Source organism: Juglans microcarpa x Juglans regia, chromosome 8D (assembly GCF_004785595.1).
Source record: "Juglans microcarpa x Juglans regia isolate MS1-56 chromosome 8D, Jm3101_v1.0, whole genome shotgun sequence".
NCBI classification, from domain to species: domain Eukaryota; kingdom Viridiplantae; phylum Streptophyta; class Magnoliopsida; order Fagales; family Juglandaceae; genus Juglans; species Juglans microcarpa x Juglans regia.
The window spans coordinates 10,700,480-10,772,568 of NC_054608.1; the positions used below are offsets into that span (position 1 = coordinate 10,700,480).

Consider the following 72,089-nt stretch of genomic DNA (forward strand, 5'->3'; position numbering starts at 1 on the left):
ATAATTCACAGCACGAGGTTTCTGATGAGCATCCTGATAGACCCCCATCGAGTCTCACATCATAATACAGTTGGTGAGTCTTACTTGACTTTGTGTTTATTGCATGTCTTGTTTGCTAGGACCCCGATTTCGATGATGAAATCTTGTTTTGGGGGGGGGGGGGGGGGGGGGGGGAGAGGATGTAACACCCTGCCTATTTACCCTAATAGATTAACTCTTAGATCAATACTAGAATTTAGAAGACTGGCTCATTAGAATAGTCCACGACCCTTAGAATCTTGGTTAAAAGGATTGATCGATCACCACACGATTAGTGATCTTGAAACTATGTTTTAAACTTTATTTTTTTATTCTTATCATTTCTTATCCTTTTGTTCTAAAATTTCCTTGTTTGGATTAGGATTTTAGATAAACCTTTATACATGTCACTAAAGGTAAGGGCATGTCAAAGAATTCAAACCAATCGAGCACTCATGTGTACTCGTGTGTGCAATGGATTGATGTGCCCCTAGCTCAAACCTTTTTGTGCCATTTTCTCAAGGCATTTCTGTCTTTCACCTCATTTAATTTCTTGAAATACAACCAAGCTTTAGTCACATTGATTTCAAGAATCCTAGTTGAAACCCCAAACCAAGTGCGCCAAGTATTAGGAAACTGAATGGAATTTTTTTTTTTTTATCAAAATTTTTGCCATGGAAGAAGCACCACCCCACCCCACGCCACCCACTTCTACTTCCATTCATCAAAAGCCCCTCCAATTATCATGAAGAAATTTCAACTAATCCGATGCACCATTGAGTATCTCGGCAACCACCATTAAATCACCTTATTCATTGGGCTGCCATTTCATTATCACTTCGCAACCAATCCCCCACCTTATATCACCTTTGTAGGGCACTTAAGAATGTCTTTAAGCTACAACCATAGAGAAGAGTCCAAGTGAATAAGACAAAAAAAGTTGGCCTTGGAAAAACACCTTACCCGGCGGCATGCCTTCATCCCATGCAATTATTCCACCACCCTTTCTCCACTCCCACACGGCAACTCTCTCTCTCTTCCCTAGCCGAATCAACCTACTTAGATGTTATCATGATGAAGAACAACCAACCACACCCCACGTCAAGGAGGATCTAGGTGCATTATCACTAACCGCTGATAAGTGTGAATTTTATGTGATTTTTATTACTTTTTATTTATGAAAATTGTTATTTTTCTTTCAATACTATTGATTTTATTTTATTTTATTTCTATATATTCTTCTTTATTTTCTTGGATTTGAAGGAATGAGAAGATTTAGTACGAAAGAAAAGCATTTTGGTACAGCAGAAGAGACTACGAATCTTAAGCATTTTTATGTGCACGTGAGTTTCATTGCCTAAATCTCCTTGACACTCTTCAAATCTCGCTGCCTCTCATCGGTCTGGATCCGTAATCTCTTCTTTTGTACCAAAATGCTTTCATTTCGCACTAAATATTCTTATTCCTTTAAATCCAAGAAAATAAAGAAAAATATATAGAAATAGAATAAAATCAATAGTATAGAAGGAAAAATGACACTTTCATAAATAAAAGAGTAATAAAAGTCACACTTATCAACCGTCCCAACCCCCCAATGGGAAACCACCATTGTTGCACCCTTCCATCCCTTTGAACCCTATATAAACTCATCTCCCCTCCACTTCTTCCACTCTTCATTTCCTCAAGCCTTCCGTGAGTGTTCTTAGGAGCTCTCTTCCCTTGTTCTTTGAGTGTTCTTGCTCTAAATGAGTTCTTGAGTTTGTGAGTTCTAAGTGGGAAGCTTAGGAGGGCCTCGAAAGCATTGTAAGTTTTTCTCTCCAAATCTTAATTTATGTGTTAAGTTGTGTCTTTGAGTGTTAACATTAATCTTGAGTGAATATAGCATGAGTTACCATTTTAGCTAGAAGCCGAAATATTGGTGGATAGGTTTAGTGTTTAAATTATTTTTGGTGGAGTTATGGCATGCCTTGATAATTCATGATATGATTTGAGTATGTCTTAGAATAATAGGTTTAGTTTGAGTTTAGAAACATGCCATAATAGGTTTTAATTTCTATCTTGTGTTGATCATCAAAGCATGTATGGTTTGACTTTTAATTATGCTTCATTTGAGTAAATTTACTTATTTTACTTAGGCTTGAATCTGAGAATTTAGAAAACCTTCTGATTGGGATAAGAAGAATGCATGATTTAATGATAGCATATTATTGATAGAAATGTCATATAATGCATCACTTGAGGTTTAGTTAGAATTTTAGGATTCTATTAGGCATGACTAAGTGTTGGAATGAACTTGTTCAAGGTTAAGCTTTTATTTCATCATTGAGGATTTCTAGTGATCATCTTTTGATTGGAAGAATTTGTCATGCATGCATTCATGAGGATCAATAGTCAAGATTTGATACAAGTATCAACTAGAGAGCAAGCCATGATTGAGGACGAATAGGCTAAGATTCTTTTGATTTTTAAGGCATAGATGATCTTAGAACGTGCAAGATATGAGGACTATGGATTCTGGTTAAGTTTGGAGAGCAATTGCAGTATTTGGAAGTTATGGGTACTTTTTAATTTCCCTTTATCTAGAAGATTTTATTTTTCTTTAAGATAGTATAGATTCTAACTTAGTGTAATCTTTATCACAATCACTACCTCACTTCCAACTTCAACAATCTGTAAGTTGGTCTCTAACTTATACTTTGATGATTATCTATGATTTATTGATCGCATTTAATTTATAACAGTTATTTTAAGCATGAAATGTCATATCTTATGTTCCATTTTGTCATTTTGCATACAACTATAATTTTGCATACAACTATCATTTTTTGCATGAAAAATTATTTTTATCACGACTTCAAAGACTAGGATGGGAAGTATCTTGGAGGAACTCCTCTGTCCACTCTGGAGTGATTAAATATGGAGTGATAACCCCTGAGTTAATGAAGAATAATCAACAAACTTCGAATGGGTTCTTTTTAAAGAATGATGGAGTGAAATCATACGTTACGACACCTAATGCTGGTGGGTGTACATGTTATGATTTTTACGATGTTACGCTATGTTATATTATCAATGCATTGAGAACAAATCTATAGATAACATAGTTTTAACACGAGTTGTACTATGGCCACTGGTAGGTACTCACAATACATATGAGAAACTGTGATAATACCACACGTTACGTTGTTAATTCCATGATTTTATGTGATAAAAGACTAAGTTTTTAATGATAGAAGTGAAATTATGTTCTCTATAAGAAAATATGCATCAAAAGTTTATTTTCTTGAGAAATCTGAATGGGAGACAAATAAAATTTTTCTACATTACATTCATTTCACGTTCATCATTCTTCATGCATAGTCTATCTTTGTGCATGTTAGTTGTCTAACGTACTGAGATTTCAAGTAAATCTCACATTTTGTGGACCCACGAAATGATAGAAGTTGTAGATGTAGATGGACCCAATGGACCAATGGATCGGGAGGATTGAGGAGGAACTAGACATCGACAGCAGACTTGATCTTATTTTGATATTTCTAGGCCTGACCCTTCGTGCCATAGAGAGCATGAAGGAGTTGGTTTATATCTTTTTTGGAAACTTGGTATTTTGTACTAAAATTAAGCTACCTGATGATTTGGAAGTTATGGTTTAATTAATATGTTTGGGATGATTTTAGTTATTTGGCATAAGTTCATTTTCACCCTTACTTTCTGTTGTGATTATTGCATACTACTAACTGCATTTCTAGGATGCATTGCATATTAATTGTCATGAACGAGAGTTTGTAACTTTGTGTTGCATGTCCCAACGTTCTAAGTCTCCGTTACATCCAAAGTAGAGGTTGGGGGCATCACAGTGATTAAAGAAAATCTCAAGAATGGCCTTAGGGTTAGTACTTGAAAGATTTTCAACACAAGTTGATTAACCAAATAATTCATTGATCATTTGTAAAATTGCTGAAAAACTAATTAGGGAAAGCCTCAGAAATAGTCTCTAGAGGAAGTACTTAAGGAAAATTCAACATAGATTGATACATGTGTTATGTATTAGGCTCAAGTCGTCAACTGTGACATGGATATTGATTATTAATTCAGTCACAGAGAATCGATGTTGTTCACTATTTTGTTTTTTGGGTGAAATGTAGTCACCCTTTATATGTGGTCAATGGGAGCACATCTACTGGAGGGTGCGATCAAATAAGGTAATGAAAAAAGCATGCGTTCGTAGAAACTTGTCATGCTCTGATGCCGATCTACAAGGGTTTGCACATGAGAGATGATGAATGGAAAGCTTATATTGGTACCAAGGTAAAAATACTGATTGGATCATCGCAATTTTGTTTGATCAAGTGAGAGATGTAATTCTAAGGGATGTGATTATCAAACGGTGTATCTCTTGGCATGACACACTCTCTATGGTAATGGTTCTCGAGGGGTGATAGTTGAAGAAGTATCAAGTGACACAACTTTTTTATTAAATCAAAAGGTTGTGTCACATATTAATGGTTGTGCCCCTTGCTAACTAATGTCTCATGTTCTATAAATAGGGACAACCATTTGTGCAAAATTAACATACTTGAAATCTCCTTTGTTCATCTCCAACATGTAGAACAAATACCCTTCACCATATTGTCGAAACATTGTCCATTTCAATTCTACAAAACTCTACATCAACTCCCTCGAATACACAACAAGTAGATATGACTGATTAGAGCTTTGGACTGACAAACATGAAAACCACTCCACTCGAGGTTCTCATCACACCTCGCCGACCTGCCAAGCTTTATGGGTTTTGATCAAAACCCATCAAGTAAAGTTCATGTATAGGTCTTAATGGTGGTTTGTTCAAGATTTCCGCAACTTTTCTTAATTTAGTTATCCAATAAAATGTTACTTTGCACCACGAAAAAGTTGGTGATTGCAATGAAATGAAAAGAATTCCATGCATGAGTATTGGCGTAGACATGGTTGCATCAACGTACACCGTTGATAGTCTCCTCAATGACCCTAGAAACTAATTTTTTTCCTGATGCACGGTCTATTAATTGATAGGTCCCTTGTTAATGTACGTGACAATACTCAAGAAAATGTCCTCTTCGGGTGAGGGTGTACCACAATTTTTATTGGAATAAGTTTTGCTCCTTTCTCATTGACAACCCACGGCTGCTTAAATAGCAGTCCATGTTCACAAAACTGAAACTGAAACTGAAAAACAGAATTTGTCAAAAATAGAGGAACATCCTAAGGCCACTACCAGTAGCCGACACCTAACAATTGAAATAATGGAAATTGACTCCACGTACTAACTGAAATAGAAATGCAGCAGAAGATAACATAAAACAAAAGATAACATCAAGCCGAAGTGTCTCTAACGGCTATGACCCAGTCCATGCACGTATGCATGCCTTTCCCAAGCACTACATCCTTACGTCCCGCTTGAGTCACCCGTCTAACCTCCTCCCAAATATTTAGGATTTGGTTTGAATCTCCTGCCTGAACGTCGTGGTTTATCAATACTCCCCCCACCGGGTGGACTCTTGTCCTCAAGGTCCACATTCGAAAATTGCTCCAGCAATGACTGATGCCTCTCCCACGTGGCCTCTTCAACTGGCAAATGTTTCCATTGAACCAAGTGCTCTTCTTCAAACTTCTTACCCCGTTTGACCCAGCGGATATCTAGGATGTGCTGAGGCTCATGTATGATCGTTCCTTCATCATTTATAGGCGGCAACTTAGTAGAAGGTCGTGTACTTTCGCCAATAAATTTCTTTAAGAGGGAAATGTGAAAAACTGGATGAATGCGGGCTCCCGCTGTCAACTGAAGTTTGTAAGCAACTGCTCCGATTTTTTGTAGCACTGGATACGACCCATAAAATCGACTAGCAAGCTTTTGGTGGGCACGTTTAAAAACTGATTGTTGCCGATAGGGATGCAACTTGAGAAAGAACATTTCACCTACTTCGAACGTGACATCCCTCCTCTTTTGATCAGTTGTTTGTTTCATACAATTGATGGAGGCTTCCAGATTAACTTTGAGCTGCTGTAATAACTCGTCTCTATTATTCAGATGCTCATCCACTTCGTTCATGGAAGAAAGACCATTATGATAAAGTGGAATTGAGGGAGGTGGACATCTGTATAAAGCTTGAAACGGAGTCATTCCTGTTGAAGCATGATACGTTGTATTATACCATAACTCAGCCCAAGGAAGATAGGCACTCCACTTGCTCGGCCATTGATGCACAAAACATCGAAGATACTGCTCTACACAACGGTTAACTACTTCCGTTTGTCCATCGGTTTGTGGATGATAAGCGGAGCTAAGTTGTAATTTTGTGCCTGACATTTGAAAAAATTCTTGCCAAAACCTGCTAATGAAGACCGGATCACGATCACTAATGATAGACTTTGGCAAGCCATGCAACTTGATAACCCCTTCCACAAATTTTTCAGCCACACCTTTTGCAGTAAACGGATGAGTTAGAGTTAGAAAATGTGCAGCTTTACTCAACCTGTCCACTACCACCAATATTGTGTCCTTGCCGTGGGACGTGGGCAGTCCTTCAATGAAGTCAAGAGTGATATCATCCCATACTTGGCAAGGAATGGACAACAGTTGGAGAAGTCCCGCAGGTGAGAGTGTCTCGAATTTCATCCTCTGGCATATTGCATAGTGCTTAACGTATTCGTGAACTTCTCAATACATTTTTGGCCAATAAAATTGTTAAGCCAGTCGTTTGAATGTCCGCAACACTCCTGAATGCCCCCGATCTTTGTGTTGTGAGCCTCATGTAGCAACTGTTTTCGTAACTCTCCTTGGGAAGGAATGAGTACTCTGCCTTTGAAGAAAATTAACCCCTATCGTTGTGTATAGGGCCCTTCGGTTTGACTCTTGGCCATTAGCGCGATTGACTGAATGTATGGGTCTCCTTCGTATGCCTTCCGAACTTCATCCCATATGGTTACGGTGGGTAAATGGAGGTGATTGAGGACTGGACTGTTGGGCTTGCGTGAGAGGGCATCCGCAGTAGAATTTTCACGACCTGGGCGATAGGTGATCTCATACTCGTAGCCTAGTAATTTGGCTACCCATTTCTGCTGCTTTGGTGTTGCCAAACGTTGTTCCAGAAAATACTTTAAGTTGCGTTGGTCAGTTTGGATGAAGAACTTCCTCCCCAATAAATATGGTCGCCATGCTCGTATAGCCTCCACAATTGCAAGCATTTCTTTGGCATAGGTGGACCATGATTTTTTTGTAACTCTCAGTGCACGGCTCATAAAGGCAATGGGTTTGCCTTGTTGAGTTAAGATTGCGCCTATTCCTTCCCCTGCAGCGTCGGTTTCTATGGTGAAGGGCTCATTAAAATTGGGCATGGCCAAAACAGGGGCAGTGGTCATCGCTCGATTGAGAGTCATGAAGGCTCCTTCGGCTTCCTTGTTCCATCCAAACTGCCCTTTCTTGAGGAGGTTGGTGAGAGGTTGAGCGATGATGCCATAGTTCCGAACAAATTTCCTGTCAAGCCTAAAAACCCACGTAATTCAGAAATATTAGTTGGTTGAGGCCATGCCACCATGGCAGCAATTTTATGATTATCGACCTTCACTCCTTGAGGCGTAACAATGTATCCCAAATATTCTAGCTCCTGTTGGCCGAATGCACACTTGCTGGTCTTAGCAAAAAATTGTTGTTGCCTCAAAATCTCCAAGGTTTGTTTAACATGCACCACATGCCTTTCCCAAGTAGAACTATATATGAGAATATCATCGAAGAAGACCAAAATAAACTTTTAAAGATAAGGTCGAAATATAGAGTTCATAATGGCTTGGAATGTAGAGGGTGCATTACATAGGCCAAACGACATCACTAAATATTCGTAATGACCATTCTGAGTACGAAAAGCTGTTTTGAGAATGTCGGAAGGATTTACTCTTACTTGGTGGTATCCGGCCCTTAGATCGAGCTTGGTAAAGTATGAAGCACCATGTAATTCATCTAACATGTCGTCTACCGTCAAAATGGGAAATCGATCCTTGATGGTGGTGGTATTGAGTGCGCGGTAGTCTGTGCAAAATCGCCAACTTCCATCTTTTTTCTTTACCAATAATACTGGCATGAGAACGGACTGATGCTTGGATGAATGAGGCCGGAATTCAGCATCTCCTGAACTTGTTTTTCGATTTCTTCCTTTTGAAAATGTGCATATCGATACAGCCATACATTGATTGGCTCGGTCCCCTCCTTGAGCGTAATGCAATGCCCAACCTCGCGCACTGGTGGCAGACTTGTGGGCTCATGGAATACGTCCTCATAGTCTTTAAGTATCCTCTGCATCTCTTGTTGTTTAACATCAAATGGCGTATCATGTGAGGCTGTTCCCAAGGTTGGTTGAATGTATATCGCAAATAAGGCATGGCCTTGGCGGAGCTCCTTCGATATTTCATTCGGTGTTGTCTCCTGAATTGCTCACACGTCTACACCTTGCAATCTTCGGTCTTGGCTTTTCCAAGTAAAGTCCATGGTCAATTTCTTCCAGTCACAGACCACAAATCCGAGCATTTCAAGCCATTGCACACCAAGTACAAGGTCCAAACCTATTAATGGCAGAGAAAAAAGGGTGAGGTAAAACTCGGTACCCTGCAGCTCCACTTGTACTTTATCGTAATGCCCTTGGCACTTTAGTTTTTCTCCATTGGCCACCCGAACAGAACCACTACTTCGTGAGGACCCATTTTTGCTGTTATGCGCATGGTTTTGGGACCCGACACCCCGTTAATGCATGCAACGTGATCTCGGGTTCTTGTTCAGGTTCTTGTACTTCCCCTGTATCTCCACCTTGGTCTTCCTCCAATGTTTGTTGATCAGTAATGTCTTCGCATATTACATTAGCCGTATGCCCCTCCAAGAGTAGTAACTATGGCTTTTGACATTTATCCCCAGCGGTGAAGCGTTGGTTGCAATTGAAACAGAGACCTTGAGCCCTTCTCTTTTGCATTTCTTCCCATGTTAAACGCCTGATTGGAACAGCAGAACTAGCAGGAGTTACACGCGTGGTTGATGGAAAGACTAGAGGAGCTCTTGTGGGTGGTGATCGCACAAACCATTGCTGGCGTGCAAGTTGTTCGTCCTGCATTCGTGCCAGATTAATGGCCTCCTTAAGGGATTGCGGTTTAAACATCCTTATCCCATCAGAAATCTCAACCTTCAAGCCACCCATGAATGTCCCTACTAACGCCTTTTGTGTCCATCCACGTACCTTATTGCCTAGCTTCTCAAACTCACGTTGATAGTCTCTCAATGTTCCCATTTGCCTAATCCGTGAGAGAGCTTCATCAAAGTCTTCGCATCCTGATGGTCCGAAACGAGCCCATAATTCCTCTTCGAACTTTTCCCAAGAAATCATATGTCCTTCTTCATGTAACGTCCTGCGAAGCCACTGCCACCATTGGTTGGCTTCCCCTTCAAGGTGGTACGCCGCCATGGAAACTTTTTGGTTCTCTACAGTACCTTGGTATTCAAAGAATTGTTCCACCCAATTGAACCACTCTGTTGGATCGTCTCTAGAGAAGCGTGGAAACTCTAGCTTAACTAATTTGGACGAGACGACCATCCGCCCTCCATCTTGGTTTTCCCGGTGGTGATTGCCTTGATTTGAGGATTCCAGGTTAGTTAGCAATATATTGGAAAGTCGATTGAGAGTTTCCTCCATTCACTGTAGTCCTTCTTGTACAGCACCGAGTTCATACTCCAAGTGCTCAATACGCTCCTTGTTGGTTCCCATAGTAACCTGGCTCTGAGGCCAATGATAGGTCCCTTGTTAACGTACGTGACAATACTCAAGAAAATGTCCTCTTCAGATGAGGGTGTACCACAGTTTTTACTGGAATAAGTTTTGCTCCTTTCTCATTGATAACCCACGGCTGCTTAAATAGCAGTCCATGTTCACTAAACTGAAATAGAAATTGAAAAACAGAATTTGCCAAAAACAGAGGAACATCCTAAGGCCACTACCAGTAGCCGATGCCTAACAATTGAAATAATGAAAATTGACTCCACGTACTAACTGAAATAGAAATGCAGCAGAAGATAACATAAAACAGAAGATAACATCAAGCCGAAATGTCTCTAACAGCTATGACCCAGTCCACGCGCGTATGCAGGCCTTTCTCATGCACAATGTCCTTACGTCCCACTTGCGTCGCCCGTCTAACCTCCTCCCAAATATTTAGGATTTGGTTTGAATCTTCTGGCTGAAGTCGTGGTTTATCATTAATGTTGAGAATCTTCACACGTACGTCATTTGGAGGCATTTCATTTGTTTTATTTTTGGGGGGCCGGGTGGGAAGAAAATTGAGGGCAAAAAGTGTTGTGGCGATGGCCCCTCTGAACTGCTCTTCAATACCGTGTACCAATTGAATTTGTTTTCCGTGGCCTCTATTCAATGCCTCGTGCCAATGATACTTTTTCTAAGAGTACTAGGGGCCAGAGTCTCTTGTCACATTCATAGACTTCTAGAGCTACAATTCATATCTCGAGAACAAGTGGACAACCTTTTCCACATCAGTGGAAAATGGTGAGATCGGAAGGCCTCCTCTGCAATCTGATCAACCATATGATGGGCCATTTTGCTGTACAAATTTTAATATTAATACTCTTTCTTCATCTTAAATGTTATTATCTCAATTCATACACATCACTAAATCGGACCGACGAGGTTGAATGATTGCATTAGTTTAAAATTATGCTGAGAGAGAGAGAGAGAGAGAGAGGGAGAGATTCGGATGGAGTGGTTGGCAATTGCTAGCTGCTTGTCGTGTATTCTTGCTTTCTGCCATTTCCAAGAGCCAGATCAATTAAATGACAAAAACTGAAAAGAGACTGTGGTGAATTGGACTAGGGCGTGACTTTGGCACATGCGCGCGCGCACATATCTATATATATCCCCTTCCCCTTCTCTACGAAACCTCTATCCACAACCAGAAAGGAAATTATATATGCTCTTCCAAAATCACCCAACCTGTTATATGACTTATATCACGGCCAGCGTCTTTGCCTTGCTTCTCTTTCTCTTCTTTCTATTTTCTAAGAGGGAAACTAAAAAAACTACACCTCAAAGAACACTTCCACCCGAAGCAGGTGGTGCATGGCCTATTGTCGGCCACCTCCACCTATTAGCAAGGTCAAACCCTGCCCATATAACCTTGGGTAATATGGCTGACAAGTATGGACCAATCTTCACTATCAGGTTGGGCATGCATAAAGCTATAGTGGTCAGCAATTCAGAGTTAGCCAAAGAGTGTTTCACCACCAATGATAAAGCCTTTGCCAACCGTCCCAAAGCTGTGGCAACAGAACTTATGGGCTATAACTATGCCACATTCGGTTTGAGCCCTTATGGTCCCTATTGGCGCCAAGCTCGAAGAATAACCACACATGAGTTCCTTTCAAATCACCGCCTTGAGATGTTCAAACACATCGGAGAGTCGGAGGTAAACACATCTATAAAAGAAACATATGATCAACTCTTGGTCAATAACAACAAGCTCATGTTAGTGGAGATGAAGAGATGGTTCGGCAACATCACGCTAAACACTGTATTTAGAATGGTTGTAGGGAAGCGATTTGCTTGGGCTACCACCGAGGATGAGGATGAAGGAAATGATCTCCGGAGCCGAAAGGCATTTATAGATTTCTTCACGTTGGCCGGAAAGTTTGTGGTGTCAGATGCACTTCCATATCTGAGATGGTTGGACTTGGGTGGGGACGAGAGGGCCATGAAGAAAGCCGCAAGAGAAATGGATCATGTGCTTCAAGGTTTACTAGAAGTACACAAACAAAGAAGGGTCCTGAGTGAGGTGAAGAACGGACACCATGACTTTATGGATGTGATGCTATCCGTTGTCATAGATAACGAAGAAATCTTCAAAGAGAACGAAGAGATTTCTAGTTTTGATGTTGATACAATCACCAAAGCTACTTGTCTGGTACGATCGTTAATTATATTTTCATTAATCAAAATAATTAATCAATTATCCACTAGTGTCTACTATCATATGCATTGGCATTCCTAGGATCAGTTCAAAGGTTATTGTTAGCTCATATTTTGGCAAGATCATATTTAAAAAAGACCCCATGAGAAGAAAACAAAAACAGGTTTAGGAATTGCTATAACACTTGAAAGTGTGGTTTCTTCTCTCTCCACAGTGTTTCAACACATTGCTAGTTTGTATATTATAAGTAGCAATGTGTAGCGATTCAAGTTTCAACACATTGCTACAACACGATGTAGTCTAAGATCTGAAGCTGCATATCTGTACATATGTTCTTCCTAATAGTCAATACTCGCCCACTGGACTCTGCCCTTAAAGGGTTATTCTAATATCTCTTAACTTTGCCGCTTTTGCAGTCCCTTATCTTAGGGGGCATAGATACAACAGCTGTGACTTTGACATGGGCTCTCTCTCTACTTCTTAACAACCGAGAGGCTCTAAAGAAAGTCCAACAAGAACTAGACCTCCAGGTTGGCAAGGAAAGGCAAGTTAAAGATTCGGACATGAAAAACCTAATCTATCTTCAAGCAGTCATCAAAGAAACAATGCGTTTATACCCTGCAGCCCCACTTTCTTTGCCGCATGAGTCCACTGAAGATTGTACTTTGGCTGGTTACCATGTCCCAGCCGGCACACGTCTTCTTGTTAATCTAGCAAAGATCCAACGAGACTCACATGTGTGGCCCGATCCAACCGAATTTCATCCAGAAAGGTTCCTTACTACCCACAAAGATATCAACGTTAGGGGTCAGAATTTTGAATTGATACCATTTGGCAGTGGTAGAAGAATTTGCCCCGGAATCTCGCTTGGTATGCAACTGATTCAGCTCACACTTGCTACCTTCTTGCATGCTTTTGACCTTTCAACTCCTTCAGCTGAACCAGTAGATATGGTTGAGAAAGCCGGAATTACCTCCATGAAAGCAACACCACTCGAAGTCCATCTCATTCCACGCCTTCTTGCTCCGGGATACATAGTGCATAACTAGTCTGAAGCATCAGTCTTTGAAGCAGTCTGCGATCCACACATTCAGAAAATATGACTCTGCGCAAACTAGAATATACACACACAAACACGCGCTTGATCATGTAATTTCATATGCTACAAATATAAATTGTTAAACTTTGCCAGATTATTGTCTGTCTCGGGTGAAAAACTAGTGCAAATAATGAAGTTACTGTTCATAGGCCCGCACGTCCTCCGCCGTGGATGTATCCCAAACCACACCAAGTATCTCCCTCCAGGAAGCGCAATGCCATTCAACACCTCAAAACTTGTCGCACCGCAGCCCTTGTTTAATACGAAAAAAACAGATAAGTTTCATTGTTCTTTCTCTTTATCTTTCATTGTGTTCCTACTTATTCGTTAAATGCCAATTCCATGGAATCTAGGAGTACCATCACTTAGAACACTAGAGTGACAGCTCGGCAAATCCCAGCCGAGCAATGCAGCTCACCCGGGAAAAAAGCTTGACAAGCACCGATCACATTAGTTTTCAAAAATCCCAATCGAGCACTCGAGACAACCCGGGCCAGCTCCATTGCTCGCCCGGGTAACCAGCCTAGCGTGTTCTTAACCCCCTGTCGCTCAGAACACCTGAATGAGCAATGCGGCTCGCCCAAGAAACTATCACTAACCCGCTAGCACTCGGAAAGTCCTAGGAGAGCAATGTAGCTCACCCAAAAGACAAGCAAGGAACTAAACCCGCTTGCAGATAGAAAGTCTCCTGCGAGCAATGAGCCTGTCAGAGCAATGCTGAAGGCGGATAGCCGTGAAGCTCACGGCCTGGGCTCTAAACACCTAGCCCGCTCAAACAAGGGCTGGCGAAGGCAAGCAAGGCCAGGCAGTCAGTCAGATCCACATATTGAGAGTTTCGGTTGAGCAATGAGCCCTCCTGAGAATCGATCAAGGCAACCATTAATGGAGTTCACCCAAATCATACACAACTTACCTGAGCTATGAAAAATGGGATCAATGAAGCTTAGTAATTTCATAATTAAAGTTTAGTAATTTGTTTTTGGAAAATTTATTGTACATGTCCTTCGAGTTTGATATTTTTCGTACTGATCCGGAAGTTAAAAGGTGTCAAAATGATCTTTAGGGTTAAGATCCCTATATTAAAATAATCCCTCCATCCCATAGGAAATCAGAGTATGTATGCAAATTGGATTTTACTCTCTTATGAAAGTGACTATTCATGTCAAAATAAGTCGATTATCATTATAAATAGTTATTTTCATCGCTAATAATTTCTCATATATATATATAAAGTGGGCCTTACAATATTTAGTAAACAGTTAATGCTATCCAAAAATTTAATTCGAACGATTATAAATGTTGTAAGGTCTCTTTTATATAACTTACTTTCTTATCTTAAGCTTGAAACTCTTAAGAGATCAAAATTAAATTGATCATTGACAAAAATTTGTGGAGAATTGCGCTATGCTTAATTTATATGCACCTGACGTGGGGCTTTTCCAATTTGCAGTTGCCAATTTAGACGGCCTGTTGTCTTATCTATATCAATATATGTGAAGAGTCTTTTTAGTGACACCATTATCATATCTGTTACGTCGAGTGACGTAGAAACCAAAATCGTTTTTATTCACGTCTATAAGCTGACAAATGATCCTAGGCGCCGAATGGTCCTACATACATTGAACACTAGATAAAAGCCGAAACAGAAGTTACAGAACTCCCGAAATGAATCTACCTGGGTACTGCATATATATGGACTTGATCTCCTCTAGCTGTGTACTGTATAATATTCACATTTTAGTAAACAACTATAAATTGGGAATAAATTTTGAAAAAATGATAGTTGAATCATGGATGTGTAAGCGTTATGTAATTAATTTTAAAAAAATAAATAAATATGTACGGGATTCACATTCAAAAAAAAAAAAAATTTTTTTTTAGTAGACTCTACTATTTTTTAAAGTGAATACACGACGTTTGCGTAATCTATGACTGTACATAGTATTACTCAATCACATGTAATCCGAATCCAATTTATAATCCGACATCTATCACAACTTTAATTCGCAACCTGTTTTCTAAACTCAAACCAGATATATAGTTAAGAATTTTGATTCTAATTCAACCGACACTCAAGTTGTAGGTGAGGAGGATGACAACATGATTTACATGGAATTTGAACATGGAGAAAAGATCAACACACAACAGAGATGGGGAAGAAATCTTAAAGGTTAGTGGCAGGAAAGTTTTCAGGCAATTAAATTGACAAATATACCTGTGTATAAGTTCTAAGTACAAGGTCCAAACGTAATACTCCACAATAGATTAGCCCAACCTCCTTTTAACTTTCGCCACAACGCACGTCACCATTTACAGTCATACAGCCATTATCGCTCAATTATATATATATATATATATATAATAAATGATCATGATGTGATAAATTCCAAACCTTTAATTTGAAGATATATAATTTCATATTTAAAAAAAAATTGAGAGGAAAATAATTAAATAGTCTAATGGGATATTCATATATGAACCAAGAAGTCCATATATGCCAGGGCGCGAGTACCACCTAGCTAGCTAGGCCTGCGTCTCATTAGAACTCTTAATTTATACGATATATCTCATCTGTCGATTATATATACAGCCACATACAATGCAGGGCCGGCTCAAGGGGTAGCAACTAAAGTCACCGCCTAAGACCCCCACCGTAGGCCTTCAAAAGAAAAAAATAAATTATTATGATTCTAAAAAATATTAATTAGCATAAATGATGAAATTTTTTTTACCTAAAATAAAATCATTCTTAAAGCGTAAAATTTGGTAAAAATAAAAATAAAATCAGCAAATATAGAAGTTTTAGTGAAAAAAATCTAACTCAAAATTAATATACAAAATTTTCAGACAATAGTAAAATTGAAATAGAAATATAATGATATATTACTCTTGAATATTTTATAAAATATGATGTTTATTGTCATATCGATTAGCTTATTTGTTTTCCAAATGAAATATTAAAAGAAGTATATATATAAATATTTATATTTGTTTTATACTTTAGAAAATTTTATTATTTAATATTTAAATATTATTATTATTTTTAAATTAAAACATTATGTACTTAACGTCGCCTTAGGCCACAAAATACACTTAGGTTTCGATTGGAAAATAAACTCATCTTAATTCATTTCAACTCATCATTATAGTTTTTTCAAATTTTAAAATAAATATAATAAACAATTCAATTTTTTTAAATTTTAAAATAATAATAATGTTAAGAAATAAATATTTTAACAATATTTTATTATCTCAATTCAACTTAATTCAAGTCAGTTCAACATCTAAACGCAGTTTAGAGCATTGGTCTAGGCCATTGCCAAGTTCAAAATTTAGCTAAAATTTTAACTTTTGGCTATAGTATTACTTTTTGACTAAATGAATATACATTGGACTATCTATTTTAAAGTTAAAATAATAATATAATATTATTTTTTATTTTTTTTATTTTTTTTTACAAATATAATTCATATATTTCCTAAATCTTCATGCTTTGTAGAAATAATGTGTCTGCTCTTTCAATATTCGCAATCAATAAAATAAATAAAAAATTTTACTAGTACATGCCATGCATATTTTACCATTTGAAGAGAGAGAAGTGATGAAATAATAAAATATTACTTTCTATTATGAATAATAGCTAGTCATATTTAGAGAGGATTTAAAAGTTAATATAGCTCAAATCAACTATTAGTTAGTCCAATATAAAAACTTTTTTTACATCTAATTAAAATTTAGACTTGCATAATATTTGACTACCATATTACCAATGATCTTAGCCGTCCCTGATACAATCCTTAATCGCACTTTATAAACTATTAAATTATGATTTTGTCTTGCGATCAGTTTTCTTTTTGAGTATTTTTATTGCTTATTCATATCCAGGATGGCTTTCCGTTTCGACAGTTTATTGTCAATCATAGAGAATTGGCTGTCATGGCTGCACTAGAGACTGTACGTGAAGCGGACTTGGAGATAGACCACTTGATATGCCAGCGGGCGAATATAAAGCCACATACAATGCTCCTCGTTAATAGACGTTATAAATTATTAAATTATGATTTTGTCTTATATATGATCAGTTTTCTTTATTGGAATCATAGAGAATTGGCTAGGAAGCAAACAAGATCTGGAACTTTATCGGATTTTTGCTTTATGGAAACGGTGTTTGACGAACCTTGACCTACAAAAATGACTCAAAAAGAAGTATGCCCTCATCTCTATATAAACCCCTGTCGACAACCAAAACAACCATGCTCTTTGAATTCTTGTCTTTCACTGCTTTTATGGCCATTATACTTGTCCTATTTCTCTTTTTCTTATTTCTACTTTGGATATGGAGGAGAATCCAAAAAACTGCCCCTCAAAAGATACTTCCACCAAAAGCAGGTGGTGCATGGCCTATAATCGACCACCTCCACCTATTACTATTAGGAGGGATGCAACTAGCTCATATAACCCTAGGTGACATGGCCGACAAGAATGGACCAATCTTCAGTATCAACTTGGGCATGCATAGAGCTATAGTAGTAAGCAGTTCAAAGATAGCTAAAGAGTGTTTCACTACTAACGATAAAGTCTTTGCCAACCGTACAAAAGCTTTGGCGGCAGAACTCATGGGTTACAACTATGCCATGTTCGGATTCAGCCCAGATGGTTCCTATTGGCGCCATGTTCGAAGAATAGCCACTCTTGAGGTCCTCTCAAATCACCGTATCGAGATGTTCAAACACATCCAAGAGTCAGAGGTAAACACCGCTATAAAAGAGATCTACGAGTTGTCGGCCAAGAACAACAACGCATTAGTGGAGATGAGAAGATGGTTCGGCTATGTAACCCTAAACGTTGTGTTTATGATGGTTATAAAGAAGCGAATTGCTTGGATTGCAACCAAGGATGAGGATGAAGGAAATGATCAATGTCGAAATGCGATGAGAGATTTCTTTGTGCTGAGTGGGACATTTGTAGCATCAGATATGCTTCCATATCTAAGATGGTTCGACTTGGGTGGGTACAAGAAGGCAATGAAGAAAACTGCAAAAAAATTAGATCAGGAGCTTGAAGGATGGCTAGAAGAACACAAGCAAAGAAGAATTTATGGGGAGGTAAAGAAGTGACATCAAGACTTTATGGATGTGATGTTGTCTATTTTCGTTGATAGTGAAGTGAATTCAAGTTATGATGCTGATACAATCAACAAGGCTACTTGTCTGGTATGCTTTTGATAACCCTATTTAAGCTAATTGCTTTGCTTTTATATTTATTGAATATAAAGATCATTCTTGATTTGTTAAGCAAACTGATCACGAGTACCTTTTTTTTTTTGTTTTTCTTTCTTTTCTAATTATCCATTGGAGTTTAACATACTATCAGGGAATTTTTCCATATCTTCAAAAGGAATCCAGCTCTCTTGTTATGGTAACTACAAAGGGTAACCTCCCCAAATTCTCAATGAATTTGTTGGTTCTTGTTTGTAGAAAGAAAATGGTAGATTTCCCGGCCAGCTTGGGCAAGGGTGTTGGAAACATCTGTCTAGCTCCCAAAGTCCGCCCAAATGGATAAATTTTGGTCCAACATAAAAAAAAAAATTTACATTTTAATGGTGGCCCATTATTTTTCAAAATGTGTGTACGGAATTCGCATAATTTAAGATTGTATATAATATTATTAATATTCGTCCAAAAAAATCATTTCAATTTAAAAAAAAAAATCTATTTCTTTTTTAAACACAAGATAAGCCCGAGCTAGAAGAGAGCACTCATAAAAAATTTGAAGGAAAAAAACTACAAACAGACTGCAGAAGCGAGAGGAAATTGCAAGTATTTATCATAGGCATTGCTCTTTTTTAATCTTTTGAGGGGAATAGTTTCGTTGAATTCTATTTTAGTTTAATATGGTAAAATTATAAATAACATATACATACATGCTAACACTTTTGCAGGGCCTCATCTTAGCGGTTACAGATACAACGACAGTGACAATGACGTGGGCGCTCTCTCTACTTCTTAATAACCGAGAGGCTCTTAAGAAAGTCCAACAAGAATTAGACCTCCAAATTGGTAGAGATAGGTCAGTGATGGAATCAGATGTGAAAAACCTAGTCTATCTTTGAGTTGTTATCAAAGAAACAACGTTTATAGCTCACTGCGCCACTTTCTGCGCCACACGAGTCTCTTGAGGATTGCACTTTGGCAGGTTATCACATCCCAAAGGGCACCCGTCTTCTTGTTAATCTATCAAAGATTCATAGAGATCCACAAGTGTGGACAGATCCAACAGAATTTCACCCAGAAAGATTCCTTACAAGCCACAAAGATGTTGACTTTAAGGGCCAGCATTTTGAGCTCATACCATTTGGTAGCGGGAGGAGAGTTTGTCCAGGAATCTCTTTTGGACTTAAAGTTATGCAACTCACACTTGCTAACTTCTTGCATGCCTTTGAGATTTCGACAGTACCAGCAGATGAACCAATAGACATGACTGAGAAAGTCAGACTTACATCCCTGAAAGCCACCCCACTAGAAGTCCATCTCACTCCACGCCTTCCTTCCTCAGCATATGCATGATCATTTGAGTATATGTTAAATAGGTACAATATTGTCAAGGAGTTTCGTAATGATCTTCATGCACAAGGATATATATTTAGAAATGCTTTGGCATGCTCGCTTGTTCTTGTTTTTATTTTTATTTTGGCGTGTTCGCTTGTAAAAGTACGTACCTATCTTATGCATATTAGGGGATCATGTACCACAATTTCATAATTAAAGTATAGTAATTTGTTTTTTGGAAAATTTATTGTACATGTCCTTGGAATTTGATATTTTTCCAAACTGATCCTGAAGTTGAAAAGGGTTCCATAAAGATCTTTAGGGTTAAGGTCTCTATTAAAATGATCCCTCCATCCTATAGGAAATCAGAAAAAAAAAAAAGGAAGGGATACTAGCTCTTTGCACTAAACTATGTGTAACCATATAGGAACCAGAGTAGCTAGGTATGCAAATTGGAATTGTTTTCCTAAGTTAAAAGACTCTTTCTAGTGACATCATCATTATATCTGTTACGTTGGGGGACGTAGAAACCAGATTTGTCTTTACCCACGCACGTTTATAACCTGGCAAATGATCCCAGCTGAAAGGTCCTACAATACATACATTGAACACTAGATGAAAGACGAAACTAAACTCCTGCAAGTTATTCTAAGTCCCTGGGAACTGCATATGGACTTTTAAGCGACAGGCTGGACTTTTAACATTTCAGCTTACATTTTGTTTTCGGTACTGCAAATGGGCTTCAATGCATCAAGCTGGGCTTCACCTCTAGCCGTATATAATATACACATTTTAGCAAACAACTATAAATTAGGAATAAATTTTGACTTGATAACTTGCTTAATTGAATTAATGTTTTCTAGAAATTTTAATTAAATTCTAATATTTAGAGCGAGAGATAAAAATATAAAAACATAAATAGAGGCTATGTTTACCTCCTTGTTGGGTCATGCATATCTATATGACTAGCCAAGCAAAATATAAATCACTTTGTCATTAAAGTGAGTGCATTGAAAACAAGGCCACGTTTACCCCCACAACAAGGTTGTACATATTTGCAGTTAGCCAAGCAGAACATAAATCACTTTGTTACTAATGTGGGAGCACTCAAAACAGATACAACAATTTCACACCTGTGCGAAGGTCAAAATAGTGACGGTCGAAGTGGCTTACCTGTATCGACGATAGGGGCAAGATCGGAGGGTGGTCGCACGAAGCATCCCATGGAGAGAAGGACTTTGCAGAAGGAGAGAGAAAATGTGTGTTGGGGGGGCTAGGGAAGGAGAATTGGCAAAACAAAACCCCTGGGTCAAAAGGGTGCACTGCACCACTTTTCTATTTTTCTTACAAGTGGGCTGGGTTTGACATCCCTCCCCTTTATAAAAATTTTGTCCCCAGAATTTGCAAGGGTCAGGGTCCTTACATAGTGAGCGAGGGATCATATGAACATTTTGTATCCAAAATATACTCACTTTTGATACGAGACAACAATACTTACCCCTCAAATATTTGTGAATACTTAACCCATATCTCTTCCTCAAGCTCTCAAGAAACTTCATAATTAGGATTATAACTAGACAAAATGGAATAACGCTACTAGTTTACTTAGAATTTTTAGAAATTTATAGCATAATAAAAATCTTGTGATTTTTGGATGCCAAGTGGGCCACGACTGGAAGAGTGCCACATTTCACACTAATGTGCCAGGTCACCGGCCAGTAGACCCTTGAATTTGAACGCCCAAGCATACGTGGTTCCATCCTCACCATCCATTTGATCTTAAGCCTACACCTGTCAATAAATTTAGATTTGCTTTTGCTTGAGTATGCACAAAGCTTAAGCTGAGTAACACTCATTTCCCCTTCAAATGTATGGTCTGCACAATCGAGAGCATTCTCCTTTCTTTTCTTCATTTTGTCTCTCCACACACACCCTCCATTTATCTTCTGCTACCTCTTCTCTCATACACACATCAAATTAACTACACAATCCTTTCCTTGATTAGAAATTGTGAGAGAGTGGTAAGTGTTTACCAACTTTGCTTTAACTTTCAAATTTTGCTGACTGTATAACTTTCTTTCCTGTTTTCTGTATTTGATTCATATGTATGTTAGCTAGTCATTGGAAGTATTTTCTAGTAGTAAAATGGTTGTTTGATGATGATTTTGTTGGTTAATGGTTTCAGTTAGCAAACTTTGGAGAGTAGTTTATGAATCATGTGTTTGGTTGTTATAGGAGCTTTGTCATGAGTTTGACTTCCATTTGAGCCTCTAACTTGAGTATTGGTTTGAGCTTTAAAATTGATAAAGATTTGATTTTTTTTGGGTTGCTTGATGCGTTTGCAACCTGATTAAGTAAGAAAAGGGGACACATTTAATTGTTTTATGATTTTTACTTGAGATTCAAAAGGTTAGAGCATAAGTTACGCACTGTATATGTTTTCTGACGAACGCAAGCTAGGATGTGGCATTATACTAGTGAAACTCCTTTATCTAGTCTGGAGTGAGTAATAATGGAGTGGAGTCCCTAGATTGGCAAAAAGCTGTCAATGACTTCGATTTTGGAGCAAAGGTAAGACCATTCTCGTGGATGGGTGTGCTAGGATCCTCTTGGTGAAGGTTGTCATAAATAGTCGTGTATAATTTTATTTAAATACACATTATTTTATTTATGCTTCAAATTAGGTTTATTATGCAAGAGGGTTACAAATATGATTACGTGATATTTTACTTTCTCGCAGATATAGCGTTGAGCCCATTAATTATATGTCGTAGGTGACAAATGTTACATTCAATAATCTTTCCAAGTTTTTCATAAACCTTTTTTTAACTATTTCATGAAGTTGTTTAATTTTTTTATTGGATGTTTTTTCTTGAACACCATTTGGTTTAATGAACTTGCTACTATTTAATCAATAGTTTTTATGTTAATATTTTATTTCTTTACTTGTTGAGATAAAAAAAAAAAAAAAACAAAAAACAAAATAAACATTTCAAGAAGCCATATATAGTTCACGTAAACATATGTCTTGTTTACCCCCTAGCAGGATCGTGCATATCTACGATTAGCCAAGCATAGCATAAATCACTTTATCATCAAAGTGAGTGCATTCAAAACAAAGCCACGTTTACCTAATGGTAGGGTTGTGCATATTTGTGGTTAGCCAAGCATAACGTAAATCACTTTGTCATCAAAGTGGGTGCACTTAAAGCAAATGCGAAAATTTTCATACATGTGGCAAAGTCAAAACAGTGGCCATCATTTTGCACTTGTGGCAAGGTTAGAATAGAAGCCACCATTTTACACCCATGGCTAGGTCAGAATAGAGGCCGCATTATATACCGTTAAAGAAACAACACCATACTGCTTAGAAATATAGTCACCTTGAGTTTAAATGTTCTAGTCAACCACAATCCAGTGAGAAAGAGTTATCTACAACAGCAATTATAACTTATCTAGATAAACTTCTTTCGTTACATGGTTTCTATTTTAGTTGATAAGTCTTATATGTAACAATGTGTTCTTATCCAAGAGTTGTTACTTGTTAGCAAAGCTTATCAAATGTAAACTAAATATATGTTGTAATTCTATTTAAATACGATGAATGCACAAGGATATCATTCCGCCAAATAACAAAATCCAATCATTCTTTCATATACCTGTGGCAGGGCCTGCAACCAAAGCAAAATAGAATCTTTTGCCTCAGGGTTTACAAATACAATGCAAGAACAAAAAAAATGTACTTAATAGGTAACATCGTATGATCAGATAAAAATCTCAGACTTCATATTCACATTTTATGCAATAAAGAAACATAGTACAAAACAATTGCACTTGTCTACCCCAGTCATGATAAAATATCATATTTTATTTCTCAGATACAAAGAAAAGTGCAGAAAATAAGCGTAGTTGGTATTGTAACAAAAATATGCAAGTTTTCTCAAAAATCAACATCGATGTATTTTAGGCAAAATCTAGTATATAAGCATCGTTTAGCTGACTTTTGCGGTATACCACCTGAGCTTTGAACCCGAACAATAGCAATATCACAACCTAATCCAAAAATATCAAAAGCATGTTAATAACTCCAACCAATACAAAACCTACCTAACTAAAAATATTCTATAAACCAAACTATGGCTTAATAAGATACAAAGTCCATGAGCCCAAAAACTACCCATAAACAAATAGTCCATCATAGTGCCTCAAATTTACAATCGCCCAAGTACAAGATCCAAACGCAATGACGTCACCAATAGATTAGCCTAATCTCTTTTAACTTTTGCCACAATGACGTCACCATTTATAACCGTACTCTCGACTCATCAAAACACCAAATCACATTTTTTTACATCTATTCCCTCCTTCATCCACAATAATATTACAAACAAAGGACCCTCCAAACATCAACCAACCAAAAAATCACCCGACTACAAATTCCAACATGAAAAACAAGGACAAGCCAAACTTCCCGGCACCCAACACAAGAGTCTAGCAAATTAAACAGTGGTTACATAGCTAAAGTTCGAGGATACGTTACCAAACTTGAAGCGGTGATCCATTGCGTTCGAAAGCAAGGCGACACTATCTATAGATGTTCAAGATGCTCTGTCACAATGAAAAACTAGGTCAAATCCAAGTCTGAGATTGTGCATCCCCTCATATTCTGCAAGTAGCGCCACTAGGTATCCTAGTGGTCCAACGTTCCCATTACTTGGTACAGTCCGATATATCTTGGGCTTAGTTTTCCCTTTAGCCCAAACCTCTTAACACCATTCATAGGTGATACCTTGAGATAACCCAAATATCGTCTACTAAGGTCAACTCCCTTCTCCAATTATTGGCGTAGCTCCTCTACCTACTCTAAGTTGTGGCCATCCTTGTGCGTATAAGCTTGATCTAATTTTAGGTCGAACCACCTAAGTTTCACCCACCACATCCCAACATATTGGAGCTCCAAACTTCCTCCCATACAGTGCCTCGTAAAGGGCCATTTGAATAGTCGTCTGGTAACTATTATTGTGTACAAACTCGACGAGTGGGAGATGATTTTCTCAAGATCCCTTAAAATCTAATAGACAGGCTCTAAACATATCCTCCAACATCAGGATAGTCCTTTTTTAGTGTCCATCAGTTTAGTGCTCATCATCTTTTGTAAACTCTTCCCAAAGTTGGAGGTAAATCTCGGATCTTGGTATGATACTATGGTCTTAGGGACTTCATGTAATCTAACTTATCTCCTTTATGTATAGTCGGGTGTGTTTACCTGCTGTGTTCATAATGGTAAACGATTTATGATCATCCATATGGCATCCTTTCCACTAGGGTCTTTGGGCAATCAAACCACAAAATCTATGGCGATATCTTTTCATTTCCATTCAAGAATAGGTAACAGTTGTAGATTCCCCACCAACCTTTGGTGCTTTGTCTTTACCCTCTAACACATAGCACACCTCTTGATGAAGTGGGTGGTTTCTTGCTTCATTCCTTCCCAATAGAATCTCTTCTAAGGATCTTGATACATCTTCGTTCCTCAAGGGTGTATCGAGTATGATGAGGAATGAGCTTCGGCTAGCATCTATTCTAAAATTTCCGAATTAGCTAGAACTACCTTCTACCCTCTAAGCTGCAAGGTCTCATCCTTGCTCAAGCTTAAATGCCTAGGCCCTTTGCCTCTATAGACTTTATGTCGAATCCTCAGTAATTCTGAGTCCTTTTCTTGCTGGTCCTTATACTTGTCGAAATCTCTTACCCTAATCTGTTGCAGGGCAGTGAGAATCTCTTCTTGTGGTCGGTCTTTTATCATTAGGTGTTGCATTCCTTTCAAGAGTGTGTCTAGCTCTAAGAGTTCTCTCACGTCTCTCATCTTCAAATTGCGAATTAAGGCATTAGCAACTAAACTGGTTCTTTCTGGGTAATAATTAATTTTGCACTGATAGTCGCTAATAACCTCTAACCACCTTCCTTGTCTCATGTTAGGGTTCTTTTTGGTAAATAGATGCTTTAAGACTCTTATGATCTACCTCGCAATCCTCCATGTATAAATAGTGTTGTCATATCTTTAAAGGAAACACAATTGCTGCCAACTCCATCTTGTGATTTGGGTAGTTCCTCTCGTGGTCCTTCAACTCTCTAAATGCATAAGCTATCACCTTACATTCCTGCATAAGGATGCAACCTATGCCATACTTCGACATGTCACTAAATACCACAAATGGCTTATGAGGCTAGGGTAAGGTTAGAGCAAGGGCCTTAGTTAACCTCCTCTTTAGCTATTCAAAACTCAATTCACACTTGTCAGTCCAGACGAATTTAACATTCTTCCTGGTTAACATTATGAATGGACTCGACAATCTAGAAAATCCTTCCTCAAACCTCCGATAATAGCTAACAAGTCCTAGCAAACTTCTCACCTCTTGCACAGAGATTGGTTGTTGCCATCCTACTATCCCCTCAAGCTTACTTGTATTGATCGTGACTCCTTCCATGGATATCACATGATCGAGAAATTTCACTTCTTCTAGCCAAAACTTGCACTTGTTGAGGTTGGCGAACAGCTGATGGCCCTTGAGCGTTTCCAACACCAATCTTAAGTGGTTTTCATGATCTTCGGCACATATGGAATACACTAAGATGTCATCAATAAAGACCACTACAAATAAGTCACAAAATGGTCGAAACAATATTTTTGATCTCCATAAAAGCCGCTGGGGCGTTAGCTAACCCAACAAGCTAAACTCATAATGGTCACACCTAGTCCAAAAGGTGGTCTTTGTTATGTTTCCTACCTTAATCCTCAATTTGTGATATCCTGACCTAAGGTCAATCTTAGAAAAACACTGTTGCTCTCTGTAGATGAACAAATAACTCATCTATCATTGGCAACGGGTACCTATTCCTTATGGTCACCTTATTCAGTTCTCAGTAGTCGATGCACATCCTAAGGATCCCAGCTCTCTTTTTCACGAACGGTACCGGTGCTCCCCAAGGTGAAATTCTAGGACTGATAAATCCTTTTCACGAGCCATAACCCCTTATGTAAACCCACTGCGGAAGTGACCCTTCTGGTGGAGTGTGGGCTTTTGCGTACTATACTGCTACGCTTTTCAGCATTTTTCATGTTATTCCAGAATGCTCACATATCTGCTCCTATCTTTCTTAGATTGTTGATCACCTTTGGTGAGTAGCTCTTGTCTCATCAAAGCCACCACCGATCTCTTCAGCTCCTCATTCTCACCTTCACGGTTGGCGACTTTTCTAGCTTGCCTACCATAAGGCGAGACGCTCATCTCCACCTCGCGTTGGGATGTATCTCCCAGGAGTTATGCAAGGTGCTTACTCTTCCACATGTTGGACTAGTTGCACTTAGCAACCACCATAACTACTTTCTTCACCAAACCAATGACATGTCCCTCATCTTTCTTTCCACTCCACCCCATTGGTGGTATGTCCCTTTGCACTGGTAGGGCCTCCACACTGCTTGGAAATTCTGAAACAAACCATCAATTTTTTCCCTAAAAGTAACTTGAAACAAAAAAGTTTGGTCCAAAAAAAATTAAATTTGTTGTAGTTAGATGATGGAAAAAGTTTCTAAAGACAAGAGGACAAGTTTCTTTTGTCACATTCATTGAATTTTAAACTTAGTTTCTATACTTTTACAGTTCATGGACATCTGGATAATATTTTCATCAAAATGATGGGAAAAGCCAGATCGTGACTCTGTATCGTGCGTAGGGTTGTATCATAGGGCTTGGGGATAAATAATATATAAGCCAAAACCGTGTGCAAAGATCAGTTTTTTATCCGCACATTGTAATATTGATTGACAGAGTTTTGGATTAGCCTTAATATATATATGGATATCTTTGTTTCATTAATGAATAGCACTTGAAGTTGCCATATTCATTTGGAATTTATAATAAACTATCTCTGTCATACAATCTGTAGCATATCCACTGTGATCAAAGCCCTAATATATAATTACAATATTAAAGATGGATTTTTCTATCTTTGGTTAACGGCAGCCAGTTACATCACAGTTGTGGAAAAAGCAAAGGAACACACCAACATATTGAAAGTCGATTTGACATGGTTTTATTCTAACAATTATCCAAAGATTTGTCTACTATCTATTCTTACTTAAATGCCCTGTTGTAATTGAAGAATGAGATTTTAGGTCAAGACTAAAATTGTATTAAAATTTGATAATCACAAGTGAGAAAGATAATTATAGGACATGAATCCTATAATTTTTATTGTTTCTTGTGTGGTTTCTTTGAACGACTTTAAATGCTCGTTAAAATTTATAGAACCCATTATGTGTCTATATATTTTCTACTTAAGATTCTCAAATATTATTATTGAGGGCTTGATCATCAATTCAGCCAATTTATATATATATATATATATATATATATAATATCAGTTATGAATTATGAGTGAAATCTTTAATTCACTTATCCTAGAAAAAAGGTTGAAAAAATGATAAAAACAACCATAAAATCTTCTATTCCTCACCATACAAAGTACTACAAGTGATAGAGCTAGCACAATACCATTAAGGCTCCATTTGGATAGTGAGATGAGATGAGATAAGATGATTTGTAAATAGTAGTGAGATTATTAGTTAAAATTAGATGAGATGAGATGAGGCTCTATATCCAAACGGGTCTCGAAGTTGCCCACAATTGAGATCAAGGGCGAAAATGTCTTCTCAAGTATGAAAATGAAACTCCACTATCATGACTACTAATAAAAACTTTTTAATATAGCTAGCTTATAGATCATAATAAAAGATAAAGGATCAACATCCACAATATTTCACTAGGACTGTACGTGAAGTGGACTTGGAGATAGACCACTTGCAAGTGACTCACCCCGAAACCTCTTTCCGCAACTAGCCATTAATTAATTAAAGCAATTGTATATTCTCTTTAATACTCACTCAACCTTTAATTACAACCTTTATGGCTTGCATCTTCACCTTGTTTCTCTCTGTCTTCTTTCTACCATGGATATGGAGGAGATCCCACAAATTAAGTAGCTCGTTATTTCTTGTCAAGGAAAACAACACAGAGATAATTATTTCTAATATTTTAACGCACAAACAATCTAAACATTCGAATGATTAGAATTAATACATGGGAACGACAAACTAACATCCAAACATTAAAAGTTGTACGTTCGAACTCTTCTCCTTTAACATCTGAATGCTACATTTAAATGTATTTGAGTTAACTTTTGAATGTGGTTACGTTCGTATGTAAATGTTATTCGTGCGAAACAAAAAACAACAAACATCAATTTTTTTACGTTTGAATGTTAATCACTTGGGCTAACGTTTGAACGTTGGTTTATATGTGCGAACGTTACTTTCTGTGACAGTTTTTAACTATCACAAAATATTATTACGTTCGAACGTTACATTTCATAGAAGACTTCCAACCGTCACAAAAAAAACAGTTTGTGATGTTTGAACAGTAAACCGTCATAGAAAATATTCTATGACGCCTTTTAGGTGACAGTCTCAAACCATGACAAAAACATTTTTGTGATGGTTTACGTATTTTTTGTGACGATTTCGTCTGTCAAAAAACCAAATTTTGTTGTAGTGTCACCTATTAGCTAGGAGGGTCAAAACTTCCCCATATTATAATCCTGGCCCTCAAAGTACTAACATTATTCTCTTTAAAGGCCACAGATCAGATCCAAAATATAATTAAGAAACAAATCATGTGATCATTTCCCAAAGACACAAAGGACTCGAGAAGAACAACGCAAAGTTATTATTCTTTTGGATATGGTGGAGAACGTCCCAACAAGCCAGTTATTTGTTGTCAATGAAAACAACACAAAGCGATAATTATTTCTAATGTTTGTTCCATTATTCCATAAAAATCTAAACTTGCTCTATTAATGTTAAGAATTGAACACTTTATTTCTCAAAAGTCTGAATGACAGTGTAAGGACGTCTAAAAATATATAGATACATACCTAGTCTTTCTATGGTAACTATTAAAAGGGAAATAATTACAATTGAATGATAAATTTCCTAAATAATTACAATTAAAAGTCAAATTTCCTAAGATCAAGAGATGGCTAATTTGGTGGGATTTTATTCTGTCAATACTCCCCCTCAAGTTGGTGCATGGAGATCCGTAATGCCCAACTTGCGTAGAAAGTGTTGGAAAATTTCATGTCCCAAGGCTTTGGTAAAGATGTTAGTGACTTGCTCATGAGAAAAGGTGTGAATAGCTATAAGGAGGTCTGCTCGAATTTTATCATGAACAATGTGACAATCAATTTCAATGTATTTGGTGCACTTGTGGAAGACAGGATTGTGAGCGATATGTAGAGCGGATTGATTGTCACAATAAATACTGATAGGCTCAGAATGAGAGACACCAAGATTTGTGATGAGCTGTTTCAGCCAGGTGAGTTCGCAAGTGATAACTGCCATGGCGTGATATTTAGCTTTAGCGGAGGAACGTGCCACTGTAGTCTATTTTTTGTGCACCAAGAAATAAGGTTCATGCCGAGCGGAATGAAAAACCCTATGGTGGATCTTCGAGTAGTGGGCCAGCTGGCCCAATCTAAGTTTGTGTAAGCGGTAACATGCAAAGTGCTAGATGATGAGAAAAAGATGCCTTGACCTGGACTGCCTTTGAGATAGCGAAGAATGCAGATGGCAGCTTGCATGTGTGGATCTCGAGGAGCATACATGAACTGGCTGAGAATATTCACTGCAAAAATAATATTAGGACGTGTTATAGTCAAGTAGATAAGACGTCCAACTAGTCGTCGATAGGCGTCAAGGTCGGTGAGGAGAGAGTCATCATGGTCTGTGAACTTCAAATTTTGTTTCATGGGAAAGGGAGCGGTCTGAGCACCAAGTTGACCACTATCAGTCAGGATATCAAGTGTGTACTTGCGTTGGTTGAGGAAGATGCATTTTTTAGAGCGAGCAACTTCAAGACCAAGGAAATATTTAAGGGAGCTGAGATCCTTTTCGTCTACGTAAACGAGGACACTAGTGATCCTGGTGTGAGTGATAAGAGTGGATAAAGAGTGGTCAGCCTAAGACTGATTAAAACCTGCATCAAGATGTACATTGGTTAGTTTAAAAAACCAGTTGTGGAAGGCTTATTTGAGGCCGCATAGAGATTTTCGAAGCCGACACACAGGAGTCTCCCCCTTAAGGCAATATCCAAGTGGTGGAGTCATATAGACCTCTTCATCGAGATCACCATACAGAACTGCATTGTTGGCATTAAGTTGTTGAATGACTCAATTTTTGGTGGCAGCGACTGCCAATAAGCAGCGGACAGTGGTCATTTTGGCAATTGAACCGTATGTTTCAAGGTAATCAAGACCTTCAACCTAAGTATAACCTTTAGCAACTAATTGAGCTTTGTACATCTCGATAGAGCCATCAGCTTTGAGTTTAGTTTTGAAAACCCATTTACATCTAATGGGTTTCTTACTAGGAGGAAAGGATTCAAGAGTCCAAGTGGCATTATCCTCTAAGGCTCGGATCTCAGCAGTCATGGCCTCACGCCAATGAGGATGGTGAATGGCTATGGAATAACATGAAGGGTTAACAGATGTGGTGATAGCAGTTAAAAAGGTAAGATGAGAAGGAAAAAAACGAGAATAGGAAAGAAAAGCAGATAAAGGATGAGCAGTACCTGAAGCTGGTGCAACTGATGAGGATTCAGTGGACTCTGTATGTATGGTCGGACAGACGTAATCCTGAAGATATACGGGTCAAGTGGTGGTACGTCTAGGACGAATGGAGAGAGGAGATGGTAGAGGTGGTGGTGGGTCGGGAATAGGAGTGGAAGAGGGAGGAGAAGTTATGAGTTCGGGGATGGGGAGAGGAATAATGGGTAAGGATGTATCTGGAGAAGAAGAAGCAGTTTGGAATGGGAATATTTGTTCATGATAAGTAACATCATGAGAATAAAAAATAGCTTAGGTTTCTAGGTTATAAAGCTTGTAAGCTTTAAGTTGACCGGGGTACCCAAGAAAGACGTATTTTGAGGCACGGGGTGAGAATTTGTCGAGGGAAGCATGGAGAGTTTGAGTGTAACAAAGACATCCAAATACACGTAAATGAGCGTAATTTGGTGGGATATTGAAGAGAAGTTCAAAAGGGGATTTATTTTGGAGAAGACGACTCGGGGTGCGGTTAATAAGATAAGCAGTGGTGAGAACAAATTCACTCCAAAATTTTAAGGGTAAGTGTGCTTGAAATCGAAGACTACGAGCGATATTCAGAAGGTGCCAATGTTTGCGCTCCGCAACACCATTTTGTTGCAAAGTCTTAATGCAAGTATATTCATGAATGATCTCGTGGTCATTAAGATAATTTTGAAATTTGTGGGAAAGAAATTATTGTCCATTATCAGTTCTTATAATTTTAATCATGGTGTTGAATTGATTCTGGATAAGTGCAAAAAAATGTCTGAGATGAGTATATGCTTCAGATTTATGTCGCATGAGATAGATCCAAGTTGAGCGAAAAAAATCATCAACAATGGTAAGAAAATAATGAGCACCACAAATTGAAAAAGTATGGTAACCACCCCATATATCACAAGAAATACGATTGAAAGCAAAAGTACTTTTATGAGCATCTGAAGGAGAGGAAAGTCGAGTATGCCTTGAATGAGCACAAATATCGCAATTAGAAATAATACAAGGATTATTATTGAAAAAATTGAGAATATTTAAACAAGAGGGATGATCTACGCGATGGTGCCATAGGATCTTATTAGCAAGAGTCTGAGTAGAAAGAGCTGTGATAGGTTGAGGCCGATACATGTAAAGTCCATTGCAAAGCTCACCCACTCCAATCAGCTTCGTCGATTGAGGGTCCTGAAAAAAACAATGAGTAGAGGAAAAAAAGACAAGACAAGTATTATTAAAGGTGAGTTGAGGTACAGAAAGTAAATTAAAATGGAATAAAGGGACAAAATAGACATTAGATAAAGTAAGGGATTCGGCCAAATGAATTGTGCAGATCCCTTCAATGGGAAGTAAAACACTTGTGGGTAAGCAGACATTCGACGCATGAGAAGGATATGAAAGTGTAGAAAAAAGGGTCCGATCATGGCACATGTGGTGGCTAGCTCCACTATCGATGATCCATGTTCGGCCTTAAGGAGGGGAGGAGAGAGATTGTAAGAAACATTACCCACGAAATTTTCGGAAGGGTTTGGTGGGCTAAGAAAATCTAAGAGTTTTTGGTAGAGATTGGGAGTGAGACCAGGTACCTACAAGCTCGCGGTGGAGGAAGAGGCCTGGTGGGCTATCAGCAGCAAACTCGGAGGTGGTTTGCCAAGAAGGGAAGAAGGAGACTTCGTGCAGAGTTCACGGCCTGGAAGGTACCCGATACGGCACCAGCACCTGTCACGAGTGTGTCCGTTCTGGCCACATTCCGAGCATTTGAACAGAGGCTTTTGGGAGCCACTAGAGTGGGTGGCGAAGCTTTGAAGCTCTCATAGGGAATTTTGAATTTGAAGAAGCCTCTGTTGTTCCCCCTAAAACAAAATAGAAAAAATTTTGGTGATGGGGGAAGGGGGTCCAGTGCCAAAATCTGGGTTCTCAATTGAGAGAATGAATCATTAAGGCCGAGTAAAAACTGGTAAAATCATTCATCCTCTGCTTGTTGTTGAAATTCTTTTAGATCACTACATTTTTGGAGGTGACTAAGTTCATCCCAAAGTTGTTTAATCTGGTTGTAGTATTCATGGATGGAGGTGGTATTTTGGTGTAGGGAGGATAGCTCTCGTTTAAGGTGATAGACCCGTGCGTTGTTCCCATGACAGAAACAGGATTGAAGGTCGAGCCACACCTCACGAGGATCAGTATGGAATTTGAGAGAGTTTGCGATGGAGGGACTGATGGAGTTAAGAAGCCAGGTAAGGACCATGTCCTTCGTTTGATTCCATTGAGTATAATTTGGTGAATCTGTGGCGGGTGGGGAAATAGTACCATCAACAAAACTGAGTTTGTTTTTGGCGTTGAGTGCACGGGTCATGGCTTTTTTCCATTTGGGATAGTTATCTTTGGTGAGTACTCCAGAGACTAGAATGAGGCTAGGGGAATCAGATGGGTGGAGGAGATAAAGGGACGGAGGAGGGTTCGAGGGAGTGGCCATGGAAGGCGTCGAGGTTGGAGGATTAGGAACATTGTTTGGCTGATACCATGTTAAGAATTGAACACTTTATTTCTCAAAAGTCTGAATGATAGTGTAAGGACGTCTAAAAATATATAGATACATACTTAGTCTTTCTATGGTAACTATTAAAAATGAAATAATTACAATTGAATGATAAATTTCTTAAATAATTACAATTAAAAGTCAAATTTCCTAAGATCAAGAGATGGCTAATTTGGTGGGATTTTATTCTTTCAATAATTAATGTAGAACCCCTAAATTATTTCAATAGTAATTTTTTAATTAATTTTTACAATATGAAAAATATATTCGATGAAGTGGTAAATATGAAGTCCGCAGAATAATTAATGATCCTGATGTGACAAATTCTAAACCTTTAATTTGAAGATATATAATTAAATAGAGAAAAATAATGTCGAAAGTCCTTTAGGCAGAATGCATGATTCTTCAGTACTCCAATTATTGGTAAACTAGTGGGATATTTATATGAACCAAGAAGTCCATATATGCCAGAGCACGAGTACCACCCAGCTAGGCCTGCGTCTCGTTATAACTCTTAATTTATACGATTTATTTCTCTTGTCGACTATATATACAGCCAAATACGATGCTCCTCGTTAATCGTGCGTTATAAATTATCTGTTTTGTCTGTGTTCAAGTGACATCGTAGAGAATTGGCTACCAAGCAAACATTATCTGGAACCTTATCGGAATTTTGTTTTTTGGAAACGGTGTTTGTCGACTTTGGCCAACTCAAATGACTCAAAATGAAGTATGCCCTTCTCTCTATAAAGCCCCATCGACAACCAAAACAACTATGCACTCTTTGGATTCTTGTCTTTCACTGCTTGTATGGCCATCATACTTGCCCTATTTCTCTTTTTGTTATTTCTATTGTGGATATGGAGGAGAACCCAAAAAGCTGCCCCCCAAAAAATACTCCCACCAAAAGCAGGTGGTGCATGGCCTATAATCGGCCACCTCCACCTATTAGGAGGGACGCAACCAGCCCATATAACCCTAGGTGACATGGCCGACAAGAACGGACCAATCTTCAGTATCAAGTTGGGCATGCATAGAGCTATAGTGGTAAGCAGTTCAAAGATAGCTAAAGAGTGTTTCACTACCAACGATAAAATCTTTGCCAACTGTCCAAAATCTTTGGCGACAGAACTCATGGGTTACAACTATGCCATGTTCGTTTTCAGCCCATATGGTTCCTATTGGCATCATGTTCGAAGAATAGCCACTCTTGAGGTCCTCTCAAATCAACGTATCGAGATGTTGAAACACATCCGAGAGTCAGAGGTAAACACGGCCATAAAAGAGATATACGAGTTGTCGACCAAGAACAATAACGCATTAGTGGAGATGAGAAGATGGTTCGGCTATGTAACCCTAAACGTTGTGTTTATGATGGTTATAAAGAAGCGATTTGCTTGGGCTGCTACCAAGGATGAGAATGAAGGAAATGATCAATGTCAAAACACGATGAGAGATTTCTTTGTGCTGAGTGGGATATTTGTAGCAGCAGATGTGCTTCCATATCTTAGATGGTTGGACTTGGGTGGGTACGAGAAGGCAATGAAGAAAATAGCAAAAAAATTAGACCATGAGCTTGAAGGATGGCTAGAAGAACACAAGCAAAGAAGAATTTCCGAGGGGGTAAAGGAGGGACATCAAGACTTTATGGATGTGATGTTGTCTATTGTCATTGACAGTGAGGAGATTTCTAGTTATGATGCTGATACAATCACCAAGGCTACTTGTCTGGTTTGCTTTTGATAACCCTATTTAAGCTGATGTAGGGTACTAAGATTGATTTGTTTTATATTTATTGAAGTATACTGATCACGAGTATCCATCTTTTTACTTCTTTAAATTATCCACTGGAGTTTAACATACAATCAGGGAATTTTTTCACATTTTCCAAAAGAATCCAGCTCACTTGTTATGGTAACTACAAAGGGTAACCTCCCCAATTTTTCAGTGAATTTGTTGGTTCTTGTTTGCAAAAATAAAATAGAAGATTTACAGGCCTGCTTGGGCAAGTGTTTTGGAAACATCCGTCATGTTCCTAAAGTCTGCCTAAATATATGCTAGCAGTCCCCCAAAACGAAATGTTTTGTACAATTCTAGGATTTAAAACTCTCGCGCACTCCATTTCAAACCAAAATGGGTAAATCTAGCTCATGAAAAAACTCACTTTCTAATAGTGGCCCCACTGCTTTTTAAAATGAATGTACGGAAATTTCATTCCTAAGGGTATATCTAATATTACTAATACTCGTCCACAAAAAATAAATCATTTCGATATTAAAAAAAAATATGTTTCTCTTCTAAACACAAAATAAGCCCAGGCTTGAAGAGAGCACTCATCAAAAACTTGAAAAAAAAAATACAAAACAAAACAAAATAAACCAAACCACAGAAGCGAGAGGAAATTGCAAGTATTTATTATAGGCATTGCACTTTTTTTTTAATCTTTTGAGGGGAATAGTTTCATTGAGTTCTATTTTAGTTTAATATGGTAAAATTATAATTAGCATATACATACATGCTGGGACTTTTGCAGGGCCTCATCTTAGGTGGTACTGGTACAACGACGACGACAATGACATGGGCGCTCTCTCTACTTCTTAATAACCGAGAGGCTCTTAAGAAAGCCCAACAAGAATTAGACCTCCAGATTGGTAGAGACAGGTTAGTGATGGAATCAGACGTGAAAAACCTAGTCTATCTCCAAGCTGTCATCAAAGAAACAATGCGTTTATATCCCGCTGCACCACTTTCTCTGCCGCACGAGTCTCTTGAGGATTGTAGTTTGGCAGGTTACCACATCCCAACGGGCACCCGTCTTCTTGTTAATCTATCAAAGATTCATAGAGATCCACAAGTGTGGACAGATCCAACAGAATTTCGCCCAGAAAGATTCCTTACAAGCCACAAAGATGTTGACTTGAAGGGCCAGCATTTTGTGCTCATACCATTTGGTAGCGGGAGGAGAGTTTGTCCAGGAATCTCATTCGCACTTCAAGTTATGCAACTCACACTTGCTAACTTCTTGCATGCCTTTGAGATTACGACAGTAACAACAGATGAACCAGTAGACATGATTGAGAAAGTCGGACTTACATCCCTGAAAGCCACCCCACTAGAAGTCTATCTCACTCCACGCCTTCCTTCCTCAGCATATGCATGATCATTTGAGTATATGTTAAATGGGAACAATGCTGTCAAGGAGTTTCGTAATGATCTTCATGCACAAGGATATATATTTAGAAATGCTTTGGCGTGCTCGCGTGTTCTTGTTTTTATTTTTATTTTGGCGTGTTCGCTTGTAAAAGTACGTACCTATCTTATGCATATTAGGGGATCTTGTACCACAATTTCATAATTAAAGTATAGCAATTTCTTTTTTGGAAAATTTATTGTACATGTCCTTCGAATTTGATATTTTTCCAAACTGATCCTAAAGTTGAAAAAGGTTCCATAAAGATCTTTCGGGTTAAGGTCTCTATTAAAATTATCCCTCCATGCTATAGGAAATCAGAAAAAAAAAAAAAAAAAAAAAAAAAAAAAAAAAAAAAAGATGGGAAAGGATACTAGCTCTTTGCACTAAACTATGTGTAACCATATAGGAAACCAGAGTAGCTAGGTATGCAAATTGGAATTATTTTCCTAAGTTAAAGACCCTTTCTAGTGACATCATCATTATATCAGTTACGTTGGGGGACGTAGAAACCAGATTTGTCTTTACCCACGCACGTCTATAAGCTGACAAATGATCCCAGCCGAAAGATCCTACAATACATACATTGAACACTTGATAAAAGCTGAAACTAAACTCCTGAAATTTATTCTACGTCCCTGGGAACTGCATATGGGCTTTTATGCGACAAGCTGGGCTTTTAACATTTCAGCTGACATTTTGTTTTCGGTACTGCAAATGGGCTTCAATGCGTCAAGCTGGGCTTCACCTCTAGCCCTATACAATATACACATTTTAGCAAACAACTATAAATTGGGAATAAATTTTGACTTGATAACTTGCTTAACTGAATTAATGTTTTCTATAATTTTTAATTAAATTCTAATATTTAGAGCGAGAGATAAAATATAAAAACATAAATAGGGGCTATGTTTACCTCCTTCCTGGATCATACATATCTACGACTAGCCAAGCATAACAAAAATCACTTTGTCATCAAAATGAGTGCATTCAAAACAAGGCCAGGTTTACCCCCACAACAAGGTTGTACATATTTGCAGTTAGCCAAGCAGAACATAAATCACTTTGTTACTAATGTGGGAGCACTCAAAACAGATACAACAATTTCACACCTGTGCGAAGGTCAAAATAGTGACGGTCGAAGTGGCTTACCTGTATCGACGATAGGGGCAAGATCGGAGGGTGGTCGCACGAAGCATCCCATGGAGAGAAGGACTTTGCAGAAGGAGAGAGAAAATGTGTGTTGGGGGGGCTAGGGAAGGAGAATTGGCAAAACAAAACCCCTGGGTCAACAGGGTGCACTGCACCACTTTTCTTTTTCTCCTACGAGTGGGCTGGGTTTGACATCCCTCCCCCTTATAAAAATTTTGTCCTCAGAATTTGCAAATATCAAGGTCCTTACATAGTGAGCAAGGGATCATATGAACATTTTGTATCCAGAACGTACTCACTTTTGACATGAGACAACAACACTTACCCCTCAAATAATTGTGGATACTTGACCCATATCTCTTCCTCAAGCTCCCAAGAAACTTCATAATTAGGATTATAACTAGACAAAATGGAATAACACTACTAGTTTACTTAGAATTTTTAGAAATTTATAGCATAATAAAAATCTTATGATTTTTGGATGCCAAGTGGGCCATGACTGGAAGAGTGCCACGACTGGAAGAGTGCCACATTTCACACTAATGTGCCAGGTCACCGGCCAGTAGACCCTTGAATTTGAACGCCCAAGCATACGTGGTTCCATCCTCACCATCCATTTGATCTTAAGCCTACACCTGTCAATAAATTTAGATTTGGTTCTGCTTGAGCATGCACAAAGCTTAAGCTGAGTAACACTCATTTCCCCTTCAAATGTATGGTCTGCACAATCGAGAGAATTCTCCTTTCTTTTCTTCATTTTATCTCTCCACACACACCCTCCATTTATCTTCTGCTACCTCTTCTCTCATACACACATCAAATTAACTACACAATCCTTTCCTTGATTAGAAATTGTGAGAGAGTGGTAAGTGTTTACCAACTTTACTTTAACTTTCAAATTTTGGTGATTGTATAACTTTCTTTCATGTTTTCTGTATTTGAATCATATGTATGTTAGCTAGTCATTGGAAGTATTTTCTGGTAGTAAAATGGTTGCATGATGATGATCTTGTTGGTTAATGGTTTCAGTTAGCAAACTTTGGAGAGTAATTTATGAATCATGTGTTTGGTTGTTATAGGAGCTTTGTCATGAGTTTGACTTCCATTTGAGCCTCTAACTTGAGTATGATGTGTAAATATGTGACTTTTTGTACAAGTCAAACGAAGTTAATAAACAACTGGTGTTGAGCTTTTGTTTCGGTTAGCCCCTATATTATTAGTATGATTGGTTTGAGCTTTAAAATTGATAAAGATTTGATTTTTATTGGGTTGCTTGATGTGTTTGCAACCAGATTAAGTAACAAAAGGGGACACATTTAATTGTTTTATGATTTTTACTTGAGATTCCAAAGGTTAGAGCATAGGATGCAACATAATGTTTTATACATGTTTCGGTTTGACTATTTGTTTGTTGTATGAAAAAAGTTATTTTGAGGCTAGAAATGGACTTGCCATGGAATTTATTTCTATTTTGTGAATTTTGGAAAATGTTGGAGTTGAAATGTGGTTATTGAAAATTAATAGATTTAAAATTCAATTTTCTAGAGTTGTGGGGTTGAATCGCAACTCTATGATTTTTGGAAGTCCAGAAGTTTGCATATGAATTTTTATGATTAATTAGGTAGCCTCTAACCTTAGTGTGCATTTATTTAAGCATTTGGCAGTTTTTGTCTTAAGCAAATGATAAGTTTGTAAGTTAGCTTATAACTTTCTTATGGTTTGTGATAGTATGTTTATTGATAAACGTTGCATCAAAATTAACGTTTATGTTCTAAAGTTCCATTTATATCCAAAATATTCATGTCATGATATAATCTCATCTCTCATGAAGCGTATTTACATCTCATGTAGCATAAGTTATGCATTAAATATGTTTTCTTACGAACGCAAGCTAGGATGTGGCATTATACTAGTGAAACTCCTTTATTTAGTCTGGAGTGAGTAATAATGGAGTGGAGTCCCTAGATTGGCGAAGGTACTAACGTTTTTGGAGCGAAGGTAAGACCATTCTCGCTGATGGGTGTGCTAGGATCCTCCAGGTGAAGGTTGTCATAAATAGCCATGTATAATTTTATTTAAATACACATTATTTTATTTATGCTTCAAATTAGGTTTATTATGCAAGAGGGTTACAAATATGATTATGTGATATTTTACCTTCTCGCAGATATAGGGTCGAGCCCATTAATTATATGTCGTAGGTGACAAATGTTACATTCAATAATCTTTCCAGGTTTTTCATAAACCTTTTTTTAGCTGTTTCATGAAGTTGTTTGATTTTTTTATTGGATGTTTTTTCTTGAACACCATTTGGTTTAATGATGTAACGCCCCGTTCCTAGATATCCGGAGAGTTAACTCTTAATACCTAAAATCAACCTAAATAACACAACTATAAAATCCAAAAAATCCCATAAAAAGTTAATCCATTTAATGAATCCAAATATCTAAGTTCCTCCATGGGAACAATAAAGAAAATCTCAATAACATAAATTAAAAACTCTTCAAAACTCGAAATTATCCTTAACTTATCAAATCAAAATACCCGAAAAATAAAATCAATTTACTAACTACGACTCTCAAATAAGCACTTGTACCCTCAGGCACTTATTCCACTTCGATCATCACACATTGCTAAAACTTCCTACTCTTGTTCTCCAACTGAACCATCAAAATTATCTGAAAAATATATAGAGATACGGGGTGAGTTATCAACAATTCAGTAAGCAGATGACATATACTAGTGTATAAACACGAGCATTTACAGAAATCAGAATGCAGAACAAAACATTTTCATTTTCAGAGTGCAGAAGCAAAACATATTATCAAAATATTAGAACGAAGATTTAGAAATAATTTCATTCAAAAATATCATTTTGCATAGCATAAATGATCATCATCATCATTAGAACATCATATCAGAATAGAAACCATGTATAACCCCCGTGGTAGGGTTATGCAATCTGCGGATAACAAAACAGAACATAAAAAACTCCGTCACCAAGGTGTACACTCAAAACATAGACTACTACTATAACCCGTGGCAGGGCCTTATCCACTATAATAACCCGTGGTTGGGCCGTATCCACTATTATTACCCGTGGTTGGGCCGTATCCACTATTATAACCCGTGGCAGGGCCGTAACTGAACAGAACGGAAACAGAATCAAATTCAGAATCAAAGAGTCATGCCAAAGGTTTTCAGAAATCACATCTTATCCAAACAGAGTACTGAACAAAATCATATTATCTTCGTAATCAACACAGATCCAAAGCATATTTACAATATTTATGCACAAATTTTTATATTCGCTCTTTTTGCATAAATCAGAAATAGAATGTCAAAAATAAACTCATGTCTACACCAGTCATGATGGAAAATACTTTCTTCTTAAACACAATCTCATGAATAATGCAGAACAAATAACTGAGATAGTTCAAATTTCTTTTCATAACCAAATATGTATATTTTTCAAAAAGTCAACCTCAACTCATTTTGTTTTAATGCAAAGTCTAGCATAGGAACCCCGCTTACCTGGACTTCTTACCTTTTTCAGAATTTTCCTCAAAAATGTCAAATAATAATTAAACATCACCTATAAAATAACCACGTAATTATCGTAAATTTTCAATCAATCACGTATTTTGATATTTAATCATAAGCTTCTAAAATAACCTATATAATTCCTCAAAACCTAGAATTCTCAAAATTCCCAAAATACCATCAATATCCACTTAATCGAATTCATTCCGAAGAAGAATTTAATCGAGCAAGTATTAAGACAATTATAGAACTCAATAAAAATTAATATTCAAAATATCTAAAATTGCCAACAGCATTTTATAAATAAATAGAATACATTGTCTACTAAAATTTCCATAAAATAGGTCATGAAAAACTCATCTCTTAAGAAAAATAGGTTTACTTCTATTAATTAACAATATTATCAAAATACAATATAATACTTAACGAGACTTAAAGTAAAACCCATTTAAATATAAACCCTTATAACAAACAAAACTTCTCACCCGAAAACGGTAAGCTAAAACCGGGAACTTTTCATATATATACATATATATTAGGTTAAAACTTTACATACAAATATACGTATATATATATATATATAATTACACCTTATGAAATAAAATTAGCGATGAATATAAACATAAGAATAATAGTAGTGCAACGGCGGCAAGGACTCACCGAGTAGGTATCGTGTGACGGCACAGTGCGCTATGGAAGGTGGTGCACTCGGTGGCTATGCACTGGACGAAAAAGAGAGAGAGAGAGAGAAAGAAACACAGTGAAGGTGTGAGTGAGAGACGGAGAGACTATGGTGTTCGGAAGGGGAGAGAACTCACTGAGGGACAGCGAGAAGGTGTGCGACTGGTCGGGACTTACGTGCGGTGGTTTTCGTCATGTAACGTGGCTGAAAGATCGAGGGGCACAGGGAGAGGGAGAGGCTGGCGGAGGAGCTCAGTGGAATGGACTGCACTGTTTTTTGGACCCAAAACAGAGGAGTTTCAGATCACTCCGTAGATGGTTGTTCTAAGCACTTTGGTGGTGGTGCAGCGGTGTACGGCGGAGGAGCTGGACTTCCAGTGATGGTCAAGTGGAGGTGATGCACGACTTGGAGTGTGAAAAGCCGAGGGAATGGAGGCTGGGGCTTGCGATTCTAAGGTGGTGCGGCGGCAAGTGTTTGGGTAGTTTTTATAGCATGGAAAAACATATGCATCTATATATATGTGAGGTGAAACCCTAGAGAGACGAGAGAGCCGTATGTGTGCATGGAGCTTCTGTGCGTGCGGAAACTAAGTCGTGCTTGTGTATGCATGCCATGAACGAAACGAACACTTACTGGTGAAAAAGAAATATAGACGGAAAGAAAGAAAAAAAAAATAAAACATGCGGAAAAAATATTTTACGTGTGAAGAAAATAAAACAAAACCAATAAATAAAAAAAATGAGTTTGATTGGGTCCGGGTGTTACAAATCAACTTGCTACTATTTAATCAATAGTTTTTATGTTAATATTTTATTTCTTTACTTGTTGAGATAAAAAACAAAAAACAAAAGAAACATTCCAAGAAGCCATATATAGTTCACATAAACATATGTCATGTTTACCCCTGGCAGGATCGTGCGTATCTACGATTAGCCAATCATAACATAAATCACTTTGTCATTAAAGTGAGCGCATTCAAAACATGGTCATGTTTACCCCATGGTAGGGTTGTGCATTTTTGTGGTTAGCCAAGCATAACATAAATCACTTTGTCATCAAAGTGGGTGCACTTAAAGTAAATGCGAAAATTTTCACACGTGGCAAGGTCAAAATAGTGGCCATCATTTTGCACTTGTGGCAAGGTTAGAATAGAAGCCACCATTTTACACCCGTGGCAAACTCAGAATAAAGGCCGCATTATATACCGTTAAAGAAACAACACAATAGTGCTTAGAGATATAGTCACCTTGAGTTTAAATGTTCTAGTCAACCACAATCCAGTGAGAGAGTTATCTACAACAACAATTAGAACTTATCTAGATAAACTTCTTTCGTTACATGGTTTCTATCTTAGTTGACAAGTCTTATATGTAACAATGTGTTCTAATCTAAGAGTTGTTACTTGTTAGCAAAGCTTATCAAATGTAAACTAAATATATGTTGTAATTCTATTTAAATACGATAAATGCACAAGGATATCATTCCGCCAAATAACAAAATCCAATCATTCTTTCATATACCCGTGGCAGGGCCTGCAGCCAAAGCAGAATAGAATCTTTTGCCTCAGGGTTTACAAATACAATGCAAGAACAAAAAAATGTACTTAATAGGTAATATCGTATGATCAGATAAAAATCTCAGACTTTTCACATTTTATGCAATAAAAAAACAGAGTACAAAACAATTGAACATGTCTACCCAGTCATGATAAAATATCATAATTTATTTCTCAGATACAAAGAAAAGCGCAAAAAATAACCATAGTTGGTTTTGTAACAAAAATATGCAAGTTTTCTAAAAAATCAACATCGACGTATTTTAGGCAAAATCTAGTATATAAGTACCGTTTACCTGACTTTTGCGGTATACCACCTGAGCTTTTTAACCCGTACAGTAGCAATGTCACAACCTAATCCAAAAATATCGAAAGCATGTTAATAACTCCAACCAATACAAAACCTACCTAACAAATAATATTGTATAAACTAAACTATGGCTTAATAAGATCCAAAACCCATGAGCCCAAAAACTACCCATAAACAAATAGTCCATCATAGTGCCTCAAATTTACAATCACCCAAGTACAAGGTCCAAACGCAATACTCCACCAGTAGATTAGCCCAATCTCTTTTAACTTTTGCCACAATGACGTCACCATTTATAGCCATACTCTCAACTCATCAGAACACCAAATCACATTTTTTTTACATCTATTCCCTCCTTCATCCACAACAATATTACAAACAAAGCACCTCCAAACATCAACCAACCAAAAATCACCCGACTACAAATTCCAACATAAAAAACAAGGATAAGCCAAACTTCCCGTAGGCACCCAACACAAGAGTCTAGCAAATTAAACAGTGGTTACATGGCTAAAGTTTGAGGATACCTTACCCAACTTGAAGCGGTGATCCATTGCATTCGAAAGCAAGGCGACACTGTCTATAGATGTTCAAGATGCTCTGTGACAATGAAAAACAAGGTCAAATCCGAGTTTGAGATTGTGCATCCCCTCATATTCTGCGAGTAATGCCACTAGGTATGCTAGTGGTCCAATGTTCCCATTACTTGGTACAGTCCGATATATCTTGGGCTTAGTTTTCCCTTTAGACCAAACCTCTTAACACTGTTGATAGGTGATACCTTGAGATAACCCAAATACCGTCCACTAAGGTCAACTCCCTTCTCCAATTATCGGCGTAGCTTCTCTACCTACTCCGAGTTGTGGCTATCCTTGTGCATATAAGCTTAATCTAATTTAGGTCTAACCACTTGAGTTTCACCCACCACATCCCAACATATTGGAGATCCAAACTTCCTCCCATACAATGCCTCGTAAAGGGCCATTTGAATAGTCGTCAGGTAATTATTATTGTGTGCAAACTTGATGAGTGGGAGATGTTTTTCTCAAGGTCCCTTAAAATCTAATAGACAGGCTCTAAACATATCCTCCAACATCAGGATAGTCCTTTTCGAGTGTCCATCAGTTTAGTGCTCATCATCTTTTGTAAACTCTTCCAAACGTTGGAGGTAAATCTTGGATCTTGGTATGATACTGTGGTCTTAAGGACTCCATGTAATCTAACTTATCTCCTTTATGTATAGTCGGGTGTGTTTACCTACTGTGTTCATAATGGTAAATGATTTATGATCATTGATATGGCATCCTTTCCACTAGGGGCTTTGGGCAATCCAACCACAAAATCCTTGGCGATATCTTCTCATTTCCATTCAAGAATAGGTAACGGGTGTAGATTCCCCACCGACCTTTGGTGTTTCATCTTTACCCTCTAACACGTAGCACACCTCTTGATGAAGTGGGTGGTTTCTTGCTTCATTCCTTCCCAATAGAATCTCTTCTAAGGATCTCAATACATCTTCGTTCCTCAAGGGTGTATCGAGTATGACGAGGAATGAGCTTCGGCTAGCATCTGTTCTAAAATTTTCGAATTAGACAGAACTACCTTCTACCCTCTAAGTTGCAAGGTCTCATCCTTGCTCAAGCTTAAATGCATAGGCCCTTTGCCTCTGTAGACTTTATGTCGAATCCTCAGCAATTCTGAGTCCTTTTCTTGCTGGTCCTTATTCTTGTTGAAATCTCTTGCCCTAATCTGTTACAGGGCAGTGATAATCTCTTCTTGTGGTCGGTCTTTTATCATTAGGTGTCGCATTCCTTCCAAGAGTGTGTCCAGCTCTAAGAGATCTCTCATGTCTCTCATCTTCGAATTGCGAATTAGGGCATTGGCAACTAAATTGGTTCTTTCCAAGTAATACTTAATTTTGCACTGGTAGTCGCTAATAACCTCCAACCACCTTCCTTGTCTCATGTTAAGGTTCTTTTGGGTAAATAGATGCTTTAAGACTCTTGTGATCTACCTCGCATTCCTACCTGTATAGAGAGTGTTGTCATATCTGTGGCGCCCCCAACCCCCATGTACGGAAACTCAGGAATCGAGACGCACGGATGATGACAACACGGTCACGCATCCCAACAATAGTGCCAAGTGTGTGTACGAGCAACAGTATACAACAAACAACGCAGCGAATAATTTAAGAAAGTCAACTAAGTACCAGAATTTTTTAATACAAATTTACATATGTAAAATGTTTAAACAAGAGTTATACAATTAGGGTAACTCATCAACAAACACGTCAGGGAATTCTTCCACAACTGGAATTTCCACTAAAGACTCCTTCTCATATGGCGTAGACACCACTTGAACCAAAAAGGCATATGCTCCACAAGCTATATCTCTCTTTGCTTGAATTGCATATATAACTGCTGGTCTTGCTTTCAACCTGCTTCCCACGAATTCCAAATAGTCTCCATTCGAAAGTTGAAAGCCAATTACCCAACTTCTACAATTAATGTTTGCAGAATATCGATGCAACCAATCCATTCCTAGAATTATGTCAAATCCAAGTAACTTGAATACAATTAAATCTGCAAGTGTCCTCCCACCAAAATCCAAAGGACAGCCTAAAGCAACTTTGGAGCACCACACAAAATCCAAAGGACAACCTACCAAGGATTGTGATAAAGGCTCTGTGACTAGATTGCACATCCGTGCAAAAGTGGCGGACACAAAAGATTGAGATGCCCCAGAGTCAAATAAGGTACATGCATAAAAATCATTTAGACGAACTCTACCTGAGGCAAACACATACCAGTGAAATTAAAAAAAAAAGACCAACCCACGCCAAACATCAAATCCAACAATTAAACTAAATGCATACTAGTAATCACCTCGGGATCGTGAGTCTCTAGAGCCTTGTAATCCACATCACCGGGAGTCACAGCATAGACCCGAGCTTGCACCAGCTGTCTTTGGCTATTCCTCCCACCACGCCAACCTCTTCATCCTCCTTGAGCTTGATTGGGACACTCACGAGCAAAGTGCCTCGACTAGCCACATCTAAAACACTAGATCCCCCTCTGACCGCAGTCGCCCTCGTGGGCTCTATTACACCTATTACATACTGGAGCTCGGCCTCCTACACGAACACCGGAGGCTGTCTGCTAACGGGCCCCAGTCTTCTGTACAAACTTGTGTGGCGACCCAGAAATACTCCCCTCACCAACAAAACACCACCTCTTCTGACCTGGAAGGGAGCCTACCGCAAAACTATTTTCCCGTTCCACAATAGTGGCCAAATCCACCAACCTCTGAAAATCTAAAATCTGGTGGCAAGCTACTTGTCTGCATATCTCATGTCGCAGCCCCTCCTAAAAGCGCTCGGCTCACAACTCCTCAGTAGTAATGAGGTGGGTAGCAAACTGCCCAAGCTCCATAAATTTTCTGGCATATTGTTCGACAGTCATATCTCATTGAACCAAGCTATTAAATTCTCGTGCCTTCTGCCATCTCACTGAAACAGGGAAGAAATGGTCGTCAAACTCTTTCTTGAAACGTTGTCAAGACAGCTGCAAAAGATCCCAACTCCATCTCTAGGAATTGCCGCTTAGTCTGCCACCAGTTTGCCGCTTCGTCTTGCAACAAGTAACTCTCATACAACACCATCTGAGCCTCCGTGCAACCATAGACTTTAAATGTCCTTTCAAGGTCTTCAATCCACTTTCTAGCCCGTAGTGGATCCTCTTCACCAGTAAAGGCAGGGGTCCTATGCGCTAGGAAGAGCTCATAGGTGCACCCGGCCTGTACCGCTCTATACTGATCTCCTTGTAGCGGCCGAAAATTATGTTGGAGGAACACCATCGTCCGATTTAATGCCCTTGCCATGGCGTAATTCCCATCGCCTCTCGGTAATTCATCATCGAGCTCATTAGTTGGCCTTCTTGGTCTCACCATCTTCCTGTCATAGAGTAATCTTTAACCCCGCTTAAAACTCCGGACAAAATCAAACACAACAAAAAGCAACACCAAAAATAAAATAAAATAATACAACATAAAATAAAATAAAAATAATAAACCCATAATATAGCATACTTTAAAATAAATAATTTAACTTACAACTTTAAAAATAATATTTCTTGTACCTCACCTAAGAGACATGTGGGTTTACCCAGAGCCGAACTGCTCTGATACCACTTGTGGTGCCCCAGACCCCCATGTACGGAAATTCGAGAATCGAGATGCATGGATGATGACAACACAGTCACGCATCCCAATAATAGTGTCAAGTGTGTGTACATGCAACAATGTACAATAAACAATGCAGTAGATAATTTAAGAAAATCAACTAAGTACCATAATTTTTTAATACAAATTTACATAATTAAAATGTTTAAAAAAGAGTTATACAATTATCCCAAAATAAAATATAATACAAGGTTCAAATATAAAATCGGGTGATCCCATATCACTCCTCAGGCAGAGTTGAATCCTCAGGCTCACTCTCAGCATCATCTGCATCGAAATCTGCGTTACCATAAAACAGTACTGCATGTAAGTATAATCTAAACAACCCACGAGAAAAAATTGCATTAATGCAACTAACATGCATGCATATGATGAAGTATGCATTATTCTCAAAACAACATTTTTTCCGAAAATGAACATTTACCAACGCACGCCAAAATTTCATTTTGGCCTAAAAATAAATAATCCAATTTTTTCTCAGAAAATGACCCACACAAAATCATTTTATCCAACACACGCTATTTTTCCAGAAAATAACCTAATCATTTTAAAAATATGCACCATGATCTCCCCTAGGGATCATCCGCACACCCTGGCTCTCATCGTCACACCACGAGTAACGACCGTGCGAGTGACTTCGTAACTAGCGATGCCCAGTTCTGCGCCCAGCGCGTTCATGGCCAAGCATCCTCTAGTCCCTGCCAGCAAAGGGGCCACGAATGATGTGGTGAAGAGATGGTGGCCAGAGGTGGTGCGATGGCGGCACTGGAACAAATGGTGGCCGCGGCTTGAAGCCGTGGGTGGAGGTTAACGGTGGCGCGGGAGGAGCTGAAAACACAAGGGGGTGGTCATCGACCTGTGAGGAAGAGATTGGGAGGGGCGATGAGACACACAGCGGCACATGGTGGCAGTGGTGGTGGACCACATAATGGACGGGGGGAGATAAAGAAATCGCGCGGGAGAGAAGAAAGAGAGAGGAGAAAAAGAAATGGGGAGAAAAGAAGAGAAAAAGAGGAAAAGAAAAAAGAAAAAGAAAAGGTGAGGGAAAGAAATGAGGTCCAATCCTCACATCTTGGGTCACAGAAATGATCCAACGAAAAAGATTTCAAAACAGCAAGTTAAATAAAATAATTTAAACCTAGTGATTAAATGAAAATAAAATAATTAAATCCAACAATAAATTAATTTAAAAATAAATAAAAATTTAAATGCATAACAATAATTAATATTAAGAAAACACATCAAATTAATTTTCACAAATTAAAAATCATAAAAATAAACCAACTAAAAATCCGATAAACTTAAAACAAGAGAATCAATTTTTAAACTAATAAAAATAATCATTCAATTAAAAATACACTAAAATACGGGGTGTTACAATATCTTTAAACTAAACACAATTGCTGCCAACTCCATCTTGTGAGTTGGGTAGTTCCTCTCGCGCTCCTTCAACTCTCTAAATGCATAAGCTACCACCTTACATTCCTGCTTCAGGACGCAACCTAGGCCATACTTCAACATGTCACTAAATACCACAAATGGCGTATGAGGCTAGGGCAAGGTTAGAGCAAGGGCCCTAGTTAAACTCCGCTTTAGCTATTCAAAACTCAATTCACACTTGTCAATCCAGACGAATTTAGCATTCTTCCTGGTTAACACTACGAATGGACTCGACAATATAGAAAATCCTTCCTCAAACCTCCGATAATAGCTAGCAAGTCCTTAGGAAACTTCTCACCTCTTGCACAAAGGTTGGTTCTTGCCATCCTACTATCACCTCAATCTTACTTGTATCGATTGTGACTCATTCCATGGATATCACATGACTGAGAAACTTCACTTCTTCTAGCCAAAACTCGCACTTGTTGAGGTTGGCGAACAACTGATGGCCCTTGAGCGTTTCCAACACCAATCTTAAGTGGTTTTCATGATCTTCGACACATCTGGAACACACTAGGATGTCATTAATAAAGACCACTACAAATAAATCCAAAAATGGTCGAAACACTATTTATGATGTCCATAAAAGCCGCTGGCCGTTAGCTAACCCAACATGCTAAACTCATAATGGTCACACCTAGTCCGAAAGGTGGTCTTTGGTATGTTTCCGACCTTAATCCTCAATTTGTGATATCCTGACCTAAGGTCAATCTTAAAAAAACACTGTTTCTCTCTGTAGATGAACAAATAACTCATCTATCATTGGCAATGGGTACCTGTTCTTTATGGTCACCTTATTCAGCTCTCAATAGTCTATGCACATCCTAAGGATCCTAGCTCTCTTTTTCATGAACGGTACCGGTGCTCCCCAAGGTGAAATTCTAGGACTGATAAATCCTTTTCACGAGCCGTAACCCCTTATGTAAACCCAATGCAGAAGTGACCCTTCTAGTGGAGTGTGGGCTTCTACATACTATACTACTACACTTTTCAGCATTTTCCATATTGTTCTAGAATGCTCACATATCTACTCCTGGCTATCTTAGATTGTTGATCATCTTTGGCGAGTAGCTCTTGTCTCATCAAAGCCTTCGGTCTCTTCATCTTCTTGTTCTCGCCTTCACGGTTGACGAATTTTCTAGCTTGCCTACCATGAGGCGAGACGCTCATCTCCACCTCGCGTTGGGATGTATCTACCAGGATTTCTGCAAGGTGCTTACTCTCCCACATGTTGAACTAGTTGAACTTTGCAGCCTCCACAACTATTTTCTTCACCAAATCAATGACGTGTCCCTCATCTTTCTTTCCACTCGACCCCATTGGCGGTATGTCCCTTTGCACTGGTAGGGCCCCCACACTGCTTGGAAATTCTGAAACAAACCATCAATTTTTTCTCTAAAAGTAACTTTTTGAGACGAATTTCAATTCGTCTCAAAAAAGTTTCATCCAAAAAAAATTAAATTTGTTGTAATGAAAGTAATGGTAAAATAGCAATGTTAAAAGGTTTATTTATATTGCATCATGTTTTATCTTATCTTATCCACGGGTTAAAAAAATCTAGATGAAGGCAAGATTTTCTAAAGACAAGAGGACAAGTTTCTTTTGTCACATTCATTGAATTTTAAGCTTAGTTTCTATTTGGAAGGCTTTTAATTTTAGCCTTACTGTTGACAATCGCATCAACTCTCTGGGAATTCCTTTGGCCTCAAAATGTGAATGCTGTAATCAGGGGTGTGTGGAAGACCAAGATCATCTCCTAGCAAATGGGATGGTTGCAGTAGATATCTGGCGACGTGTATTTGTACAGCTGGGGATGCCGTATGACCCTAGTAGATCATGGAAAGCAACTATGGAATCATGGTTTCGGCGAGCAGCTCATTCGACTCACAAAGGTACTTTGCTTGCTCTTGTTCCTATTATTGTGACTTGGTCTCTTTGGGTTTGGAGATGTAAAGCACGTATGGAAGGTAGAAGGAGTTATGTGGGCTCGTTGTGGGATCGATCAAGGCTGCTATTGCCTTGGTGAGACTTCGGTTGCGTGCTACTAAAAAGATGAATGATGGAGACGAAAAAGTGCTAAACTTTTTTTCTATCCCTATTAAACCTGTTAAGAGGCAAAGAGCTTGTCTTGTGAAATGGATGAAACTAGTCTCGAGCTAGTTTAAATTAAATATGGATGGGAGCCCTTTGGGAAATCCAGGTCATATGGGTGCAGGTGGGTTAATTAGAGATGACAAGGGGAATCTTATTTGGACTTTTGCTAAAGAACTGGGGCATGGATCTAATAATAAAGCTGAGCTCATAGCGTTTTTCTATGGTCTTCAATATTGTAAGGATTTGGAGATTCGGAGAGTGGAGATTGAATTAGACTCTTTGTTAATGGTCAATTGGATAGAAAAAGGGAGATGTGGTATATGGTACCTTGAAGATTATTGGGAAAAGATTCAAATTATTCTTGCTACTTTGGAAGTTAAGGTACAACATATTTATAGAGAAGGCAATGCAGGAGCAGATTTCTTGGCACGATGGACTTCAGATCAGAAAAATGGTACATGGAATAATTATAATGAAGTGCCACATTTGCTCAAAGGGATTCTCAAAGTTGATAAAATTGGGCTTCATGCTATTCGCCTATGCCTGGTCAGTTGTTTTTTTATTCAGACTTGGTTTGGTTTTTTTGTAGGCTTGTTAGTTACTGGATGTTTTATTGGTTCTTTTGGTTTGTTTTTGACACTTGGTTTTGGGATGGTTTTTTAGTGTTATGTCTTGTAAACCCCAAAATGTAATGATGTTACCACGGTTTTCCCCCGCCACATGTGAGGGTTCTTAATAAACTTGGGACGGGGCTGCTATGTGTGTGACTACTAGCTCTTCTTAAAAAAAAAAAAAAAAAAAAAAAAAAAGCTTAGTTTCTGTACTTTTATTGTTCATGGACAGCTGGATAATATTTTCATCAAAGTGATGGGAAAAGCTAGATCATGACTATGTATCATACGTAGGGTTTTTTTTTTTTTTTTTTTTTTTGAGGAAAAAATCTCGTGTATTCACTTAAATTAGAGATTGGATACAAGTTGGGATAGTATCAACAGACCAGATACTATCTCTAATACTAAGAGCATCTCGACTTAAGACATGAGCTATAACATTACCAGCTCTAAGAATATGTCTCACAGTCCAAGATGTGAAAGAGTTCAAAATAGACTTAGTGTCCCTAATCATTGTACCCACATAAGAATCATTAACTCCACTAGTCTTGAGATAGTTGACAACTTGTAAAGAGTCCCCTTCCAAGATGAATTCCTTCCAGCCTAGTGATTTGCAGAAAATGGCTGCTTACAGGAGAGCATAGGCTTCTGCCAATAGGGGGTCAGGGTAAAGATCATGCTTCATTCTCATAGTGGCCTTAACTGTGCCTTCCCAATCTCGGATAACTGCACCAATCCCCACCTTGCAATTGTTTTTGTCAAGGGCCGCATTCCAATTCAACTTTAGCTGGCCACGTGGAGGTGCTTCCCATTGGGATGACCTCCCCAGATCAGGTGTAGGAGACTTGGCAGCATGTTGAAGCTGATTGAGTTCCTCAGTGAAAGCCTTGGCTTGTTGAATGAGGGAGTTTGGATGCGTGAAAGTTTTGTTAAACACTAATTCATTCCTTATTTTCCATATCATCCAAGATGTGATAGCCAACTCAATCATCACCTCATCTTCTAGGAAATCAAACAGACTTTCTAAAAGTTGTTTGAAAGTCTGTGATTGTAGGCTTGTTTTCTGAAGCTTTCTACTGCTTTGACCCCAGACATCTTGGGCTGATGAGCATTCCCACAATGCATGCTCAATGGATTTTGGATATAAGTGACAGATGGGGCAGGATGCATCTTTAGTAACCTTTCTCTGGAAAAGGTTTCTTTTTTAGGGAAGAGCATTTAGGCAGGCCCTCCATAGAAAGGACTTTGTAGCATTTGGAATCTGAAGATGCCATACTTTAGTCTAGGGTTCAAACACCCTCTCGAGCTCAAAGGCATGTCCTGCCTCTCGTTTATCCAACTCAACCTTTAGGTAGTAGGCACTCTTGACTGAGAATGTGCCAGTGGGAGTGCATCTCCATATTAGCTTGTCTGGCTTCTGAAATGGACTGTGGGGTATACTCTTGATGATTCCAGCTTCTGTACTATTAAAGATTGCTTCTAGCATGGGAAGATTCCATTTGTTTGTAGAGTGGTCGATGAGCATAGCAACTTTAGTGTCTACTGGCAGGAACCTGGTTAAACTTTGAGGTCTGAAAGTGGATTTCTGAGGGATCCACTTGTCATTCCAGATGGTCACAGAATTCCCATCCCCAATACGCCAGATTAACCCTTCCTCAAGGAGTGGTTTAGCAGAGATAAAACTCTGCCATAGGAAGGATGAGTTGTAGCCCCTTTTTGCTGCAAGGAAGTTCTGTCCTTTGAAATATTTCTCTTGAAGTACCCTGGCAGCAAGTGAATGTGGAAAAGAAAGGATCCTCCAGCATTGCTTGGCTAGAAGGGCATCACTAAAATTTTCAAAATCTCTAAGGCCCAGACCTCTTGACTTCTTAGACTTGCTCATCTGTTTCCATGCTACCTAATGTATCTTGTGGTCATGGGACTGCGGCCCCCACCAGAAGGATTTGATCAATCTATTGAGGTCATGAAGCAATTGTTTTGGCAGCTTGAAAATTCCCATGCAATAGGTGGGGATTGACTGGATCACAGCCTTTACAAGGATCTCCTTCCCTGCTTGTGATAATAGCTTGGTTTTCCAGCTGCTTAGTTTGGCTTGCACTTTGACTAATACCCCTTTGAGCGAGTAGGTTCTGGATCTTCCAATGAGGGCTGGTAAACCCAAATATTTCTCATATGAATTGGTTCCTTTAACCCCAGCAATGCTTGTTACTATCTCTTTAGTTTCCTCTCTAGTATTTCTGCTGAAAAAAATTGAAGTTTTTTCCTTGTTTAGTCTTTGCCCTGATGCTTTTTCATATGTGTCCAGCAGGTGGTAGAGATGACTCCATTCAATTGAGTTGGCCTTGCAGAAAAGCAGAGAGTCATCTGCAAAAAAGAGATGATTAATGCGCAAATGGTTCTGTCTAATAGGTAAGCCTATGATGTAACCATTACATTCTGCCCTATTAAGGAGGCAACTAAGAGCTTCTCCACACAAGATGAAAAGGTAAGGGGATAGAGGGTCCCCTTGCCTAAGGCCTCGAGAGAGGCAGAAAAAAGGTTGGGACACCCTATTTACTATAATGGAATAAGTAACTGAGGTAACACACTTCATGACTAATCCAATCCAAGAATCTGGAAAGCCCATCTTGTGCATAACAGAAGCCAAGAATTCCCACTGAATCCTATCGTAGGCTTTACTCATGTCGAGTTTTAAAGCCATAAAACCATCCTTGCCCTTCAACCTGGTTTTCATGGTGTGCAGGGATTCAAAAGCCACAATGATGTTGTCGGTTATAAGTCTCCCTAGTACAAAAGCTGTTTGTGTAGGGGAAATGATCTCAGTCAAGACAGCTTTGAGTCTATTAGCAATGGTCTTAGCAATGATTTTGTAGAATACATTACATAGACTTATTGGCCTGAAGTCTGTAACTTGAGTTGGGGTTGTCTTCTTTGGGATGAGTGCTATGAAAGTCTCATTTAGTTTGCCTTCCCACTTGCCTCCATTTAGTGCTTCCAAAGCTGCCTCACGGACTCGACTGCCTACTGTATCCCAGTGTTCTTGGAAAAATTTTGCTGGGAAGCGATTAGGCCCAAGAGAGCCTAATGGATTCATATTGAAAATGGAGGCTTTAATCTCTTCAGCTGTAAAAGGTTTGGATAGGGTCGAGTTCATGTCCTCTGTGACTACTTGTTCCATTGCTACAAGACATTCCTCTATACCCACTGGATGGGATGTTGAAAATAAGTTAGAGAAAAACTGTTGAAAAGCATTGCATATTTCCTGAGGATCACTTGTTACCTAACCTGAGCTGGATTGGATCTTGCTTATGGTATTGGTTTGCTTCCTTTTACTTGCACACTTATGAAAATACTTGGTGTTTCGATCTCCATCTTTTAGCCATGCCTATTTAGCCCTTTGTTGCCACTTAAGATTTTCTGCATCCATAATATCATTCAGCTCTTTCTGTACCAGCTTTATTTCAACACATAAGTGACCTTGATTGATGTTCTTCAAGTGGTTTAACTCGTCAATTTTAGATTTGAGGTACTGCCCTTTATTCTTCTGATAGCTTCTGTTCCATAGTTTTAAATCCTCTTGACAGAACCTGAGCCCTTGAAGAGTTCTTTGGATGGCCCCTGGTTTATGAGTTGAGGATGCTCAGGCCCTTTTGATAATGCTCTCACAGTCTTCCAAGCTACTCCATGCTGCTTCATACCTGAAGATCTTGTTTCTTTTGTGAACATTATCTTGTCCCTTTGATTGAATCAGTAGTGGTTTGTGGTCTGATTGGGTACTTTCCAAATGGGAAATTGCTTGGGTGCCAAATTTTTCAATCCAAAGGTTGTTGCCACAGGCCCTATCAAGCCTTTCTTTAGTGTATTGATCCCCCTCCCTATTGTTTGCTCAAGTAAATCTGTCACCATGGTAACCCAAATCAGACAGGCCACATGAAGACAATGCTTCTCTGAAATTAGCCATCTATTTATGAGGTCTAAGGGAGGCCCCAACTTTTTCTTTTTGGTGGGTGATCTCGTTAAAATCACCAAAACAAAGCCAAGGGATATTATCACCAGGTTTTAGAGCCTTTAACAAGTTCCAGCTCTCATGCCTTTTTGTAGTCATGGGATGGCCATAGAAGCCAGTAATTAGCCACTTGGACTTTTCTGAGATGGGCTTTATCATGGCTGAAATATGCCAGTTAGTGTAAGTGAGGAGGTCAACTTCGATAGAAGAGTTCCAAAATAAGGCCAGACCACCACTCCTACCTCTGCTGTCCACACAAAAACAGCTATCAAATCCCAGTCTAATTCGTATCTTTTCCATTCTATCACGAGAGCATTTAGTTTCCAGAAGAAAAACCAAGTTGGGGCACTTTGTTTTCACCAAAAGGTGAAGTTCATGAACTGTTCGAGGGTTCCCAAGCCCTTGACAGTTTCAACTTAAGCAGTTCATTGGAATTGGTGGGGCTGCAAAGTAGCCTCCACCAAACTGTTCTAAGTTTTGCTCCTTGCAAACATGAGCCTTAGCTTAGGTTTCTTATTTTCTTTCATATTACAAACATGGGCCATTTCCTTAGCATTCCTCTTGGTCTGAATAACACGAGCCTGGGCGGTGGGTTTGTTTGTGGCATTTGTGAGGGCAGTTAGTTTCCCTCTTGCCTTTCTCTTCCATGTACTGCCAGTGACAAGTTTAATGGGTGAAGGAACCCTCATGTCAAGGTCCAGAGTGGTATGGCACCCTGAGGGTTGTTAAACTGAGGTGAGTGGTTCCTCAGTCTGTCTCGCTTTTTCACCCTCAACAAAAGAGGTAGGTGGGGTCAAGGGGTGTACCTGATTTGGAAGGTCTGTGTGATCCTTCGAGGGCCTGTTCTGGATGTCAGTAAGACCTTCTTCAGAAAGGAAGGTCGCAAGACTTGTGTTGACAAAGTCCCTGCAGCTGTCAGGTGGCCATTGTCATGCCAAAACTGAAATGTCATTGTCTTGGGAACATGTGCCAGCTACTGTGCCACCTGTTCTGGTCAACTCTGGGTCATCTTTCCTTGTCTGAGTTTGTGTAGTCCCGAAACTGGAAGTTCCACCCCCTACCTCGTCTGTGCGCCACCTCCATAAAGATCCATGGTCATGTTCCATGGAACCTCCATATTTTTTCAGGGGTTTACCTTGTGAAAAGGAAGAACTAGCACGTAACCATTGCCCATATTGCTCTGTGCCATGAGAGTCTTGGACTAGTTTTGCACAACTACTTTTTCCATGCATTAAGAGGCCACATTTGAAACATACAAGTGGCAGTCTCTCATACTTGAAAGAAAGCCAGTGTTGTCTGTCTCCAACCTTAAGAATACGACCTCTTGACAGGGGTTTTGTGATATTAACATCAACCCTGGTTCGTAGGTAGCTGCCCTAGCCATATCCCTCAGTGTCAACCTCAACTTCCAGTACTCTCCCTAGACCCGAGCCAACTAACGCACCAACTTCTTTAGTCATCCCAGCAAAGGGGAGATTATGAATTTGAATCCAAAATGGCTCATGTGTGAACTGTACCTCTGTGGGAGATAATCCTCCTTCGAACTCCTTCATCCAGACTAAGTGACGGTCAAAAGATCATGGTCTCCCATTCATAACTTTGTTCTTGTCTGAAAAAAATTGAAAATCAAGGAGAAATTTGTTCGTACCAAACTCCTTGAAAGTAATCCATCCCTCTGTGTTCCATGACTTGGACATTGTCGACTTGAAAGCCTCCCTATTTGCTGTTCTATCATTGAAGATCATTGCAAAAAGACAGTGCTTACCTTTGGTAATGGATGATAAAAGTGCTTCCTCTGGGAGAGTGAGCTGCTTCTGCTCCTCCTCCCTTAGTTTCAGTGATTCCCAACATTGTGTAATGTCCTCAGCCATCTTGCCAAAGCCTCTCCAGACTCAAAGCCTAAGAGAAGTTAGTTTTGTCGAACGACAAAGGAAAAACCTCACCCTACAGAGGAGAGGAAAAAAAAGGTCAGCAATATCCCTTATTCGTACGTAGGGTTGTATCATAGGGCTTGGGGATATATAATATATAAGCCAAAACGTGTGCAAAGATCAGTTTTTTATCTGCACATTGTAATATTGATTGACAGAGTTTTGGATTGGTCTTAATATATATATGGATATCTTTGTTTCATTAATGAATAGCACTTGAAGTTGCCATATTCATTTGGAATTTATAATAAACTATCTCTGTCATACAATCTGTAGATATCCACGGTGATCAAAACCCTAATATATAATTACAATATTAAATATGGATTTTTCTATCTTTGGTTAACGGCAACCAGTTACATCACAGTTATGGAAAAAGCAAAGGAACACACCAACATATTGAAAGTTGATTTGACATGGTTTTATTCTAACAATTATCCAAAGATTTGTCTACTATCTATTCTTACTTAAATGCCCCATTGTAATTGAAGAATGAGATTTTAGGTCAAGACTAAAATTGTATTCAAATTTGATAGTCACAAGTGAGAAAGATAATCATAGGACATGGATCCTATAATTTTTATTGTTTCTTTGAACGACTTTAAATGCTCGTTAAAATTTATAGAACCCATTATGTGTCTATCTATCTTCTATTTAAGATTCTCGAATCTTATTAATTATAGAGGGCTTGATCATCAATTTGGCCAACTTATATTATATATATATATATATAATATCAGTTATGAATTATGAGTGAAATCTTTAATTGACTTATCCTAAAAAAAAGGTAAAAAATATGATAAAAACAAACATAAAATCTTCTACTCCTCACCATACAAAGTACTACAAGTGATAGAGCTACACAATACCATTAAGGGTCCGTTAGGATAGTGAAATGATATAAGTTTAAGTGATTTATGAAAATCAATGAGATTATTAGTTGATATTAGATGAGATGAATAGTTCATCTCACCTCTATATCCAAACGGCCTCAACAAGACGAAGTTGCCCACAATTGAGATCAAGGGCGAGCGTACCACCTAGCTAGCTAGGCCTGCGTCTCATTATAACTCTTAATTTATACGATTTATTTCTCGTGTCGATTATATATTCAGCCACATACAATGATTTTTAAAGTTTAGACTTTACACTTATTGGAATTGCGGTAGTAATCTTAAAAAGTGTTTAAATAATTTTAAAATTTTTTAATAAAAAAATTAAGTTGTTTTAGTATTACATATTAAAATATTTTAAATTTTAAATAAATTAAAATATACGTTTAATATTTTTTTTAAACCTAATTTTCTGAATAATGTGGGACTTAATTACATACACTTTCTTCCCTTCATGATAGCAAGATCTGTGTCTCAAAATATCCACTTCCATCTTTTGATGGTCGCTTCTATTTATTGCAGGCTTTTGGATTCCAATTCCACCGGTATATATCCAGAATGAAAGCAAGCGTGCAACTCTCTCTCGGGGATGAGAATTGCTTCCAATTTATTGCAGGCTTTTGGCTGCTTCCATCTCTCTCTCTCTCTCTCGTTTTCTTTAGAATTGGTTTGATTCAGAAATTAGATAAAATAATTTTGGACAAAATATTAAATTTAAAAAATATATATATTATTAAAATATTATTATTATTTTAAAATTTAAAAAAATTAAATTGAAATTTAAAAAAATTAAATTATTTATTATATTTTATTTAAAAAATTATAATAATAAAATATAATGAGATGAAACACTCTTAAGATTCAAACCAGACCAGCCTTAAAATTCAAACACTCTTCAAATCCCCACATGGGTATCTGTTGGAGCATTGCATCGTGAATAATTAAATGGCGTCTTAAAATTAACAACCAGAAATGTCTCTTCCGTGCAACTTGCTAGTCCAGCCTATCGTACTTTTGTCTGAGCTTGGCCCCATTAACTGGTAATGTCATGTTAATCACCACTCTTTGCCTTTTAGATAACGATTAATCGTGTAAGCCAAAATAACATAGAGAATTGACTTTCGATCCGTTTTGTCTGTGTTGTGACATCATAGAGATCAACTGGCTACCAAGCAAACGTTATCTGGAACCTTATCGGAATTTTGTTCTCTGGAAACGGTGTTTCATGTCGACCTTGGCCTACACAAATGACTCAAAAAGAAGTATGCCCTTATCTCTATAAACTCCCATCGACAACCAAAACAACTATGCTCTTTGGATTCTTGTCTTTCACTGCTTTTATGGCCATCATACTTACCCTATTTCTCTTTTTCTTATTTCTATTTTGGATATGGAGGAGAACCCAAAACGCTGTCCCCCAAAAGATACTCCCACCAAAAGCAGGTGGTGCATGGCCTATAATTGGCCACCTCCACCTATTAGGAGGGACGCAACCAGCTCATATAACCCTAAATGACATGGCTGACAAGAACGGACCAATCTTCAGTATCAACTTGGGCATGCATAGAGCTATAGTAGTAAGCAGTTCAAAGATAGCTAAAGAGTGTTTCACTACCAACGATAAAGTCTTTGCCAACCGTCCAAAAGCTTTGGCGACTGAACTCATGGGTTACAACTATGCCATGTTCGGTTTCAGCCCATATGGTTCCTATTGGCGTTATGTTCGAAGAATAGTCACTCTTGGGGTCCTCTCAAATCACCGTATCGAGATGTTCAAATACATCCGAGAGTCAGAGGTAAACACGGCCATAAAAGAGATCTACGAGTTGTCGGCCAAGAACAACAATGCATTGGTGGAGATGAGAAGATGGTTTGGCTATGTAACTCTAAACGTTGTGTTTATGATGGTTATAAAGAAGCGATTTGCTTGGACTGTAACCAAGGATGAGGATGAAGGAAACGATCAATGTCGAAATGCGATGAGAGAATTCGTTGTGTTGATTGGGAGATTTGTACCGTCAGATGTACTTCCATATCTAAGATGGTTGGACTTAGGTGGGTACGAGAAGGCAATGAAGAAAATTGCAAAAAAATTAGATTATGAGCTTGAAGGATGGCTAGAAGAACACAAGCAAAGAAGAATTTCTGGGGAGGTAAAGGAGGGACATCAAGACTTTATGGATGTGATGTTGTCTATTGTCGTTGACAGTGAGGAGATTTCCAGTTATGATGCTGATACAGTCACCAAGGCTACTTGTCTGGTATGCTTTTGATAGCCCTATTTAAGCTTATGTAGGGTACTAAGATTGCTTTGTTTTATATTTATTGAAGTAGACTGATCACGAGTATCCTTCTTTTTACTTCTTCTTTAAATTATCCTGGAGTTTAACATACAATCAGGGAATTTTTTCACATATTCCAAAAGAATCCAGCTCTCTTGTTATGGTAACTACAAAGGGTAACCTCCCCAAATTTTCAGTGAATTTGTTGGTTCTTGTTTGCAAAAAGAAAATAGTAGAGTTACGGGCCTGCTTGGGCAAGGGTTTTGGAAACATTCGTCTTGTTCCTAAAGTCTACCCAAATATATGCTAGCGGTCCACCAAAGGGAAATGTTTTGTACAATTCTAGGATTTAAAACTCTCGCGCACTCCATTTCAAAGCAAAATGGATAAATCTAGCTATAGCTAGATCCAACATGAAAAAACTCACTTTTTAATGGTGGCCACCACTACTTTTCAAAATAAATGTACGAAAATTGCATACCATTTCTTAGAATAAAATATGTGATGCAGTTTCTCTGAACAAAAGCTATTATGCTTGCGCAAACATGATATATATATATATATAAATGAATTATAGCTATTTGAAAAAAAATAGGGATTGGGACGAATGTCTGAAATGTAAAGTAAATGTTTTGAGGGGAATAGTTTCATTGGGTTCTATTTTAGTTTAATATGTAAAATTATAAATAGTATATGCATAAATGCTGGGACTTTTGCAGGCCCTCATCTTAGCCAGTACAGATACAACGACGGTGACAATGACATGGGCGCTCTCTCTACTTCTTAATAACCGAGAGGCTCTTAAGAAAGCCCAACAAGAATTAGACCTCCAGATTGGTAGAGATAGGTTAGTGATGGAATCAGACGTGAAAAACCTAGTCTATCTTCAAGCTGTCATCAAAGAAACTATGCGTTTATATCCCGCTGCGCCACTTTCTGTGCCGCACGAGTCTCTTGAGGATTGCACTTTGGCTGGTTACCACATCCCAATGGGCACCCGTCTTCTTGTTAATCTATCAAAGATTCATAGAGATCCCCAAGTGTGGTCAGATCCAACCGAATTTTGCCCTGAAAGGTTTCTTACAACCCACAAAGATGTTGACTTTAGGGGCCATCATTTTGAGCTCATACCATTTGGTAGCGGGAGGAGAGTTTGTCCAGGAATCTCATTTGCACTACAAGTTATGCAACTCACACTTGCTAACTTCTTACATGCCTTTGAGATTACGACAGTACCAGCAGATGAACCAGTAGACATGACTGAGAAATTCGGACTTGCATCCTTGAAAGCCACCCCACTTGAAGTCCATCTCACTCCACGCCTTCCTTCCTCAGCATATGCATGATCATTTGAGTATACGTTAAATAGGTACAATATTGCCAAGGAGTTTGGTAATGATCTTCATGCACAAGGAGTATGCGTATATTAAATTATTATTATTAGTTTTTTTTTATTCTTGTTTTTATTTTTATTTCGGCGTGTTCGCTTGTAAAAGTACGTACCTATCTTATGGATCATGTACCACAATTTCATAATTAAAGTTTAGTAATTTCTTTTTTGAAAAATTTATTGTATGTCCTTTGAATTAGATTTCTTTCCAAACAGATCCTGAAGTTGAAAAAGGTTTCATAAAGATCTTTAGGGTTAAGGTCTCTATATATAGGAAATCAGAATTATAAAAGTAAGGGATGGTAGCTCTTTGCACTAAACTACGCGTACTTATCATATAGGAAACCAGAGTAGCTCGGTATGCAAATTAGATTTGTACTCCTAGAATCTTAAGACAAAACTGCTTATTTCTAGTTACTTATTTTTTTTTTTTTTTTTATGAAAATGAATATTTCTTGTTTAATTGAGTCGATTCTAAGTCATCACAAATAGTAATTTTCATCACAATAAATGTTTTTTTTAAATAGTGTGATATATATTTAGAAATATAAAGTGGCCCTCGCAATATTTAGAGAACAATTAATGCCATCAAAAAATTTAATTTGGATAATTATAAATATTATAAATAATGCTATCTTTCTCATCCTAAGCGTTCAAAATCAAATTGACATATTAATCTCCTTAACGAGCAATAGTTGGAAATGTATGACGTTTTTTATACGTGTTAGATAACTTTAGACTATGGTTATTATAAAAATCTTTGAAAGTCTTTAGTTAAATTATAAATGCGCATGGGGACACGGCATGCACTACAATTTTCATAAAGGTTGAAATTATCAACAACTATATGAACTAAATCACTCTGCGTCTCATTACAACTCTTAATTTATACGACCCCCACCGTAGGCCTTCAAAAGAAAAAAAAAAATTATTATGATTCTAATAAATAAAGTATAAAAAAATATTAATTAGCATAAAAGATTAATTTTTTTTTTTACCTAAAATCAATCTTAAACGGTAAAATGTGGTAAAAATAAAAATAAAACCAGTTAATAGAGAAGTTTTACTGAAAAAAATCTAACTCAAAATTAATATACAAAATTTTCAGACAATAGTAAAATTGAAATAAAAATATAATGATATATTACTCTTGAATATTTTATAAAATATGATGTTTATTTTGATATCGATTTGTTTTTCAAATGAAATATTAAAAGAAGTATATATACGAATAATGGATAATACTTTATTTACAAAAAAATTAGATTCTCTTTTAAATTATTATAGTACTAGCTTATAGAAATTATTAATGAACGTTGTTTTACACTTTGGAAAATTTTAATAAAATTTATTATTAAATATTTAAATATTATTATCGTTTTTAAATTAAAACGTTATGTACTTAATGTTGCCTTAGGCCACAAAATACATTTAGCCGTCCCTGATACAATGTCATTTTACCATTACTGGGTCATTTTACCTCAAAATTAGTACTGAAGAAACTTATACACTACAAGAAACTTATTTTGGCATTACCTCAAAATGACGAGATAACAAACAACCGGAAAAGTACCATACTCCCATTTGCTTGATCAATTTTAACAGCTGATGACACATAAAGTACCTTCAATTGTTAAGGTGTTCAACTATTAATTATTTAAAAATACTCTAGCTATAAAGGGATTTTAAAAAATAATCTTATAAATTGATGCGGTTTGATGTGCTTCATCAAATTGTAGAATTATTTTTATCGTAAAATAGATCTAACAGATCAAATAAAGCCACATCAATTTGTAAAATTACTTTTGTATAATTATTTTTTATGGATGTAGCACTCCTCTTGGTTGTGACATCTTTCTTGTTCACTAGATTTTCATTGGTATCACTACAAGAAATTTGACTTTTAGGGACGAATTAAATTTCATCCCTAAAAGTCATTTTTGGAGAAAAGAGTTACGTCTCTAAAAATGCATGAGTTACTAAATTCGTTCGAACGGAAAAATATCCATTCGAACAAGATATTTTGTGACGAACAAAATCGTTTCAAAAAAGGAAAACTGTTCGCACAAAACAAAATAGATTCGAACATGAAATTAATGTCTGTTCGAACAGTATATAATCTGTTCGAATAATAACATTGGCAGAAAATTAATTTATTTTTTCCGGAGAAAGTTAATAACCATTCAAACTTAAATTTCTTTGTTCGAACGAACATTTTTCAATTAATTTTTTTATTAGTCTGGATTTGTGCATATATTTTTTCTATTAAAGTACCAAATATTTTTTCATTAATTTGTTATCATTTTCAAAATATAAAAATGTGAATATACTATATATTATGATTTGTGGTGAGTTAAAATATTTATAAATTCATAACTTAATTTTAGGTAATTAACTTCAAAACTTTATAGTGATTTCTTTTATGTTAAATTTATATAAATATAACTTTGAAGATAGTATCATTTTTTATATTATCATGAACAACAAGTAAAATGAAAAAAAAAACAAAATAGCAAACACAAAAAATAAAAATCATACATTAATTACATCTCAAATATATAAAGTTTAGTACAACATAAAAAATAAAATAATAACTAAAACGATCATAGGGTCCTTAGTAGATCAATATCCTCTTGCAACATTTTAATAGATCCTTCCAGATCCCTAAGTTTCTCTATGATAGGCTCAACGAACTCCACAAATAGAACTCGTACCTGATCCAAAGTAGCCGCATGAGGCTGTCTCTCAACAACGGCAGTACTACTAGAAGCTGGATATATGGGAGGATCACTTGGCTGTTTTGGTGCAATCTTCCGCAAGTGCTCCTTGCTCTTGCTGAATGTGATCTTGTTAAGGGGCCCCATCTGTGTCGACCTCCACTCAGTCACTGGCATTGTAACCCCTAATTGGAGTAGGAGGTTAGTATTAGTAGTGCAAATGGTAGGCTACCTCCACTGGAAAAGTGTGACTCCGATCGAGTGCGGAGGAAGAAATACAATGCCAGATCAATAGGGTCCTCCAATGCTATCCACAGCAAAAATTTGGCTAAATCAATCTCGAAATCAGTGTTTTGTTTTCTCGGATCGATGTTATAGCCAACAATCAAATTAATCATTCTGAAAAATGCTATACAATCGGCTTGTCGGATCACCTTTCTCCCATCATATGGAGGAGCCGATTGGTCTCTCACTAGCTGACGCACTTGATCGTCTATGAGACCATCATTAGGTAGATCTTCATCCTCACTACCATCCAAACTAGCATCCGAATCTACATTTGGGGCTAGCGTGCAGGATGTGGTGGGTGTGTCGGAATCAGATGGTGAAGCCGCTGGACCCCATGTAGCTGATGCGGGATATGTGTCGGTCACGCGCGGGATGTCAAGGAACTCAGCAATAATACGAGGAGAGAAATTAATACTCATTCTCCATACCAATAAGATGTAGAACAGAATATCAGCGTTAAGTTATCTCATAGCATGGTAGAAATCACTGACCATCTCTGGATATGCAGTTTCCCACTGTTCACAGATCAGTATCTATCTTCGCTAGGTGAAGATGGACTGTATGCTTTGTCTCTCCCATGAAAGATCGGAGAAGTCAGACAAAATAACTAGACGCTCAACAAGTATAGGCCTTGTCTCCTGAGTATAAGCTGCTCCACTACTTTGGCTGGGCTAATCTCTCGCACGTTTTCTTTCACTGGATGCCATTGATATACTGTTTAACCATAAGGAAAGTATGAATATAATTAACCATAATATTTAAATTACATTATTGAAGAATTATACTATATTGAATTGAATTGAAATAATTTGTTTGAACAAAACATATTCTGTTTGAACTAGTAAATTCTATTCGAATGGACTGTTCTACTCATTCGAGCAGGCAATCTTTGTTCATTCAAACGAATTTATTTTGTTCGAACAAAAATAATATTGTCAGGCAACTGAGCATTTGAACGGACTAGAGTTAGTTCGAACGGGAAGAAGCCGAACTTAAAAACCCAATCGAGATGTTGTCCTTTGTTTTAGTCCTCGTTTGTTTTCAGAAATGAGATGAGTTGAGTTGAGATTAAAGTAAAAAGTTGAATATAATTTTTAATATTATTTTTGCTTTAGGCCCTGAAAAAATTGAATTGTTTATTTTATTTTGTATGAAAATTTAGAAAAGTTGTAATGATGAGATGAGAGGTTTTCAAAGTTTTAGATTTTAGTCTTGAAAGCAAATTAGGCCTTAATTGGTAGAAATGATTAAGGAGTGAAACCCACTCATTTCTACCGATTATTTTGATGTTATTTCTACAGAATACACCAAAATGGGAGATTTCGGATTTGAAATCCATACTCCCCCCCCCCCCCCAAAACACAGCCCATTCGAACATAAAACCAAACAATAGATGTGGAGACTTGACCCATACCTCTTAGAAGTTTAAATGTGGAGTTGCTACGGAAGTTGAGTGGCGGTTTTCGTAGTGGAGATAAGGGGCGAAATCGGTAGTCTCGATGGCAGCTAGTTCAAACTGGAGTGATTTGTTTAATTGTATTCGACCTAGGTCTATAATGACCATGGCGTCTCGTTCGAACTGTATAAATATCCGTTCGAACGGTTATTATACTAATATATAATTACTAATAGTAATATATAATAATACTAATATTACGAAGAACAAAAGTATAAAAATAAAACTAATAATAGTATTATAATACTTTTAATTAATATATTTAGTATATTATTTGTAAATATATTTATTCTATTATACTAAGTACATACTATATATAGCTACTATATATAAATTATACTATTAACTATAATTATTATAAGTCATGATAACTATACAAATTAACATAATTAATATATATATATAGTACTTAATAGTTATATAGCATCGATATATAGTGCAAAATTAGAATATAAGTATAATAATACTATTATTAGTTTGAACCCAATAACGTTCCGTTTAAACGGATTTATCTCGTGGAATGTGTTTGGAGGGAAAATTCGCGCCAAATACTCTGAATGTTTGTTTAGTTGAACGTAAAAATTCATCATTTGAACGCACTGGTCGAATAGTGTTACGAAAATACCCTTTGAGCTTGTCTACATTTGAAGACTATGCCAAGGAATATTGTGATGTGTTAGTTAGAACAACAATATTACACGTTCGGAAGTGAATTAAATCACGGCAGATTTGGCGCCTATTTGAAATTTTTGTATTCAAATGCGTAATGTCCAGTTCAAACTGGACTTCACAGATTCAAATATCTCAACCTCCAATTCATTTTTACAATTAATGAAAATTTCTTTATAGGCAGAGCATGACATGCAATTTCGTGTGTGTGAGAGAGTGTTGTGGAGAGAGAGAGGGGAAAAGATTTAGTGAGAGAAAAGGGATTCTTGAGAGAGATGAGAGGTTTATAAAAGGTATACCTTTCTTTCTATTTTTTTTTTTTATATTTCAAGTTTCATTAATGTTAGTTTATTGCACATGATTTAGGGTTTTCTCATAATATGTTTTATGCTTATGTAAGTATTGTGGATTCATATTTTGTTTAGATTGTTTAAATTTGAGGTAATATTTATAATTTTTAGATTTTTGATAATTTATATTTTTTTAATTAATTATGTTAAGATTTTTTGTATATTTGTGTTTGTGCAATCCCATTTAAAATCGGCACTCTGCCAATATACATCTTATGAGATTGTGTTTGTAAAAATTGTGTTTTCTGGCAAATGTTTTCTATCTGTTTCGTGTCTGGAATCTAGGCATGTCTCATTCGAACTCTATAATGTTAGTTCAAACGCAATCTTGATCAAACAGAATCTTGTTCGAACAGAATTCTGTTTGAACGGAGTATTAAGATTTTAAGAGCAAGATTTTACTTAAAAGACTAATAAGATATAAAAAAAATTATAGTTAAAATATAAAATAATATAGTATGCTTACAAAATATTTTGCACTAAAATTAAAATAGAAACTTAAAATATAATATAACATAACAATTGTTAATAGTTAAATTAATATTTAATACTTATAAATATTTAATTACAAAATAATATAGTATAATTACAAAATATTTTGCACTAAAATTAAATTAGAAACTTAAAATATAATACAACATACCAATTGTTAATACTTAAATTAATGTTTAATACTTATAAAATATTGAATTACAAAATATTATAATATAATTACAAAATATTTTGCACTTAAATTAAAATGGAAACTTAAAATATAATATAACATACCAATTGTTAATACTTAAATTAAAGTTTAATACTTATAAAATATTTATAATATTGGTGATTAGTAATGTAATTTTGCAGTGTATTTGTGTAGGCCTGCAACTCGAGCTAAAACTATCGGAATTGTGCCTGACCCGACCCGAATATAACAATTTAATGCGCCAACCAGATCCGAACTGGTCCTTCAAAATAGGATCGGGTCGAACCCATATGACCCGAATGAAAAACAAAAAAAAAAACTTCTTGCCGAGAAACATCCACTGACCCGTTTAGTGAAGTAGGAAGGAAGATGATTCCAATTAGATAATGCGAATACAGAAAATGGAAGGCGAAGCATGGCCTAAATGGCTGAACAAACTGGGCAAGAACACCAGAAAGAGCAGCACCAAAAGCCCAGCCAGTGCTCCTCCTCCTCTATGAAGCCGGTACTGAAGCCTCACCATCCCTAATCGGTTTCTAAGATCAGATTAGAAACTGAGTTTTCTTTGCTTCATTGTAAAAACTCTAAAGTCCGCTCCACAAAAATGAATGGAGGAAGTGAACGGAAAAGAGTTGTAAGGGCATTAATGGCTACTTATGTAACCTTCAGGATCTTCTCTGTCTACAACGTGTGAACGAGGGGAGAGAGAGAGAGAGTAAAGCTTCACAGACACGTGGCCTCTTCCACGAAATGCATTATGGGATATTATTGAACAAAGGAGCAAAGTTTTAAATTTCGTACCGTACCGGCCGGTATAGCCGAAATTTTTCGTTTCGGCTGTCCGGCCGGTACAGGTACTATACCTGTTCCGTACCAGCAAAAATACCGGCCGGTACCGGTCATACCGGCCTCAATTTCGGCCTGTACCGGCCTATATTTCGGCCTGTGTTTTTTTTTTTTTTTTTTCATTTTTTCAAACTACAAACTTATTTTTTAACCCTCAATTCAGACTAGACTATTTATAATTTATATATATATGTATTTGTATATAATTTATTTATATATAGACTATTATTTTAGAATATAATTTTTATATATATTTATATATATAATTTATTTATAGATCGACTATCCTGAAACGTTATCCCGAAACGCTATCCCGAAACGGTACCGGTACCGAAATATTTCGTTCCAGTGCCTTGACCGGTACGCTGTCCGGTACAGTATTCAAAACATTGCAAAGGAGCAAAGTAAAAACCACTGCAGCAAAGGCATTAATAGCGGTAAAAATGAAGGCAAGTTGTGTGTCGTTTATGGAATAAAGGAAGTGATTGATGGAGGGAGGATTTATGCAGATTTTGTTAAAAAGAAAAAAAAATAGTAGCGAATCTTGTGGTTTCTTCGGTTTCGACCGATATAATACGTTGTCAACCCATTGTTATATTTAACCCGATGAATCTAACTTTTGTCGGACGGGCCAATAACGGGTCTTGCAGACGGATCGGCTCAAGGCTTTTTATGCACAGGCCTATATTTGTGATTTTGTGATTAGGAATGTGATTTTATTGTATAATTGTACTAGGAGTTTGATAGTTTTGGATTTTAGGATTATTTTTATATGTACTTAAACTTTAGATCCGTTCAAGAGTTATGGTCAAATATTCTCTTAAAAAATATTTGGGTACAACTCTTAAATTGTCCAAAGTGGACAATTTGGGATTCTATCATCTATACGGCAAATATATTCAGTTTAAACTCTTGTGTTAGTTAATTAAAATTTTGGTTCAGCGATTCCTTACATTATTCGGGTATGTGGTCTTTAAGTTTCTCGGCCCATTAATAGGATCGATGACTTATCGTGACTAGCATACTTGGAGAATTGTAGAGAAATACTGCCGAAAGTTTTACTAACATTAGAGTTTAGGACTAAGTATATATGCTATATAGATGATAGTCTCTCAAAATAGGATAGGATCAACTACCTTATAAAATAAATGGTAAACAAGTATGTTAATACTGCTGATAGTGTTTATCCCGTAAATTAGGTGTTTTTTTATAGACATCCGACAATTAACGGAAATACAATGGATAAAAGTTGGATGCTACTGGAAGATAGACTTGGGTGAGACTATGAGGAGTATGCACAAGGGGTGAAGTTTTTTATAGAGTTTGCTCACATAACTGTTAACAATAGAGGATTTACAAGATGTCCGTGCAAGAAGTGCAAAAATCTTAGTTCTTATAATTTGGTGATAGTGGATGATCATTTATTTGTAAATCGAATTGATCCTAAATACCACCTTGGGTCTTACATGGCAAACCATTTCCCAAACGAATTAGATTTGACAGTCAGACTAATCAAAGGGAGGAGGGTAACGACATCGACATAGACGACATTAATGTGGATGATCCTGATGATAGTGATAATAATGGAGAGGATATGACTGAGATGTTAGGCGACCTGGGGGCAGGAATATTTGGGATGAGGGATGGAGAAGGAACATCTGCACAATCATTTGAGGAAAATTCTAACTTTGCAAGACTATGGGAGGATGCACAAAGAGAGTTGTACAATGGGTGCACTCGTCATAGCAAGTTGTCTTTCATAGTGAGGTTGTTTCATATTAAGTCTATTTGTCGTATTTCTACGACGAAGGCCATCGACATGTTGCTAGAATTATTTAAAGAGGCTCTTCCTCAGGATAACGTAGTACCCTATAATTTTT

At 37.5% G+C, this 72,089-nt stretch overlaps 4 protein-coding genes, 2 long non-coding RNA genes and 1 pseudogene across 6 annotated transcripts; 6 read left to right on the top strand and 1 right to left on the bottom strand.

Moving 5' to 3' along the window:
• Positions 1 to 11,040: 11,040 nt before the first annotated feature.
• Positions 11,041 to 13,055, top strand: LOC121242206 (cytochrome P450 CYP82D47-like). Its single transcript, XM_041140098.1, has 2 exons — positions 11,041 to 12,000; positions 12,423 to 13,055. The coding sequence occupies exons 1-2, from the start codon at positions 11,041 to 11,043 to the stop codon at positions 13,053 to 13,055; spliced, it is 1,593 nt and encodes a 530-aa protein (XP_040996032.1).
• A 4,191-nt stretch (positions 13,056 to 17,246) lies between these two features.
• On the top strand, positions 17,247 to 18,667 carry LOC121242774 (demethylepipodophyllotoxin synthase-like). Its single transcript, XM_041140727.1, has one exon. It carries the CDS (start codon positions 17,314 to 17,316, stop codon positions 18,220 to 18,222), a length of 909 nt encoding a protein of 302 aa, XP_040996661.1. The 5' UTR covers positions 17,247 to 17,313; the 3' UTR covers positions 18,223 to 18,667.
• A 111-nt stretch (positions 18,668 to 18,778) lies between these two features.
• On the top strand, positions 18,779 to 19,890 carry LOC121242775 (annotated as a pseudogene).
• Positions 19,891 to 21,937: 2,047 nt separating this feature from the next.
• On the top strand, positions 21,938 to 40,013 carry LOC121242776. The gene is made up of 2 exons (XR_005935964.1): positions 21,938 to 22,074; positions 39,587 to 40,013. It is a non-coding gene; the product is annotated as an uncharacterized LOC121242776 (long non-coding RNA).
• On the bottom strand, positions 27,927 to 40,537 carry LOC121242779. The gene is made up of 3 exons (XR_005935967.1): positions 40,202 to 40,537; positions 29,643 to 29,646; positions 27,927 to 27,936 (listed from the first exon to the last, which is right to left on the bottom strand). It is a non-coding gene; the product is annotated as an uncharacterized LOC121242779 (long non-coding RNA).
• Positions 34,660 to 37,265, top strand: LOC121242770 (cytochrome P450 CYP82D47-like). Its single transcript, XM_041140722.1, has 2 exons — positions 34,660 to 35,611; positions 36,414 to 37,265. Exons 1-2 carry the CDS (start codon positions 34,691 to 34,693, stop codon positions 37,038 to 37,040), a joined length of 1,548 nt encoding a protein of 515 aa, XP_040996656.1. The 5' UTR covers positions 34,660 to 34,690; the 3' UTR covers positions 37,041 to 37,265.
• A 20,227-nt stretch (positions 40,538 to 60,764) lies between the features above and the next one.
• Positions 60,765 to 63,374, top strand: LOC121242766 (cytochrome P450 CYP82D47-like). Its single transcript, XM_041140718.1, has 2 exons — positions 60,765 to 61,787; positions 62,528 to 63,374. The coding sequence occupies exons 1-2, from the start codon at positions 60,774 to 60,776 to the stop codon at positions 63,152 to 63,154; spliced, it is 1,641 nt and encodes a 546-aa protein (XP_040996652.1). The 5' UTR covers positions 60,765 to 60,773; the 3' UTR covers positions 63,155 to 63,374.
• Positions 63,375 to 72,089: the final 8,715 nt, after the last annotated feature.

What these genes read in the sequence shown, in the direction of transcription:
- LOC121242206 (XM_041140098.1), top strand. Translation starts at nt 11,041, where the DNA reads ATGACTTATATCACGGCCAGCGTCTTTGCCTTGCTTCTCTTTCTCTTC. An exon ending in TCACCAAAGCTACTTGTCTG is followed by an intron (nt 12,001 to 12,422) that starts GTACGATCGTTA and finishes CCGCTTTTGCAG; the next exon opens with TCCCTTATCTTAGGGGGCAT.
- LOC121242774 (XM_041140727.1), top strand. Translation starts at nt 17,314, where the DNA reads ATGCCCTCATCTCTATATAAACCCCTGTCGACAACCAAAACAACCATG.
- LOC121242770 (XM_041140722.1), top strand. Translation starts at nt 34,691, where the DNA reads ATGGCCATCATACTTGCCCTATTTCTCTTTTTGTTATTTCTATTGTGG. An exon ending in TCACCAAGGCTACTTGTCTG is followed by an intron (nt 35,612 to 36,413) that starts GTTTGCTTTTGA and finishes GGACTTTTGCAG; the next exon opens with GGCCTCATCTTAGGTGGTAC.
- LOC121242766 (XM_041140718.1), top strand. Translation starts at nt 60,774, where the DNA reads ATGACTCAAAAAGAAGTATGCCCTTATCTCTATAAACTCCCATCGACA. An exon ending in TCACCAAGGCTACTTGTCTG is followed by an intron (nt 61,788 to 62,527) that starts GTATGCTTTTGA and finishes GGACTTTTGCAG; the next exon opens with GCCCTCATCTTAGCCAGTAC.